The sequence below is a fragment of the Culex quinquefasciatus genome, chromosome 3 (assembly GCF_015732765.1).
Source record: "Culex quinquefasciatus strain JHB chromosome 3, VPISU_Cqui_1.0_pri_paternal, whole genome shotgun sequence".
Lineage (NCBI taxonomy): Eukaryota > Metazoa > Arthropoda > Insecta > Diptera > Culicidae > Culex > Culex quinquefasciatus.
This window is the reverse complement of record NC_051863.1, coordinates 63,790,787-63,850,107: the sequence shown is the minus strand read 5'-3', so window position 1 is coordinate 63,850,107 and position 59,321 is coordinate 63,790,787. Positions and strand designations below refer to the sequence as shown.

General features: G+C 39.5%; 1 protein-coding gene and 1 long non-coding RNA gene across 3 annotated transcripts; both read right to left on the bottom strand.

Moving 5' to 3' along the window:
• Nucleotides 1–20,769: 20,769 nt before the first annotated feature.
• LOC119770131 lies at nucleotides 20,770–21,377 on the bottom strand. Its single transcript, XR_005278669.1, has 2 exons — nucleotides 21,205–21,377; nucleotides 20,770–21,145 (listed from the first exon to the last, which is right to left on the bottom strand). It is a non-coding gene; the product is annotated as an uncharacterized LOC119770131 (long non-coding RNA).
• Nucleotides 21,378–28,754: 7,377 nt separating this feature from the next.
• LOC6047146 (centrosome-associated zinc finger protein CP190) lies at nucleotides 28,755–57,423 on the bottom strand. 2 transcript variants are annotated; one of them, XM_038260677.1, is made up of 4 exons: nucleotides 57,108–57,423; nucleotides 42,425–44,322; nucleotides 35,012–35,600; nucleotides 28,755–30,678 (listed from the first exon to the last, which is right to left on the bottom strand). In XM_038260677.1, the coding sequence occupies exons 2-4, from the start codon at nucleotides 44,207–44,209 to the stop codon at nucleotides 29,444–29,446; spliced, it is 3,609 nt and encodes a 1,202-aa protein (XP_038116605.1). In that variant the 5' UTR covers nucleotides 44,210–44,322; nucleotides 57,108–57,423; the 3' UTR covers nucleotides 28,755–29,443. The 2 variants fall into 2 exon arrangements, with proteins under 2 accessions (XP_038116605.1, XP_038116604.1); XM_038260676.1 differs by lacking the exon at nucleotides 57,108–57,423 and adding an exon at nucleotides 49,800–50,205.
• Nucleotides 57,424–59,321: the final 1,898 nt, after the last annotated feature.

Sequence of the window (59,321 nt, the reverse complement as noted above, 5' to 3'; positions counted from 1 at the left end):
ACGACATTCCGGACGCAGCACTATCGCTGCCGATCATTAACCTCCCAACCACCCACTGACCTCATGTCCTGTTCCGGATTCCACCAACCGGTTCCAGCACCAATTCAATCACTCTCACGCTTCCGCACCAAACGTTCACTCTGAACTGTCCACAGCGTAAACATAAACACACAAGCCTCTTTTCATTCGTTGTCAAATCCAAGTACACGCTTAAGTAAGGAATAGTCTGTTTCGGGTTATTATTACCCGGTCAATATATTTATTGCCTTTTGCAAACAGAACATAACCAAACTTCCAGCCTTTTAGCTTCTTTTTTAGGCTTTTTTAGGATGTCAAGCGAGATGTCAAGCCAATATATTTTGCAGGGCAACCAGCTCTTTGTTTCCATCAAGTAGCAGAAATCTGATGAGGGTTTATAATTTTTTGGGAAAAAATCATTAATTTTTGGGAAAGCTTTTTCTCATTCAAAATCAATCAAAGTTTGAGTTAAACGTTGTTAACTTTTGACTAAAATTTTAATAATTTTACAAATTTTTCAGTTAATTTTGAGTGAAATTCTCCAAAATCGGTCAATGGCTCAACTCACTCATTACTTAGAACAGAATCTGAGTGATTTGGTTCAGTTTTATATACATTTTTTTGGGATTTTGTATTCATTTTTTTTTTAACTTAATGTTGTTTCTAGTTTGGTAAAAATCCGATTGGTTTAGAAGCCTAATAAAACTCAGGAGTCAGTGAATCCTCCATCGATTCATTTCTAAGTGCATTTAAACACTAATTACATAAATTGTTTAAACTACTTCAAATCTAATTTGATATTAACTTTAACTTGAATCGTTTAGATTTGTACAGGTCCAAATCCATTGATAGCCATTTTGTAACCAAATTAGGAAAATTTATAAAAGTTTTGTTGTAAAAATGTACAAAATCTGACTCAAAATTAATTTCTGTTTTAAATGACATTCTAACAAAATTTTAGTTCAAGAAAATTGATAAACTTTCCAAAAGTAAAAAATCAATTTTATTTTTTCAGTGGTTTCCTTTCTCAAATATGCGAAATTATATCAAGCTTCGAATGTCTAACCCCTTGCTTCTGTCAAACTTCAGTGTTGCCAGCGTCTTCTTTATTCTGCCCCGTCTTTGTTGTAACCGAAACGTACTTCGAATCAAAAAATATGGATTGCAATATGTGGAAGGATAGCAAAACTTGAACACGTGAAATTGTACTGCTTTTAGTCGAATATATTTATTTATTTGAAAAATGTACAAAAATCAGTACCGGAATCTTCCTTCCCTCTCAATCTCTCTTTATCACTGTGGCCCTAACAGAAGGTGTTAGAAATATACTTAAACCAGTCACCGACAAAACAACAAGCGTTTCTTACTTTTGAATCTACTTTACAAATCACAAATAAAAATCAAACACAAAACATCATACAGAGCAGTGAAGGAAAAAAAACAATCGCAATCTCAATGGCCGTCCATAGACAACACTCGACTTGTGTAAATAAGAAAACGAAGAAAAAAAATCGCGAGATAACAGCAGCGCCTCTAGAGGACAGATTTGGAACCCCACACACAAACACATACTTCCTTTTTTTCTCTCAATCCAGTCCGCTTCCATCACTAGAAAAAGAAACCCGTGTAAATTCAAGTCATTTCGGACTTTCACATTAAAACAAACAAAAAAATAAACCAATAAAAAATGATAAGGATCATCATCACTCATCGTGTAAATTTAAAAACTAAATGTGACTGCGTTTGTTAAAATAAAGCAAAGAAAAAAATATCCTCTATCCTGGAAATAAATTTAAAAAACAAAACTGTGTAGCATGAAAAAGTGTAGTTAAAGCAAACAAAAAAACAAAACTTGTTTTACTCCGTGTAAATAGGTAGTGGACTTGCGCCATTTATGCAGAATCAAAATCTTCAAGAAGAATGTTATAACAAAACAAGTAAAAATTATTCGGTTCCTTAGTTTAGACGAAATTGTTTACATGCAATATTACGATTAATGAGACAAAAAAAAATCAATAAATTGTGCAAAACGTGGCCGTACTTTCTGTTTTTCCGTATTATTTTCTATGCTAGCTAATGAAAATTAAAGTTTCCAAAAAACGAATGTATTGCATATAAACTTTGGAAAAGTGAAACAAAACATATTACTGCTGAACAATGGTAATCTTTGATTGTGAAACAGAAGTAGTAGAAGAGGGCAAAAAAGTTAGAAATAAAAAAAACAACAAAAAAATATTTAATTGAACGTAGGCTAAGAGCATAAGCCAATAAGCAGTGTAATAATCTATGAGTATGATGCAAAACAGCAACAAAACATATTATGACATATAAAAATTGTGTATATAAAATAAATTATGAAAAAAGTGATTATTTCAAACATTTTGTGTGTCAGTTTTACGAGAGATTCAGACGATGACAATTTCCATAACAAAGTATCGTCAGTGGTGGTGACATTGGGTGTGCGGGGTGAAATTTGGTCAAAATCCAGAGTCTGTTGTCTTTTATATATTTATAGGACCTATTCAAAAAAACTACAAAAATATAAAAGACAACAGATTATAGGAACTTAAAAAAAACCCTACAAAAATTTTTTTTTCAATTCCGTCGTGAAACTACTCACTTTTCCTGTCATTCTTGAACGACGAAATAGCCTACTTTTCTGTACCAAAAATAACAGAATCGAATAGCAAAACATTTCAAAATAAATGCTGAAAAGTTCTACTTTTCAGCACTCAAATGGGTGCTGAAAAGTTGAACTTTTCAGCACTTGTTTCGAAAAGTAACACTTTTCAACATTTTTTTGATTTAAACGATTTATTGACAAAATACATGAAAATTTGACTTAAAATTTCACTCAGTGTGTGTTTTTTGGAATTGCAAAAAATGTTGTATGGAACTCGTTGCAAAACTTGATTTTTTCAACACTCTTCGTATTTATCCAACTCGGTGAACCTCGTTGGATAAATGTACGACTCGTGCTGAAAAAATCCTCTTTTTGCAACTTGTTGCATAAACTACTATTACGGATTTTGCAATTTTTCAGGTTCTTCTTATTGAAACTTAGGGTTGTGCAGGGGAAATCTTAAGAAAACTTTGCTGAAAATCACGTTTTTAGAACAAATCATGTATTTTTGGCCGCTGAGCAATTCTCTCGATCATTTTTTTTATGCCCTCGGTATGCCCAAAGAAGCCATTTTGTTTCATTAGTTTGTCCGTATAATTTTCCATACAAAATTGGCAGCTGTCCATACAAAAAATGATGTGTGAAAATTCAAAAATCTGTATCTTTTGAAGGAATGTTTTTGATCGATTTGGTGTCTTCGGCAAAGTTCTAGGTATTGATAAGGAGTACACTAGAAAAAAATATGAACGGTAAAAAAACTGGTGATTATAAATTTCACTTTTTGTCACTAAAACTTGATTTGCAAAAAAAACACTATTTTTTATTATTTTCTGATATGTTTTAGGGGACATCAAATGCCAACAAACGTGCAAAAAAATTTTAACCGAGTTATGGATGTTTTAATTAATATTGATTTGCTAAAAAAAATCGGAATGCTGGTCGAAAAAAAAAATTCAATCAAAAAGTACTTAAGTGAAATTTTGATAAAGAGCACCGTTTTCAAGTTATAGCCATTTTCAGGAAACTTTTTTGGAAATAGTCGCAGTTATTCATGTTTTTAAATTAGTGCCCATGTTTGCTCTTTCATGGAAAACAATATTTTTGAAAGGCTCAGAAAATTTTCTATATTTTGCTTTTTTGAACTTTGTTCCAGGGCTGCAAAGTCGGGTCATGTTTCAAACGACTCCGACTGCGACTCCGATTCCGGCTTTCTGAGATTAGCTGACTCCGACTCCGACTCCACCTTTCAACAAATGGTTAGCTCCGACTCCGACTCCACTTATTATGGAAACATTGATAAATAGAATTATTTAAATACTTTCTAAAGGTAATGTTTTTCTCAAAAAAATTAATTCGAATCACAAAACTGAAAAAAAAAGTTCCAGGTAACAAGTTTTAAACATTTTTGAAACAGAAATCAAAAAATATCTCTAATTTTGAAAGCATTTTCAGAAGAACAATTCAGAAGTAAGGACCAACATTTTACCGACGATTAATGATTTTTTGAAATAGTGATTTTTGTAATACAATTAAATCATGTTTGTAAAATAGAATTTGCAATCGAAAAGTACACATTTTTTTTATTAAGTGCATTGTTTTAAAAATATAGCCTTTTGAAGTAAAGTTTTTTCCGAAAAAATCCGGTTTTCGATTTTTTTTAATAGTGTCCTTGATTGACCATTCCTGAATTTTTTTTCGGTTCAGAAAATTTCCTACTATTTCGTCTAAGAAAATTGGACCACTGGTTGCTGCGATTCAGCGAATAAAAGAAATAGAAACAGGAAAATTGTTTTTTCTAAGTCTAACCCAAACAACTCTCCATTTTCTAATGTCGCTATATATCAGCAACTAATGGTCCGAATGGTCACTAATGGTCACTATTTTTAAAAATCTGCAAATATTTCTCTAAAATCAAACTTTCGGTGGCTATATCTTGAAAACGGAGCCCCTTACCAAAAAAATTGTAAAGTGGTTTTCGATTGCAAATTCAATTTTGCATAAAAAAAATAACGTCAAATTAGTTTTTGCATGAAATTTCGTTTTTTCCAAAAATCACTATTTTTAAAAAAAAATTATAAATTATAAAAATCATAATTATAAATTATGTTTCTCTATGGCTCAAAAGTTGCGGGTTTTTGTCCCCTTAAACATATCAATAAATCTCGAAAATCAAAAAAATACGTATTTTGGGAAATTGAGTTTTAGTGAAAAAAAGTTGATTAAGGGGTTACATACATGTAAATCGGCAAAAATGTCAGAGGTCGATTTGAGCACACAATTAAACTTTTTTAAAAATCTGTTTTCAGGGCATTAAAATATACAGTTTCATCTATAAACAAAACAAATTTGAAGACATTTGGTTGTATCATTGCCGAGATATAGCTATTTGAAGTTAGCAGTTTCAGAAAACGGGTGCCACGATATCTCAACATTGCTTCGACCAAATCGGCTCAAAATTTTGGTGAAGACTCGTTAAACCGGTCTCGTGTGCATGACGAAGGCCGATTTTCAAAAAGTTTATTTGAAAAAAAGATAAAAATATTTTTTTGTTTTTAATATAAAAAATCGCCAGTTTTTGATTTTTGTATTTTTTGAAAATTCGTGGCATCCGTAAATCAACTTGGTGTTCAGAGAAAAACGCTCAGAAAGTTAGACAGTTGGCTTTGCGCATGGCAAAATTCGGAGCTTAAATCGTCTCTAACTCAGTTAAATAATGAAATATCTTCATGAAACTTTCAGGAGTGATTGAAAATCATCTTTTAAGTGGATTTAATAAATTTTCTGTAATATGAAATTTAGTGATTTTCTACATGTATGTAACCCCTTAAAAAATCTACAATTTTTTTCCGTGTGCCTATTTTTTTCTCAATATACCTCAACAATACCTACAACTTTGCCGAAGACACCAAATTGATCAGAAAATTCATTCAAAAGTTACAACTGTTTGAATATTTACATACCATTTTTGTATGGACAGCAGCCAAAATTTTATGGAGACTTGTATGGGTGAACCAATGACACAATAGTCATAGGGAAGGCCCCCACACAGTTTGAGCCAAATAAAAAAATACAAATAAAATCCATTTCCGGTTTTGGTAGAAAATTGCTCTATTTTGTCCATCAATTGCATTGCGATTTGCAAATTTCTCATTATAATAAATCACAATATAAATAAGATGACTCCAATATTTTTTTCAAATAATTTTAAAAACATGTCCAGGGTTTCAAAATGTGTAGCTCCAAATTGCATCTAACTTCCGCCTTCCAACTGAACTTTCAACTTTCTCCTCCTCATCCCCCTTCCATCAAATGATAAATTACTGTCAATGTCGATCAAACAAACCATGTGCAGGGAAAAGGGCTAACACATTTTAGGGTGACAAATTGATCGTTTTGTATAGACACTGAAGAATTTGCAAATCTTGGCCAATTTAGCTAATGATGATGATGGTGGAAGGGAGTTGCTTCTGCGCTGCAGCGTCGTCAAATTTCCAACGTTTTGTTTGATTTTCCGAGCGAAATCGCAGACATCATTAATTAGCCCCCTTTTGACAGGGCCCTTTTTATCTGCCATGTTTGATCAGGCGCGCAGCAGTTTCTTATCCTGGATGGTGACGATGCCCTGCTGGTTTTGTGATGTCAATCTTTCCGATTGATTCTCGTGCGGGAAGAACAATTACTCCGTTTCAAACGTAAGGGGAGGGATCGATGTCAATTGATTTCGGAGATTCTTCGAGGTTTGCGAGCGTAGGAAAGTGATGGGAAAATCCTTTAGAAGAAAGAAGAGAAAGCCAGCATTGGTCAAAGATTTTTCACTTTAATGTATTGTTCATTCTTACCGTTTGTGTGGGCAGTTAACGGATATGCATCTCATGAGCCAAAAGGAGCTTTGAATTGTGGAACATGTATCTTATTTGTAGCATAGCAATGATTGATGATGTGTTAGACTTATAAACAGAAGAGAATCGGCTTTAATATATTTGCGTTCATGATATTGAGAACCCCCGGTTTTCGTTCAATTTTATGACACATTTATGGCACAAAATGATCAAAAGTGTATTGCCTAAGTTGTAAATATGTGACGCTAAAAAAATCGACTTCGTTTCTGAACTTTTTAATTCGTATGGTTCAATAAGCAAATGTGTCCCGCCTCATTATCGAGGCAAATGTGTCCCGGGTTCGATTCTAGTCTTTGATCTTAATTTTCCACGGTAAATGAACTTTGAATATGAACAAAAAATAATAATGGAATCAGGTGGGATGCGAATTTATCCATAGTGGTGAAATAATGTCTTTTTTTGTAATTTTTAATACGGCTATCAAAGGATTTGAAATATTTCATGCATTTTTACTGTTTTAGAGTATTATATATTTTTTTTCAAATATTGTGAGGCCGTTTCAAATGTTTATGTTTTAGCATTTCATTCATAAAACTCTAAAAAAGTGAAATGCAGGCAAAATTTCAAATCGTTTGTTAACCATATTGGAAGTTATGAAAATTTGCGTAACTTAAAAAAAATACGGTATGTTGTGAAAATTTTAGTATTAGACCAAATAAAACTCTAGTAATAGTGAAAAGCATATCAAATTTTTCTTCGTTTAATGTTGCAAATTATGAAAAGTTTAGCATATTCGAAAAAATACGTTATTTTATAAAAAAATGTTTCAGGAAAATACGGTATTTTGTTAAAACTAGAGCATTTAATTCAAAAAAAAATCTAGAACTGTGAAAAAGCATACCAATTTTCGCTTTGTTTGATATCCATATTGCTTTTTATGAAAATTTAAGTTTTTTCGAAAAAAAATACCATATTTTGTGATTTTTTAGTAATCATGCTTTGAAACTTACTACATTATCAAATAATATACACAGAAAAAAAAAATCGTGGTAATATTACATCTGGGAAGGGGTACATCTTTTATGTCAGAAAAAATGTTTAATTTTACATCTACAAATGTTTAAATTTACCTCATATATGTTGTAATTTTATGACATATATGACACAAATTTACCACTAAAAATGATAAAATTTTACTATAAATGGGTAATTCTACATCTAAAAACTAACTTAATCCACCTATGTGGTTGGAGCCTTCCTCACTTATTACCAACAATTGCTGATATGATGGAATTGTACAAAAAATTAATCTATTTTTAAGATCCAGAATAAAAAAGTACATAAATATCACTTAAGTGGCCATACCTCGAGACAGGGTTGCCAGATCTTCAATGTTTTGGACTCGTTGGAAAGGTCTTTTGATAACCTAACCAACAATGGGTCGGATGGTGGATCCGGACATGGTTTACATACATTTAAGTGAGATCCGGCTTCCAAAAAGTACATAAATATCACTTAAGCGGCCATACCTCGAGACAGGGTTGCCAGATCTTCAATGTTTTGGACTCGTTGGAAAGGTCTTTTGATAACCTAACCAACAATGGGTCGGATGGTGGATCCGGACATGGTTTACATACATTTAAGTGAGATCCGGCTTCCAAAAAGTACATAAATATCACTTAAGTGGCCATACCTCGAGACAGGGTTGCCAGATCTTCAATGTTTTGGACTCGTTGGAAAGGTCTTTTGATAACCTAACCAACGATGGGTTGAATGGTGGATCCGGACATAGTTTACATACATTTAAGTGAGATCCGGCTTCAAAAAAGTACATAAATGTCACTTAAGTGGCCATATCTCGAGACAGGGTTGCCAGATCTTTAATGTTTTGGACTCGTTGGAAAGGTCTTTTGATAACCTAACCAACGATAGGTCGGATGGTGGATCCGGACATAGTTTTCATACATTTAAGTGAGATCCGGCTTTCAAAAAGTACATAAATATCACTTAAGTGGCCATACCTCGAGACAGGGTTGCCAGATCTTTAATGTTTTGAACTCGTTGGAAAGGTCTTTTGATAACCTAACCAACGATGGGTTGAATGGTGGATCCGGACATAGTTTACATACATTTAAGTGAGATCCGGCTTCAAAAAAGTTCATAAATGTCACTTTAGTGGCCATATCTCGAGACAGGGTTGCCAGATCTTTAATGTTTCGGACTCGTTGGAAAGGTCTTTTGATAACCTAACCAACAATTGGTCGGATGGTGGATCCGGACATGTTCTACATACATTTAAGTGAGATCCGGCTTCCAAAAAGTACATAAATATCACTTAAGTGGCCATACCTCGAGACAGGGTTGCCAGATCTTCAATGTTTTGGACTCATTGGAAAGGTCTTTTGATAACCTAACCAACGATGGGTTGAATGGTGGATCCGGACATAGTTTACATTCATTTAAGTGAGATCCGGCTTCAAAAAAGTTCATAAATGTCACTTAAGTGGCCATATCTCGAGACAGGGTTGCCAGATCTTTAATGTTGTGGACTCGTTGGAAAGGTCTTTTGATAACCTAACCAACAATTGGTCGGATGGTGGATCCGGACATGTTCTACATACATTTAAGTGAGATCCGGCTTCCAAAAAGTACATAAATATCACTTAAGTGGCCATACCTCGAGACAGGGTTGCCAGATCTTCAATGTTTTGGACTCATTGGAAAGGTCTTTTGATAACCTAACCAACGATGGGTTGAATGGTGGATCCGGACATAGTTTACATACATTTATGTGAGATCCGGCTTCAAAAAAGTACATAAATGTCACTTAAGTGGCCATATCTCGAGACAGGGTTGCCAGATCTTCAATGTTTTGGACTCGTTGGAAAGGTCTTTTGATAACCTAACCAACGATAGGTCGGATGGTGGATCCGGACATAGTTTTCATACATTTAAGTGAGATCCGGCTTTCAAAAAGTACATAAATATCACTTAAGTGGCCATACCTCGAGACAGGGTTGCCAGATCTTTAATGTTTTGAACTCGTTGGAAAGGTCTTTTGATAACCTAACCAACGATGGGTCGGATGGTGGATCCGGACATAGTTTACATACATTTAAGTGAGATCCGGCTTCCAAAAAGTACATCAATATCACTTAAGTGGGCATATCTCGAGACAGGGTTGCCAGATCTTCAATGTTTTGGACTCGTTGGAAAGGTCATTTGATAACCTAACCAACGATGGGTCGGATGATGGACCCGGACTTGGTTTACATACATTTAAGTGAAATCCGGATATATGTGAAAACACATTTTTATACATAACTTTTGAACTACTTATCGAAACTTTAATCTGTATAAAACTCGATCTATGGGACCCTAAACCAAGTCGAATGCAACAGGTTCGGGTCAAATCGGTTCAGCCAGTGCCGAGAAACATGAGCTAGTTTGTTGGTCACATACATACATACACACACACATACACACACACATACACACACACATACACACAGACATTTGTTCAGTTTTCGATTCTGAGTCGATATGTATACATGAAGGTGGGTCTACGACGTTTTTATACAAAGTTCATTTTTAGAGCAGGATTATAGCCTTACCTCAGTGAGGAAGGCAAAATGTTTAATTTGAAGCAGAAGGAATGAGGGGATAGATATCGAGTTGTCATCAATTACAAAGAACATAAACAAAAGGAATTGTTGAACAAATCTTTTATTTTATGGGATTTTCGTGGTGTAAAATACAGATTTAACAATATAAGTGTAATTATACAATAATTCATTCAAATTAATCACTTACGGTGTTTTTGTGCGAAAGGTGAATAGCAGGTTTCCGGCGGTGCCCGACTCAGCGTAGCAGTGTGATCAATGAGACCGAGCCAGTGATGAGTCCGGAACTCGGTTGGTTGGCACTGTGATTCGTAGCGAAAACTTGACCGGGCGTCGAGTAGGTTGGTGGCGGTTCGTCCTGTAATAACTGCGGGGTTTACAATGCTCTGTTCGTTGGCGAGCCACTTTCATGGATCGGATTAACCGTCCGGGAACTTCGTTTACCACATTCTGTTTTGTTTTTGTCCATTGTCGTCACCTCCTCTTGCATTGATCGTGGGTCTGGTGACGGGTGACAGCTTTCGAGGGAATCTCGGCAATTTTCAGAGGAGGCGAAACGGCGGCCCAAAGCTGCAGGTCACTTCAGCCAGAAATCTCGAGGTAGTTCCACCGTAGGATGGAAGTCTGTTGAATGGTGAGCATTGATTAAAATTTACTTCAAGTAAATACAGTTCTAATGAAAACATACCTATTATGAGCGGATGATCAACCATCGCCCAGCTCCCAACCCTCGAATGCTGCAGGATATACGCTGCCGGGGTGCCAATGGTGGCCAATCTACTTTTCAGCAGGAAGACTCCGTCCTCCACGGCCGGAAGCCACTCGTCGAACATACTGCTACAAATGGCAGTGCCCGGTGCCAGATTCCGTAGTCTGTAAATGGTCGCCTCTTGGTGGATGCTGCAGAGCTGTGATCGATTCTCACTGGAACTTACGGGTTGGCACTAGTTGTGATGGTCCAATCCAAATCATTAAAAAAAATGTCCACGCAAAAAGCCCACCGTACCTTTTTCTTACCTACACGAAGTGCGGAATTAAGTCAATCCGGATTACCGTCACTGGTCCTCCTCCTTTCGAAAACGATTACCATCGTGGACAGGCTGCTCTTGTCGGAAGTCTTCATCTCCCAGACAAAATAACCACTTCTTCCGAAATCTGCTGATCCTTGAATCTTTGGAGGAACCTAATGGAGTAAATTTGATTTGAAAAAAGAAATTTTTGCCGGATAATCAAAACTGTCAATAAAAACTAATCACTTTTTCGGTACTACAAACGGATTCGAAAAGGGAGAAATTCGAGCCGGAGACAGGTGCGACTGAACATAGCACATAGAAGGAGGAATCGGGTTCGCCGAGGCAGATTCTTAGCGGGTGTAAGGGGAACCGGAACACAGCAGGCGGAACTGGCAGGAACGAGTATTTTGCCGATTCCGCTAGATAATTGAACCCTTCCTGTTTCACAAATAGTTCAACTTTACTTACCACAATCGCAAAAAGCACCACAAACGACTGAAAATTACTTAATTTATCTTAACTTGCACAAAAACACGGCGAATCGACTCGTTTTAGCAAATATCAGAACAAAAACTTTGACAGTTATCAAATTTGCAGTCGCCGTCTTTCAATGTTGTTGTTCGAAAACTGTTGTGTGCAATATTGCATCAAAGTCGTGGTAAAATTAAACCTTCCGTAGAAATATTAAACATTTTTAGAGAAAAATGTGTTTGGCAAAATTTTCGGCTGCATTTCGTCTAAAATAGATGTAATATTACACATTCCTTTTTTAAACATTCCATTTTACAGCTTCCATTTTTACACAATTTTTTGCTGTATTCTTAGTTAATGCATTGACAATTTAACATGATATTGATGGATTAAGTCAATTTAAGAATGATTCAAAAAAATTGCTGCCAATAAAATTATCGAAAGAACTATAACGTCCCGACGATAACGATAACCGCTATCGTATCATTAGGACGATAATATTATCGATTAATAATTTTGAAAAATACGTATTTTGGGAGTTTAACTTTTAGAGCAACCTTACCAGCGTGAGTATTAGGCAGGTTTTAAGGTTTTGTAACGCGTGATAGTAACTTTGCTCCCACACCGGTCGTTGCCAAATGCGTTGCTAAACTAAAACGTAACGCCTCGGTTGGGAGCGAGTTACCATATTTGGCAACACGCTAGCAACGCAACTAAAACTTTGAACTGTCAAAGTTCAAAACAAACTAGATAGAGTTTGGCTTGATTTTTCGGGTTTTGTCGGTGATTGCGGATTGAAGTGTTCCGGCGGAAAAATATTACTTGGTTCGACGGAATATGCAGTTTGAATTGTCCGTGCGTGACTTCGGTGGCCCCAGCTCCTGGAACCAACAGGATGAGGTGGAATAAGCAGCTATTTTGAACCGGCCGCAGCGGATTCAACTTCTCACCTGGCAGGGCACTTCCGTGTTTTCAAATCACGCAGCGAGTTGAACACAATAACGGCCACGCAGCGCAGAATGAAGGACCGCAGAGGTGGGGTACGTACGCCGACGAAAACATCTGGAGGTACGGCGGTCGGGACCGGTACTGGCCGCAACGTTAGAGTTTGCTCCGACCGGAGCAGATTTGTGACGAATGCCATCTTGGACGTGAAACGCGAGTTTGCTTCCAGATTCCAGATCGTTCCAGATTTCTATGACCCAGAAATGTTTTTGGCTGCCAAAATTCGGAATCTTGACCGATTTTGGATGTCTTGGCCGCAAATGAAAGGTAAGAACGTCTACTTTGCGATTCCGACTGGCAGAACCGTTTTTGGGCACTGTGGCCACCGGGAACCTGCTACAACCGAAAAAAGTCCTTTTTGTGGCCCCGACTTTGAGGACCTGTATCTCCGGAACGATAACACATAGCGGGTTGCTTCCAGTTGCATTTGACGGGTAATAACCTCAACTTTATGCTCCCGTAGAGATGATTTGTCAAAAGTGGACACCGGTTCCGTTAACCCGGAACATCCGAAAAACATGATTTTTACAGCTTTTGTTATAAAATCAACACATAAGTAATTTTTTTCAACCGGATTTTTTGTAAATTATTACATACGTACACAACAAACTACCCCTGACTGTTTGGGATCGTTCCGGCCAACTGTGGCCAATCCGGAACCGGTTCCAGGGTACCACCAAAACGGTTCCAATAATGGTATCGCTAGAAACCCGTCATGTTGCATATCAAACTTCATGAAATTGAAAATTATGACCATCTAAGGTCATGCCGATATCCTCTGACCCAACCTGGTTACACCGGAAGCGGTTACCAGTGGCCAGTGGGGGACACTTCCGGAGTATGCAAAGAACCCTACCATGCGACGTATCAAACTTCATGCAATTGAAAATTATGACCATCTAATGTCATGCCGCTATCCTCTGACCTAACCTGTTCACGCCGGAACCGGTTACCGGTGGCCACGGGGGGACACTTCCGGAGTATGCAGGGAAGCATATCATGCGACATATCAAACTTCATGAAATTAAAAATTACGACCATCTGAGGTCATGCCGATATCCTATGACTCAACCTGGTCACGCCGGAATCGGTTACCGGTGGCCACTGGGGGACACTTCCTGAGTATGCAGGGAAGCAAATCATGCGACATATCTGTTGTATCCGAGGGTGGCGGAGGCAAGGCGGGACGGATGGCAGCAAAGATTAACAAGCAACTAACTATTAATACATTTATTAAACTAGGTTTAAGTATAAAGAGTAAATTCCACGTTGTTGCTCTGCTTGTGGTTGTTGTGAGAATGACGTTTGACAGCGCGGCAACTCGGTCGCGGAGCGCACCGTCAAGGTGGTGTCAAACTGGTGGTGACACTCCCGGCGCACAGTGTTGCCAGAGTATGACAATATCAAACTTCATGAAATAGCAAATAATGACCATCTAAGGTCATGCCGCTATCCTGTGACCCAGCCTGGTTACGCTGGAACCAGTTGCCGCTGGCCACTGGGGGACAATTCCGGAGTATGCAAGGAAGCATATCATGTGACATATCAAACTTCATGAAATTGCAAATTATGACCACCAAAGGTCTTGCCCACGTCCAAGCTTCCTTGCACCGTGCGGTACACGCGGTTCACTTGTACCTCGGTTTTGCTTTGCGCCTGCTTTGTTCGGTTTACACCCGTACCCGACTCTCTCGAGCCGAGGGTATTTTGGTTCAACGTACCAGCGCACCACGACAATCTCGGCTCGTCGCCTCGGTTGTGTGTCTGGCACTCACCCGAGGCATGAACCCAACGTATGAACCAAGGTGCTTCACTCGGCACGAGCCGAGGTACGTGCCGTGGTACGCGCTGGCGGTACAAACCGGTTTCAATACCACGGCGCGTACCATGGCACGCTGGGTTCATGAGATTGTCGTGGTGCGCTGGTACGATGAATCGAAATACCAACACACAATGGGATCAGGCTCGTACCGAAGCTAGAAAACCAAACCCGCGGTGTGCGTTGGCACTGGCGCATGGGAAGATTGCCCACGTCTTTTAATCCAACCTGGCCGCTGGGAAACAATTGCTGATGGCGATGTCCTCCGTCCCATCCTGATTAATTTGGAACCGTAAATTGGTTGGGAATGGAGGAAATTTGTGGAATATGCAAAGAACCAAGTTTGAAGTTTCTTCTCGAACCTAAGATTTAAAAGGTTTCAATGGGAAGAGCTCAAAATCCTTCTTATTTTCCAAGGAACCTTCCATCCCAGGGTTCGGACTGACGACCTTTGGATTGGGAGTCCACCCGCCGCCAGGGACTCCACCGGAGGAGGCTTGGTTTGGAGTGTTGTTTGTACTTATAGCAGGGAGAAAACTCCTACATCTGGAATGATCAAATGACCGTACAACAACTGAGGCTGGAACCGACGTTCTACTTCCCCATCCGATAGAAGGTGTGATGACACATTACTCGTCTTAAGAAATGTGAACGGGGTCGGGGACTGGGATCGAACCCAGGCCGGCTGGGTGAGAGCAATCACACTAGCAGCTACACAACCGAGCCCGATTACCATTCCGGAACCATTTCATTGATGGCGGTTTGAATTTTCTGTAGTAGACAAATTTAGTTGAACCTTCCAAAATTACCTAACTTACAGACCCTCCGGAAGTGTCCCCCAGTGGAAACCCGCATCCGTTTCCGGAGTGACCAAGTTGGGTTATAGGATATCGGTATGACCTTAGATGCTGATAATTTTTAATTTCATGATGTTTGATACGTCGCGTGATATGTTTCCTTGAATTCTCCGGAAGTGTCCCCCCACTGGCCACCGGTAACCGGTTACGGAGTGACCAGGTTGAGTCAGAGTTGAGTTGAGTCATAATTTTCAATTTCATGAAGTTTGATATGCAACATGATGGGTTTCTAGCGATACCATTATTGGAACCGTTTTGGTGGTACCCTGGAACCGGTTCCGGATTGGCCACAGTTGGCCGGAACGATCCCAAACAGTCAGGGGTAGTATGTAGTGTACGTATGTAATAATTTACAAAAAATCCGGTTGAAAAAAAATGTACTAATGTGTTGATTTTATAACAAAATCTGTAAAAATCATGTTTTTCGGATGTTCCGGGTTAACGGAACCGGTGTCCACTTTTGACAAATCATCTCTACGGGAGCATAAAGTTGAGGTTATAACCCGTCAAATGCAACTGGAAGCAACCCGCTATGTGTTATCGTTCTGGAGATACAGGGCCTCAAAAAGGACTTTTTTTCGGTTGTAGCAGGTTCCCGGTGGCCACAGTGCCCAAAACCGGTTCTGCCAGTCGGAATCGCAAAGTAGACATTCTAACATTTTATTTTCGTGATATTTGATATGGGAAAACTTTTATTAAAATCACCAAACAAAATAATTCAGTAACCACCGGTAAGGTTGCCGGGTAGTAAATTGACAACCTAATTTGGCAACGACCGGTGTGCGAGTGGGTGACTAAACTAAAATAGAAGCGTTACGGGTTAATAAAATAGCAACAATTTCCGCAACGCACCGGTAATGATGCTCTAGTAATAAAAAGTTAAATAAAACATATCGAAGATCATGTTTTCCGTGTACCCCAATCATAATCTACAATTGTGGTTTGGTTGAGCGTTTTAGCAGAATGCATTACTGTGAATACAAAGAGACGAGTTGTTCCTTTTAATTCTGCTATATATTTTTAATAACTTGACAGATACGTATTTCGTCTACTACTTGCAGACTTCATCAGTGTTCTGTTCTCGACTGTCGAGAACAGAACACTGATGAAGTCTGCAAGTAGTAGGCGAAATACGTATCTGTCAAGATATTAAAAATATATAGCGGAATTAAAAGAAACAACTCGTCTCTTTGTATTCACAATAATCTACAACTTTGCCGAAGACACCAAATCGATCAAAAAATATCTTCTCAAGATACAGATTTTCATACGTTTAGGACATACCCATTTTGTATGACAACCCCAAAATTGTTTGGAGACTTCTATGGAAAAACTAATGATACACAATGAATGTTTTTTGACATAGGGACAAATTCATCGGAATAAAAAAAAACGAAAATTAAAGAGTTTCGAAATAATTGCGAATCAGAGTCTTTTACGTTATATACTCAAATTTCCACAAAACCCCGTACCCAACGTGGGCTCCCAACAACGTGAACTTCAGCATAAATATTCTTGTAGGTACTTGAATTGCGAGTGTGATTTTTTTTAAATTTCGTTGAAAATGGTTTGTCACTCATATTCAAGTTATGAAAACCTGAGCATTTTAAAAAGTACGGTATTTCATGGAAGTGGCTGTTTTTGGATCCTAAAAAAGTTTCAACCAAATTTATAAAAGATAATTAAACATTTAAATTGCATTAAATCTTTTTCGAAGAGAATTACTCAATACGTCAACGCATTTTCTAACTTTTTTAGAAAATATTGACAATTTCAAATATTCTGATAACTTGTTATATTATAAGTTTAGGTAAATGTTTTTCAATGTTTATTTAGATGGGTGATATAACCATCGGTATAGCTTAAGGTAGCTTCAGTGAACCACGATGGATACCCTTCGCCATGTCCTCCAGGAACTCCCGGGAGTTATGATTTGATGATCTACCTGATCAACGGGGTCTATATGGGTGTATTAATCATTGTAGCTATGATCTTTTTTAAGACTAGAAAAAGTTTTTAATTCAATCCTGGTCATAACTTAAAACTTTGCCAATGGTTGGTGATCAGAAAATCTTATCTCAAGATACAGATTTGCGAAAACATTCACAGCGCTTGTGTATAGAAAGACACCATTTTGTATGAAGAATATGAAGCAATAGTGCACAATAACTTTTTTGGTCAAAATAAATAAATCAATGGACAAGGTTTCATACAAATCAGAAAATGCAATCAAAAGTCAATTTGCAATAACGAAAGGAATTAAATACAAAATAGCGCCTCATTTTTCTGTTTGTTTGTTGTTGTGCAGGTTTGGTTTCAAATATTTCGTTTGATATGTTTCAATTGGGTCCTTAAGTGAAGCTTAAATTTGTGATATTATTGTTCACAACGATAAAGCTTATATTTCTAAGTACAATGACACTTTGTATGACCGAGAAAGATTTAAAATCGATTTTTAAATAAATAAATCTTGACAAAAAGGTCCTACTTCACAGCTCGTTCTACGCGGACCTTAGTTGATTCATCGAAAACATGTTGTCCTGTCCTATTTTTTGCATTTAAATGAAAAAAAGTGATCAGAGATGGTTTTTAATCTGTTTTTAACCATTGAACATAACTATTGACTTAGGGCTTTATGTTGAGATAACAACCACTGCCCCCCTCTTTTTGCTGCGCTACTGCGCCAGACCTGAGTGACGTGCTCCTCTAGCTGTCACTGTCTGTTTATAATAATAAAAGTCTTTTTCAACCGCTTTGACTGTACGCACGCGTTTTCGTCGTTCCTCCTGTAAGCCATCCGAAACCTCTTGAGGTTATGGGCCCAGGTCGTTTCAAGTCCGGGTAGTTTTTCGCAAGTTAAGTTTTCGCGATGTCGGAGGGAGCAGTTGTCCGTGAAGATCGGTACCATGTCGCATTGTTCGACGGTACAAATTACGCGTCCTGGAAGCTGAGAGTTCGGGTACTCCTGGAGGAGTATGAACTCTGGGACTGCGTGGAGCGTGACGTGGGCGAGATTCCGGAGATCGTCGTGAAGCCGGAAGATGCCCCGGCGGCCCAGACGGCGAAGCAGAATCGACGGGAGCTGGAGCTCAAGCGGCGGCGGAAGTGCAGGCGACTCCTGATCGAGCGGATCCACGACTCGCATCTGGAATATGTGCACGACAAGGTCTCGCCGAAGCAAATCTGGTGCACGCTGCAGGATGTGTTCCAGCGAAAGAGCATCGCCACTCGCATGCACCTGAAACGCCAAATTGTGGGCATGCGATTCGAAAGTGGACGGCTGGCGGATCATTTTCTGCGTTTCGACCGGCTGGTCCGGGAGTTCCGTGGAACCGGTGCTGTGATGGAGGAGTTGGATGCAGTTTGCCATCTGCTGCTGAGCTTGGGGTCGGCGTTTCCGGCGGTTGTGACCTCCATCGAAACCATGGCGGAGGATAACCTCACAATGGAGTTCGTGAAATGCCGGCTGCTGGACGAGGAAACAAAGCAGCAAGGCATGGGCGAACGAGAGAGCGAGATGGCTGCATTTTACGGCGCGAAACAGCAGAAGAAGTTGCGCTGTTTTTCGTGCAAGAAGGAAGGCCACAAAAGTGTCGACTGCCCAGCGAAGAAGAAACAACACAGTGAGAGCGCGAATGTTGCTGGCTCGAGCGAGCGCAACAGTGTTTGTTTTGTTGGTGTGCGCGGTGCTGAGCCGCAGAAAAAGCAGCGACAAGTGAAGTGGTTCCTGGACTCGGGAGCGTCCGATCACCTGGCGCGGGATAAACAGCTGTTTATGGACCTGCGCCGACTGTCGGAGCCGATCGAGATCGCCGTGGCCAAGAATGGCCAGTCTGTTGTTGCGGAGCACTGCGGTACTGTGAAGATGACGGCGTTTGTGAATGGTCGATCGATTGAGTGCACCGTGAAGAACGTTTTGTTTACGCCGCACTTGCGGCACAATCTGCTGTCTGTTGTGCGGATCGAGCAGGCCGGAATGCGTGTTGTTTTTGAGAACGGAAAAGCTCAGATTTACCGTGGAAACGAGCTGATCGTGTGTGGTGCTCGTCGGAACAGTCTGTACGAAATGGATTTTCGTACTGTCGATCGTGAAAAGTTGTTGTGTGATCGTGCACAAACAGAGCATAATTTGATTGCTCTCGCTGAATGTTACATGGTGTCAACCCCGAAGCAGATCGGTGGCAGAAAGTGCAAGAAAACGATCGTTTGCGACACGTGCAGTGCAGGTAAACAAACACCGTGTGGAGCTTGGGTTGTACCCAGTCGGAAAGATGTCGGGTACGAAGCCGGTGAACGGGTTGAAATCGGGCTGGAAAGAAAGCAGCAGAATTTGGTGCGTCCGATTGCTGCCGATGCTGATGAACCTGGTGGTGATCCCGCTGAAGAAGAATTTGGCCGTTGGGACGAAGAACCCGAAACTGAGCCGAATGATCGAGAAGAAGAAGAATCCGGAACAGCTGGTGCGGATGCAGAACCGGGCCGTGGACGCGGATTCGCCTTGTTTGCTACGAGTTACATCGACAACATCACGCAAACGATTGCTGAGAGGACGAAACCGGATGAGGTGATTGATTCGTTGGGGTGCAATAAAAATTGTTCTTTGACGATGCTCCCAATTGCTCGCACACCGGTCACCTGCAAGTGGAGTCGTTGGAAGCAAGGTGACAGAGTTGTGGCCGACAAGTACGAGGCGAACCAGAAAGTTCCGGCTGGTGTTTTCGTTGGATCATCAAGAAGAAGAAGAACGCGCAGCCAGATGGACTTCAGCAGGGGAACGCCCCGAGGTGTTGGCGGCGTCGATTGCCGTGTGAGAGTGTAGACGGGATGCTTCGGATTGTCCGGAGAGTTGGAGCTACTGTTTTTGTAGTTGAGATGGTGCTGTGGTTGAGCAGGGGTGTTGAGATAACAACCACTGCCCCCCTCTTTTTGCTGCGCTACTGCGCCAGACCTGAGTGACGTGCTCCTCTAGCTGTCACTGTCTGTTTATAATAATAAAAGTCTTTTTCAACCGCTTTGACTGTACGCACGCGTTTTCGTCGTTCCTCCTGTAAGCCATCCGAAACCTCTTGACTTTAGGACCCTATTGTCCGCCATTACGGGGTTTGTTTTCCGGTACCCCCTGAGATCATGCGTGATCAACGGAGGTCTATATGGGTGAATTAACCAATCGGTCCCACTCAGCACGTTCCGTTTGAATTCCGTTTAGAATTCCGCTTGAGCGAAAAAAGTTCGATTCGAATTCTAAACAGTGTTCGTTTTAGATTCGGAAACGAATTCCGCTTCAAACGCAACAACCGGTTCCGTTTGAGTTTTCGCCGCAAATCGGTTCAAGCGGAATTCAAACGGAATTGAAACGGAACAGACGGGTAAGCTTTTGCTCTTCTTTTTTTCTTTTTGATTTTCTTTTTAGTTTTGATTTAATTGGAATTCAAAACTGATTCAACTTTTGGCCTATTTTAGGCAGTTTTTATTTATATTCAAAATTAATTTAAAAAACACTCTCCCCACCATGAATCCCGTGTTTTAATTACTTAAAATTTGTAATTTTACAATATATTGTGGTCCGGCAGTACGGAACACTACTCCGGCGGGATGACAATGGTTGGTGGTGGTGGCGGCAACAGTCCAGCTGCCGGCTTGTGCATTTCCGCGCGTCTGTTTGGGCTACCTGTTTTCCAATAAAGAATCCGCTGGAAATGCAGAAGGACAAGTTCCGTTGATCTCTTTGTCCGACGGAGAAGTCCGTCCGCCACTCATGCCGGTACCAGCGATAACAATTGGCCAAGTTGAATGGGAGCAAATCAACGCATGTTCGCTGGACCGGGTTCGTCTGCTTGTTGAGTAACTCGCACTAGTAGGCCAGGTATGAACAAATTCCTAGAATCGTCGTCAAATCAGTTGGGGATAAAAAAAGTTCAAATTTTAACCAAACTCACCAGCAACGCACGCAGGACAGATCCGGCCCACGGTCCATATACAAACGGCAGCGTTCCCGGTCGTGGGGCACTTGGCAATAAACAAATCCGCCCATAAACTTTGATTTTTCTATCAGAATCCGGAAAATCCGATTGAAAATAATCGAGGCTCTTCCGATGACGCTCTTAGAAATTTCAAGTTAAAACGCGTTTGACATTTCTTTTGATGTCAACTCACTCACACACTGACGAAAAACCGCTTCGGCGAAACTCGGCGAAATGTCATCGAGGTTCCGCTGTACACCAGCAGGTGTCGCCCTTGTGCAAAAAATGCTCAAACGGAATCGAAACGGAACCCAATCAGACAATCTGTTTAGAAAATTTCGAAGCAATTTTCGAAGCGGAATTCGAAGCGGAATGAATCCGTCATGCGGAAAACGATTTGATTGGGGTGTAGCTTCAGGTAGCTTTAGTGAACCACGATAGATACTCTGGGGTACGTTGAATTGTTATTGATCATCCAAGAATTCCAGGAAGTGATGACCTGATGATCTACCTGATCAACGCCAAACTATATGGGTATATCAACCATCGGTATCGCTTCAAGAAGCTTCAGTGGACCGTGATGGACACTTTTGGTACGTTCGTTTGATGGCTAGTTCCACACTGAGTGCCGCACTCAGAGCTGTCAAAGTGTTTCTTTGAAGAAACTAGTGCTTGTTCCACACGAGTTTCGCCGCCATCTTGGAACTGAAACTCTAGGGCCGCACTCGATATTTTTTCAGTTTCATGCGAGTTCCACGCACACTGACAAATGACGTTCGATTGAACCAAAACTGACACCGTCGAGTGCGGCACTCGGTGCCGCACTGGCTGTTCAAACGAACGTACCATTTGCACCATGCTGGGTTTCACCTTAGAGCACAGACAAACAGACGGGACACTCCAGTGCCGATCCAGTAATGGTTATTTCAAATGCAATTTTGTTTCGTCATCCACTCACCCGGCGCTGATGGCGCTGCTGTCGTGACAGCTCACCCGTCTTTTTTCAGTGCGTGTGATTTGTGGGATTCAGGAATTCTACCAGTGAATCACAATCCAGGCTTTGCAGTACAAAATTGGGGCAGTCTCGGCCATGGCCTTTTGTCCCACTATTAATCTGGTAGGCCTGCTCAATTGCCTGCAGATGTCGAGGCTGTTGCTGAGGCGCCTGTACTGCGGAGGAAGCCGGATCCTGTGGTGGAGTCATCTTCTTCGGAGCAACCTGCTTATCCTTCGTAGACTTCTCCTCCGATTGCTGCTGCTGGTAGGCTCAAAAAGAGCGCACACTTGAAAGATTAGTCTAAGTTTGTTTTGACATAGGACTATGTCTTTACTTACTATACTGGGGGGCCAGTTCAAAATTTCGATCCCAAGCGTCACATTTGGCGAACGTTATTTCAAACGGTAATATCTTCATCCAGACACATTGAAATTACATAATTTTTGGACCATTCGATTCGGAAAACATTCAGCAATTTTCTATAAAATTCACAGTATTGGCAGAATAGTATAACTATTCAAAAAATTCAATGTTTTAAAATGCTTAGAAATAGCTAACAAAACGAACGCTTTTGAGGGGAAAACCGCCGCAGCAGAACTGGCCGTCGACGATCGTGAAAAGAGGGGAAGTAATAGCGAAGTAGAAGTATAAAAATGCGTTCTACCCTTTCCACTCCACTTAGTTGCCACCGAGATGCTGAACAAGTCGGGTTTGCTCATAATTTCTGAGCCGCGGAAGGGTGAAGCAGCAGCAGCAGGGAGAGAGAGAGCCCTAGCAACGCAAATTCTCTTCCGGAGAAGGATTTCTTCTGCAAAATCACCTTTATTTTCTAGAGAGAGAGAGAGAGAGAGAGAGAGAGAGAGAGAGAGAGAGAGAGAGAGAACCGGAGAGCAGCACCGAAGAGGGCAAATTGTGTGCGAATGCCGTGCCGTAGGATGGTAGATTTAAGAAAATTGCCAAATGCGCGTTCACACACACATACACACACACTCCCGTTTCATGGTACACGCTGATTGGGTTCGATGCGTCGAGTTTCCCTTCCACGGATGTTCGATTGATGTATCTAAATTCGTCACCTGAAAATGCCATCAGAGACTGCGACCAACTACAGATACACCCGGGGACAAGCAAAACCGCCAGCGGAGGCAACTTTTGGGCACTGGAGTAAAATCGCTTAACCTAGTAGACTGTGTGAAAATTGTTGTAGCCCTGTTGTATGGGTTAGTACAACGAATCTACTACGAGCTCGTGTAATTGGTCACGGCCCCGGGATGCACAGCCGAGTCAGTCAGCTTTCCCCAATTCGTTCGAAGATTTCGTTTACGCAGCCTTCGAGGAAATGCTCGTGTCCGGATGAACTTGTTTGGTTTTTTATACTGAACATGAAAATTGACATTTCGACAGTGATGGCCAAAACCTGGAGTGACCGTTGATCTCAAAGCAAGTTCCCCTGGGGCCCGGAGGGCCTTTTACAGAACCATAAGAGTTGTGGCAATATGGGTATCAAAATTTATGGTTTTTGATACTGAACATGAAAATTGATATTTCGACAGTACTGCCCACCATTGAAAAAACGGCTAATATCCACTTTTGGCAAAAATGAGATATTAGCACCAGGTGGTAAATGATGTTCCAACGCATCTTCTGAAATTTGAATTTCACTAAAATAGTGTTTAGATTTGGCTGCCGATGCGAAAAACCAAACGGCTAATATGCCATTCTTATGGGAAATTGCCTTGACGGAGATTTGGTGACAAACCCTAAAACGCGTTTGTCTCGGAATACTTGATTTGGCATAATAGCCGAATTTTCAAATATGGGCAGAGTAGTGGCCACAACCTGTACTGACTGGTGCCCTCGAAGCAGGTTCCCCGGGGGCCCGGAGGGACATTTACAGAACCATACGAGTTTTGGCAATATGGGTATCAAAATTCATGGTTTTTGATACTGAACATGATAATGGCCATTTCGACAGTAGTGGCCACAACCTGGAGTGGCCGGTGCCCTCAAAGCAGGTTCCCCTTGGGCCCGGGGTAACATACGAGTTGTGGCAATTTTGCCGATAAATCTATGACGGCAGTTTTCATTTGACGAGCTCTTTAGACCTGTTCTGGCTGGAATCGAAGATGAAAGAAGAGCAAAATTGCTCAAAGCATTCATTAACTACATCGTCTTTGTTGACAAATGCGCAACAACTGCTATTGATGTAGCTGTCTTTGAGTTTGAGCTGAGCCTGATCTGAAAGTGTAACCACTGTCGCGCCCGGAGGTCCCGGGGCCCCCCTGACCACAAGCTACAAGAAAAGTAGAACAGGGAACACCCTCCGGCTCCTCCGGGGTGCCTGGTACTGACACCCCAACGAAGGATCCACGGTTGCGCTCGGGAGACCCGGGGCCCCCCTAACCACAAGTCTTTGGAGGATTGGAATAGGGACAACCCCCCGGGCTCCTGAGACCCCTGGAAGAGGACGGGCAAACCCCATCCCCTCGGACGAACTCAGAATTGAACCCCGGACGATTCAGCAAGTGACCAGGATCGACCAGTACAACACCATCATCAACGGAAACAGCAACCTAGAAGAGAAAAGTGTTTATTTTTGATTTTTTAGGATATCCAAATTAGGATATCAAATTCTTTCTTATTTTTAAGTATACCAACAAATAAACTATATTTTATTGCAAAAAAAAAAAAAAAAAAATCTGTGGAACAAAATAATCTTATTCCAGATTTCACTAACAATCCAAAAACTCATTCAAATTGTTTGGTCCTATGTCTTTCGGTTATGTCTCTGACATACCATCTTGAACTTTTTCATGCTAAACACTGCAAATATTAAACTTACCAGAAGTTCCGGATTGCCAAAACTGTTGCCCCCGAATAAGCCCCTGGTGGATTGAAAAACCTTCTCCGCAAATCAAATGCAACCGGAAGCAACCCGCCGGTAAAATCGATTGCCGCAGTGCCCAGAACCCTCGCCAGAACTAGTTTTACAGATCGGAATCAAAAATTAGCCACACTTACCTTTCATTTGCGGCCAAAACATTTGGAATCGGTTAATTTTCATTTTTTGAGCGATTTCCTTCAACGTTCGACATTTCCAAATGTTGATCCAGCAAACAAAACAGCGCGCTGCTGACAGACCGCGGATGAACTTTTCTTTTGTTCTACAAGGGGAATTGGGGGTAAAACGGTCAAATTGGCAAACATTGTTGTTTTATAATTTGGCCATTCTAGTGCGTTTGTAAGGTCAAATTGATGTAACAATGCCTAATATAGTGTAAAAATCAATAACATCGCATCAAAGTAGCGATATTTACGAAAAAATAATGATTTTCTAATTAAACCGAATGACGAAATAACCCGGTCACGAAAATTTCTAGCAGAGCTGGTTCTGTAAGAATCCTGCTAGAATGATTCTAGCAGGCCTGCCCCCAGTCACGAAATATTCTAGCAGAGCTGGTTCTGCCAGAATCCTGCTAGAACGGTTGAACATTTTTGCTAGAATGCTGTAAGAATATCCAGCTCTGTGAGAACTCTGCTAGAATCCTGCTAGAACGTCGTGACTGGGCCAGAGCTCTGTTAGAATTTTGCTAGAAAATTCTGACAGCAAAATTTATCAAAAATGACGTAATTTTCGCCTAACCGTTTTGTGGCGAATGTGATTACCGCCATCTTGTCAATTTTCTCTTTTATTTCTGTTTGTTGGAGGAGGACGACGTATTTTTCTGCACCATCAATTTTGGTAAGTAAAAACAACCAGATCATGGAAAATCTATAATAAATAGCCTTCATCTTTCCATTACAGCAGGAACTAGATAGAAAAAAATGTGGACGGCAACCCCCATCGATCGTTTCCAGAGAAATGTGCCTATTAGTGATCATAAGTTTGTGTTTTTGTGTTTATAGTTGTTGCGAGTAACTTTTTTATTGAATAAATATATTGTTTATTTTGTTTCACTTTGCTAGAAAAAATCTAGCAAACCTTCTGACTAAACCCATAAAAAATTTCCTTCTTGAAAAACTGTATCCGTTCAATTCTAGCAAAATTCTAGCAGGATTCTTACAGAACCGATTGATTTCGCCGGCTCCTGCTAGAACCGCTTATTGCATTTGAGCTAGAATTCTTTGAGAATTCTTGCTAAGTTCAGGCAGGATGATGTTACAGTTCTAGTAAGAATATTTTCGCTCTGCTAGAATTCTGTAAGAATCCTGTGAGAACGCCGTGACTGGGAATCATTCAACCCAGAATCATTTTTCGCGGTGTTCATTCGCTCGCGCCAACTCGCGATCTCCGGGCGATGAACTTTTCGCCCAATTTTGTCGCTGGCGCTTTTCAATAAGAAGAGTAATATTTATTTTGGATTGATTCAAGCTACCCCAGTTCAAATTACTTACCTAAATTTAGCGGCGCAGGAAAGTAATGCATTTCCATCAACGGCAGAAAAAATGAACTTGTTTGAACAAATGCAATGATAAGATGGTAATGGCGGCAACCACATTCGCCACAAAGCGGTTTGGCGAAAATGACATCATTTTCGACAGATTTTGCTCTGTCAGAATTTTCTCACAAAATTCTAACCCAATTCTTACAGGTTTCGCTCTGTAAGAAATTCTAGCAAAATTCTAACAAAAATCTGGCAAGTTTGCTAGAATCATTCTAGCATAAGGCTACCAACTGTACGGATTTTTTCCTTACTATACGGATTTTCGAACCTCTTCGCGGATTTTTAACAGGCCGGAATTTGTGTAGGGAATTTTACGCATAATACGGATTTATACGGAATTTTAACAACTTTTAAAGCATTGAATTGCTTTTTTGATTTGGTCGAAGCTTTTGTTAACTAGAAATTTGTATTTTTCTGTGAGTTTGATTTAAAAAGTTGATAGGACCTTTAAAAATAACTCTAGAATTGTTCTTATAGAAATTCCTTACTAAATATATTTATCCATTTCCAAAGGCTTTCGAAAACTTGTGAAAACATTTCAAATAACAAATCTAGAGTTTTTTTTAAAGGTCCTATAAACTGTTGTGTATCACATGTTATAGGATTTTTTTCAATAAAAAAAACTCTGGAAAAGTGTTCGTGAAAACACTAAGAACGATATTATTCTTAAAAGCAAACTTGACATTTCGTAAACTTTTGAACGTTTAACAAAAAAAAAAATGAAGAACATAATGATTTGATTCAAATCACGGTTTATTTTATGAATACTTTTAAACGTGCAAGTCAAAATCACTTTGATCGCATTTTGTGAAATTTGTTAGCCGTAAGAACGACACAGTTTTATATTTTTTATTCTCAAATTTATTAAATTTAATTTATCTAAAAAATTCATTGACAGTTTTTGTTATACCATGGGGTCATTTCGGCAAAGTGTACGAACTTTTGTTCAGCAAGAGTTGGTAGCCTTATTCTAGCAGGATTCTAACAGAACAACTTCTGCTAGAAATTTCCGTGACCGGTTCACCCTTTCTACGCTTTGAAACAGTTACGCCTGCAGAGTATGCAAAAACCATGACTGGCAGTCGACCACAGCTTGCTAGCAAGGACTCCAATTAAAAAGCTTATTTCAATTCACATTAAAGCACAGCTTGCTCTGAAGCGCCTTTTGGTAGGCAACACGAAAGCGGTGCGCAAACAGATCAGCAGCTGGCTGGTGAAACGCCTGAAAGTAGACAACCGAGCAACGACTTTTGGCGTGGGTAAGTACTGCAGACCGGTAATTATGAGTCACTTGCAATTTCATGGAAAAAAACGTTGCTTAATCCACCTTTAGGTGGGTGGTGCCTTCCTTACATTCATAAAGTTATACAACAGAGCCTCAAAAAAGAGTATAAATAAGACTTATTTTTATCAAAATATCTGAGATCCGGCCTAAAAAAGTGTATAAATAACACTTAAGTGGTTATAACTTTTGATAGGGTTGTCGGATCTTCAACGTTTAAGGCTCATTGGAAAGGTCTTTTGATTACCTATACAAAGACAGGTCGCATGGTGGATCCGGACAACGTTTTCATCAAAATATTTGAGATCCGGCCTCCAAACAGTGCATAAATAACACTTAAGTGCTCATAACTTTTGATAGGATTGTCAGATCTTCAACGTTTTGGGCTCGTTGGAAAGGTCTTTCTAATACCTTTTAAAAAACGTATAGCATGACAAAAACCACCCTTTTTACAATCTTCCGGACTTTATTCGAAATCGTTTTTTAGCATAACTTTTGAAATACTTTACTAACCTTCATAATATTAACTAGGGTCTTGTGGGACCCCAAGACGGATCGAATAAGACCGAAACGGTCGAAATCGGTTCAGCCAATCCGGAGATAATCGTGTGCATATTTTTCGGTGCACGGACTCACATCCAGACACACGCACAGACATTTGTACAGAATTTGATTCTGAGTCGATATGTATACGTGAAGGTGGGTCTACGAGGTCTAATAAAGAATTTGAGGTGTGGAAGGCAAAAAGCCAGACAGATTTGATTTTTGAAATCTTTCGGAAGAAATAATAAACTCGACAAGATAAATTTATTCAATATAATCTGTTTCTATTTATTCCACTACACCGAACTAAACTCGATAGACATTATTTGTTTGGGGGCTCACGAAGAAGCTCTAAAACTGTTTTACTCTTATGAGCTAAAATAATTTCAAAAAATCATAATCAAGTCTATTTAGTACTTTTTTAGTTTGTAAGAAAATTAAACTTATTCGCTAGCTGATGTTTTGTAATGTATTCGTTTGTAACTGGTTCTTTTAGTATTTTTGAAAATAGGTAAAATAATGAGTGCGAAATTTTACCAACACCGAAATTGTTTGCGCATTTCAGTAAAGGTAAAATTTCTTATGTTTTTTAAAGGCGATATCTTCCACGCAATTAACGCGATGTTAATTTGCATGCAAAGCATCAAAGTTGATGGTTCTTTAAATAGCTTTTGTGTTTGCTATTTTAAGAAGCATCAAGAAAATTAAGCAACTAATCTACAACTGAAACTATATATATTATTTTTACGATTATCAATTCAAAATAAGCATTGAAACATATAGAACTGGCTCTATAAAATTAGTAACAGTGTAATGCTATTACGACTCCCTTTGTAAACTTTTCTGTGCCTGCGCTACCAATTAATATTAGCACATAAATTCTCTTTTCTAAAAAGTCACTTTGTCGCTTACAATTTCTAACTTATTTTCGATAAATCGTCAACTCTTTTACAGATCGTCATCCTCGTCCCAATCTCCGAGCAGCGAGTTGACCACCTCCTTCGACTTGGTCTTGTCCTCTTCGGGCTCTTTCGCTTCGTCGTCACCGTCCTCCTCTCCCTTCACCTCCTCCTTCGCCGCCTCTCCGTTGTCCTTCGCTTCCGGTTCGCCTTCCTTTGCCGCTTCCTCCTCCTCAACCTGCTTCTTCTCGTCAACGCTGGTCGCTTCCTCCTCCTGCTGACTCGTTTCGTCCTCGCGCATCGACGTGTCCGTTTCGCTCTCGGCGGCCACAATCACGACCTGCGTCGTCTCGCTGTCGTTCATGCTCGCCTCGTCCACGCTCACGTCCGGCGTTTGGTCGGACGTCGTGGCCGCAGACGGTTCCGCCTCTTCAGCGGGAGCGGCCGCGGGTTCTTCGTCCTCCTTCGCCGGCGGTTCTTCCTCAGTCTTTTCTTCCCCGACGACCTTTTCGAGCTTCTTCTCTAGGTCGGTGTCGGCGGTTTCCGCTTCCTCCGCTTCGTCGGCCTTAACCTCGCTGTGCCACTCGTCCAGCAGGCGATCGATCTCCTTCTCGTTTGCGGCCTCTTCCGTGGCGGCAGCAACGGCTTCTTGCTTCTTGGGATCTTCCTTCGACTTGCTTGGCGCAGGCTTTTCCTTTTCTGCCGTAACTTCGACCTTCTTCGCTTCCTCCTCCTGAACCGGATCCGGCTCCGCCGCCGCAGGCTGCTCCTCCGTATCTTCGCTCCAATCTCCCTCCAGTTCCGAAATCAACTTGAGCTTCTCCTTCTCCTTTGCGGCCTTTTCCTCTTCCTCTTTGGCCAACCGAGCCGCTTCCTCCTCCTCATCAACCTCCGAGTCGCGCGTATCGTCAGCGCCCTTGTCCTGGCTGCTCTCCGGATCAACGCTCATCTGACTGTCCTCTCCCTTCTCACTAGCAGCTTCCACCTCCTTCTCCGAGGGTTGCGTCGACGCCTGCGAAGTCTCCTCCTCCTCCACGACGGAAGCCACCTTCTGCGCCTCCTTGGACTTTCCACTCGATGCAGCCACCGTCGTCGTGGTGACCGTGCTCTGCGTTGCCTGGGACAGTTCGTCCCCAGCCTGGCTGTACATGACCATGATGTTGGAGTTTTGGCCGCCGTCGGCGGTGCTTCCGCCGGCGTTGATCAGCTCGGTTCCGTCCGCGAGCTGCAGGCCGGCCCCCGTGATGAACTGGTCGTCGTTGAGGACCATGACGACGTTACCGCCTGAAAGAAGTTGAAAGTGGTTGTTAATGTTGTGTTAGAGTGAGTTATCGAGTGCATTTCCCGAACACCGACATCAAATTTGCTAACCATAAGCAAAATTAAACAAAAACGTTTTTAAAACCAGTAAAGAATAATCAAATCTGGTCTAAAGACTTCTCTGTTAATATATAGGACGGAATGAAGAACTAAACACAGGACCACAGCCATTGTTTGAAATGTGCGTAAACACTTTTGTTCTCGATAATCGAATGCTTCCCAAAAAATCTCCAAAGCCACCGAACAACGAAGTCAACAAGAAATATTCTTCTAGAAAAATATTCAAATATTAAGAAACGATGCTAGTCGAACCTTTTTCGAGCGTGTTAAATTTGAAAGCAAACCATAAAGCAATTTTTCCAGATAACCATGTCGCGAGTGGGATAAAGCTTCTAGGAGACGAACGTTTTCGGAGATTTAACAATTTATATCAGTTCCAACGACAGAATTGAGCTCGCAGATTTTTTTTGCCGAGAATCGCTAAAATATGTCCGATGGATACGACGATTCTAAATTTATTTTTCATGAAGGAGTTGAGGTCGAACAAAGAAACTGTCTTCTACCATCGATGAAATAAGCGATAAACTTCAGCAACACTTGAAGGGATGCACAGTGGGCAAAAACGGGTGAAAAAACGGATCTTTTGATGCCGTCAGTTTCTGCCTGTCGAAAGTATCATTTTTAATGTAAAAAATTACGAGGAATCGATTGGTGGCACTTTCATTAGCGGCAAATGACAGAAAGTGGTCCATTTTACCCCACTTTGCCTTTTTTAGGGTGTTTTTCTCGAATATCTTCAACTGCCGTAGTTTGCCGCACTTCTAAAGTATCTTATTTTATGTAAAAAATCACGAGAAATCGATTGGTGACACTTTCAATAGCGGCAAATGACGGCAAGAGCCCATTTAGCCTTATTTACCCCTTATTGATGTGTTTTTCATTAATATCTTGAATTACTGTAGTTTCCTACAGTTTTAAAGCATGTTATTTTATGTAGAAAATCGTGAGGAATCGATTTGTGATATTTTTATTGGCGGAAAATGACAGCATGGGCCTATTTTACCCCAGTTACCCCATTTTATGTGTTTTTCGTCAATCTTTAATTGCCGTTGTTTTTACACTTTGAAAGTATACTATTTTATGTAAAAAATCACGAGAAATCGATTGGTGACACTCGCGTTGTTGGCAAATGACGACAAGGGCCCATTTTGCCCTATTTAACCCCTTTTAATGTGTTTTTCGTAAATATCTTGAAATTACATTATTTCTTACAGTTTCAATGTATATTATTTTATGTAGAAAATCACGAAGAATCGATTGGTGGTGTTCTCATAAACGGCAAACGACGGCAAAGGCTCGTTTTGCCCCATTTATCCCATTTTATGTATTTTCTTTAATAACTTGAATTGCCGTGGTTTTCCAAACTTTAAATAAATGTTATTTTATGCAGAAAATCACGAGGAATTGATTGAAAACCCCCTAATTAGCGGCAAATGGCGACAAGGGCCTATTTTGCCCATTTTATGTGTTTTTATTCAATGTATTAAACGTGTCGTAATTTCCAGTACAGTTTACAAGAATGTTACTGTAGAATGCACAGTACGTTCAAGATATTCACGAAAAACATCTCAAGAGGGAGTAAATGAGGTAAAATGGGCCCTTGTCGCCATTTGCCGCAATTAAGAGTGTTCTCGTGATTTTCTATATAAAAAAATATACATTGAAAATGTAAGAAATAATGTAATTTCAAGATATTTACGAAAAACACCGTTTAATGGGTCAAATGGGGCGAAATGGGCCCCTGCCGTCATTTGCCACCAACGCGAGTGTCACCAATCAATTTCTCGTGATTTTTTACATAAAATAGTATACTTTCAAAGTGTAAAAACAACGGCAATTATAGATATTGACGAAAAACACATAAAATGGGGCAACTGGGGCAAAATGGGCCCATGCTGTCATTTGCTGCCAATGAAAATGTCACAAATTGATTCCTCACGATTTTCTACATAAAATAACATACTTTAAAACTGTAGGAAACTACAGTAATTCAAGATATTTATGAAAAACACATCAATAAGGGGTAAATGAGGCAAACTGGCTCTTGCCGTCATTTGCCGCTATTGAGAGTGTCGCCAATCGATTTCTCGTGATTTTTTACATAAAATAAGATACTTTAGAAGTGCGGCAAACTACTGCAGTTGAAGATATTCGAGAAAAACACCCTAAAAAAGGCAAAATGGGGTAAAATGGACCACTTCCTGTCATTTGCCGCTAATGAGAGTACCACCAATCGATTCCTCGTAATTTTTTACATTAAATATGATACTTTTGACAGGCAGAAACTGACGGCATCAAAAGATCCGTTTTTTCACCCGTTTTTGACCACTGTGCAATGGTTAGGACCATTCAGAAAAAATAGCTAACAATCTAAAAAAAATCACCCACACACAAAGAAAATATTATCACTGTAATGACAAAAGTAACTTACTTTTGAATAAAAAAGTGGTTAAAATTCGCTATAATAAAAAATTATTGTTTTAAAAATGAAAACTTCTAAAGTTTTTTAAAATCTCACTACCACTCACAAGTGTAAATAAAGAGTCTATCCTGCTCACGTCAGTTGATGTTTACATTTTGAACGAGCAGGATAGACTCTTTGTTTACACTTCGGTTTCGGCCCTATTACAATGTTTAGCTAGAACTGATTAAAATGTTTTAACTTTTAATACGACCAGATATTTTTTTTAATTTGCCGTTCTCGTGTAACCGTGTACGCCTAAGTCCCAAACGTAAACAATCATTTTGGTAGTGCCGGTGGTGAGTTGACCACGACGTGACTCAAATCCGAACGCGGCCACTGCCAGAAGTCGGACGTGGACACCTTTGCCGGTGCGGAACGAGGTCGGGGCGTTAGGGGAATGTTTGTTTTCGAAAAGGACAAGGCCAGCTTCCTGCAGGACCTGCCATTGTTTCACGGCCGTAGTTGGTAAGAAGGAAGCATGGGTATTTTGTGGGATTGCGAAGAAGTCACAGGTTAAGAACGTGTTTAGTGTCTAGCCAACTTCAATGCTGTTAATCGTTGAAATCAACGGCGTTTATATCATCGATGTCGTTGATCGTTGATTTAAACTTAAAAACTTCATGACAGACCGGAGTAGCCTACAGTTGGTGATCAATGAGTAAACAAAATATTTATGACCAACTGCGATCGGTTTTCGGCACAACATGAAAGATTTATCTCTTGGGATTCGATCGAAACACATTGATCACCAACAATAGGATACTCCGGTCTGTCATGAAGTTTGACATCTAGGCCAATCTTAATCTGGGTTCTGGAACATGGGTCATGTGGTCAATTCAGTATTGTATCATAAAAAAGTGGTGGGTCTCGTGGCGCAGGGGTAGCGGCTTCGGCTGCCGATCCCGATGATGCTATGAGACGCGGGTTCGATTCCCGCCTTATCCACTGAGCTTCTATCGGATGGTGAAGTAAAACGTCGGTCCCGGTTTCTCCTGTCTCGTCAGAGGCGCTGGAGCAGAAATCCCACGTTAGAGGAAGGCCATGCCCCGGGGGGCGTAGTGCCAATAGTTTCGTTTTCAATATTGGAACGGATTTTTCAAAAGACTGGAGTTTCAATTAGGACCTCGGTGTTTTTTTTATTATGAGTCATGGTTCGTTCGCTCTTTTAAGTGAACCGGCTCTTTGAGCGGTTCGCTCTTTTTTTTGCCCACCTCTACTCCATATGCTGAAGACAGGTGTTTGATGAGAATAGGTATATATATAATATATTTCCCCTATACTTTAATATCTTTCTTTTGCAAACAATCAAACAATCCAGCCTTTTCTGTACCCTTCTAGTCTGCCATAAAAAAAACCCCTTCCACGTGTGCGCTTAAATTTCACCCCACTGAACTCTGGCGCGACACCCTCGTGCGCGCTGTAATTGAATTTCCTTTTGGCGATGTAGCCAATGCTGCGAAAACCACACTATCGTTGCCGCACAGCATAAAATTGCCTAACGACAGGCGATTATTTTGCGCTTCACTTGAAATTAACAAGAAAGGGGTAAGGTTTGCGCTGTAGGCTGGCTACCAATTTTGTTTTATGGCAAACTAAGTTCTCAATTCAAGTTCGAATTTGTGCCATTTTTGCAGGAATTTAACAAGGCAGTTATTTTAATCTGTTTGGTAAAATAAATAATTTTATTTTTGCGACGGGGGAAATGCACTCTAAATGCAACGAAATCAATTTGTCAAAATATAAATAAAGAAAAAGTGTATCAAAACAATTTACCGTTTCCGCTGTTCTGCAGCTGGGAGAAGATTTCCTCCTTCTGGCTCTGGGTCAGCTGCAACTCCGTCCCATCTTCGGTGATGAGTTTGGTCAGCTGGTCGGGCCCTCCGGCCGCACTGATCGTGGTGGTCGTGCCCGTTTCGCCGTGCACCGTCGCCATCTGGTGCTCAATGTACTGCTGCTGCTGCTGCTGATGGTTCTGGTGGTGGAACGTTCCGTCCTCGATGACGACCCCGCTGGCATCAACCAGTCCCAGACTGGTCGCGATTCCGGACGCCACGTTCGAGAGGGCTTCCGCCTCGGAGGACGGTTCCAGCGTGATTTGCTGAATCTGCAGCTGGGACTTGCCACCGATTTGCGACACGGTTTGGGCGCCGGTCGTGTCGATGACGAACGGAAGGGCCGCGTTGTTGGTGATGCTGATGTTGGAGAGGATTTTGATCTTGTTGGGTGAGGGCGTTGGGTCTTCTAAGCCCTCCTCTTCCATTTGGTACTCGTCGTCGGAAAAGTCGATCACGCCGTCCTCGCGGGCCTTCTCCTTGTGCAGGGCCTTCATGTGGTCGTACAGGTCCATCTCCTTGGCGAAGACCTTGGTGCGGGAAGAGAAAAAAATATTGTTTAGAGCATGAAGGCATCATCATGTAAAGAACTGTAAATGTTTTTGCCGTTCTACGCTTAATTGTTCCATGACATTTTTGAACGATTCTGACTTTTTATCATTTTTATGTTTGGTTTTACGTATACTTTCAGAAAAAAACACATAAAATCTAGTACTTTTTAAGAAAATCATTGAAAACAACACCAAGTCTGTTTGTCCCATCGTTGAACTTCTACGCATAATTGTCTCCCAAAGTAGTTTCTATCACGAGATCATGTGTTTTACGAAGAATTTTATCTTGTTTACTAGTTTACCTGCAAGAGGATTACAAGTAAGGGTGATAAAATGTTAACCGGGGTGATTTGGGACATATAGGGCGAATAGGGACCCGCGGGACAATTGGGTCCTAAAATTAAGCTTAATTTTTTGATATTACTGTTCACAACGATAAAGCTTATTTTTCTGAGTACAATGACCCTTTGAAGTTTGAACGACCGCAAAGGATTCAAAATGGATTTTTAATTCAATTTTTAAAAATTAACTTCACGGCCCTTCTTGACAGAAAAGGTCCTTCTTGACAGAAAAGGTCCTTCTTGACAGCTTGTTCCAAGGGGACCATAGTTGATCCATCAAAAAAATGTTGTCTTGTCAATATATTATTTTTTTTGCATCAAAATGAAAAAAAGGTGATCAGAAGTGGTTTAGAACGGCAGAGTATGTCTTAAAAATTGCTGTTGTTTCTGAAAAATCAAATTTTATGGCCACGTGGTTTATACACGATCCCAAAACATACATTAAAATAAAGTAGACAGTTACGGTCTGGGTGGTCTGGGTGATGAATAGAGAGAATGCGTATTCACATTTTAATAAAAAAAAGATTTTTAAATAGCATTTTACGCCTGCCCAGGTGTATTGCAATCATTTGTTTTCAAAATATCTAAGGCCGTTGGAAATATTTTTAAAAGTTTAAGCCATTTTAATTGCATTTTAATTGGTTTTAAGTTGATAAGATTTCTATTTATATTAAAATTTTAAAGCTTTTAAAAAAACATTTTTTTTTTTGCTTTCTCGATTTTTCAGACCGATTTTGAAGGGTTTCAACGGCCTTAAATCTATTTTTTTATCAAACTGCAAATTTTAACATATTTTTTTTATTTTAAATAATTCATTTTTATTTTTTTTTTCAATGCATTTTCTTTTTGCTTTAAAAAACAGTTTTTCAAAATTTTAAAATTTTTGCATTTGAGAATTTTTTAAATTTTATACTTTAATTTTTTTTTTTGGCTTTTAAAATTTTAGAATGTTAGCATTTCACAATTTAACAATTTTAGATTATTGAGATTATAGAATTTCAAAATTTTAGAATTTTCAAGTATGGAAATTTAAAAATTTAAGATTTTTTTTAATTCAGGAATTTAAGATTTTTTTGATTTTTTTAATTTTATGTTTTAGAATTATAAAATTTAAGAAACATACAATTTTAGAAATTTAAAGTTTTAGAATTTAAGAGCTTAAGAGATCGAAAATTTAAGAGTCTCTGATTCTTAGTATTTTAAAATTTTAGAGTATGCCAATCTCAGTGTTTAAGAATTTAAAAATTCAAACATTTTAGAATTTTAAATACTTTAGAATGTTTTTTTTTTATATTTTGGTTTTTTTTACATAAGAACTATAGAATGTCAGAATTTTAGAATTCTAGTACAGTCCAGACTCGATTATCAGAACAGAAGATTTGTTTGCGACTTCGGATAATGAAATCACGAAAAAAATCGTTTTTTTTTTTCATTTTCTTTATTTTAAGACCAAATTTGAGTTTTGCAAACTTATTTTAAAATTTGGATTTAAAAATTCTAAATCATGTTAGAGTAATTTAAGGGTCATACTTAAGCTCAAAAATCAAAAATAAAACAACAACAAAATATTTCTTTTGTGATTCGATTATCCGAAGTGTAATTTTGTTAAGGCCTTCGGAAAATCGAGTTTGGAGTGTATTATAGAATTTAAAATTTCTGTTTTTTGTTTTTTGAATTAATTATTCTTTGTATTTATTTTTGCTTTGTTAAAAACTCAAATGATAATCCCTTAATTCAGAGCAAAAAACGAATTCCGATCTTTCTACTTTGGGAGCGTTCTTTTATTACGTAACGCAGTTGGGGGACCGGACCCCCGGACAGGGTCGGAGGCCGTGTTACGCTCCATACAAAATTTTCGAAATTTGTTTGGAAATTGTTACGAGCTGGGTGCAGAATAGTTGTCCGCAAAGCGGCCTCAATTTAAAACTGTCAAAGCGGAACCAATTTACTGTTTGGAAAATGATGCCATGAATTGGCAAGTATTGTAATCGATCTATAATTTATTTTATCAGGAATAAAAAAGTCGAGGGCGTCGAGCTTTTGAGCAGACTTAAGAAAAGGGATGAAATCGAGATTGTCTTAATTCGTTGCTAACATTTCCATAAGCGCTATGTCTCACCCAAAACCTATGTTTACAAATTGTTTAAGACGAATTATCAGTAACTGTGAATGGCACCTGCCAAATAACATTGAATAATCTTACTCCTGTATTATCACTGCGCTTCAAAGATACATAATCACATAACTTCCATCCGGTTGCTCTTCTGATTCACGAAATTCCCTTACTTCTGACGCAATATTCCATCACGTTAAAAACAAAGAAGAACTCTTTTTACCACCCATCGTTTAGTCTACAAAAAAACCACGAAGAACTTAATTTTTCAGCGAAAACTTTAAAATGTATCATCAGATCCAAAATGTTTCAAAACGAGTCACTTCAACAGCAAAAAATAAGTCACGCTTGAGCTTGAACAAAGCCTTCTACTTTGTTTATGTTTACAGCTGTAGTTCAGTTGTATTAGTGAGGAGCAGTGGGTATCATTCGGAAATCACGTTACGCATTCTGTCTTTTCAGCACCAGGTTACGCGGTGGGGGGAGCGAGGGGGTCTATAAATCCGATTTTTTGCGTTATGTAATAAAATAACACTCCCTTTCTGCTTTATCAGATTTTTCTTACGAGGCAACGCTGGATTTTAAATACTATAGTAAAGTATTTTGGATTTGAATATAAAATTATTTGAACTCTGTAATTTTTATGCGCATTCAAATGATCAAAACCAAACTAATCGATTTATTTATCAATACATACTCAAACACTTTCCATTTCTGTGCATTATTTATTTTTTCCTGAATAAAAAAGTATTTTCACATTTAAAACTATGGCGTCCAAACCGGTGAAACGCATTGAAACTCGTCAAGGCATCCTGACAACTGGACGAAGAATGAGACATCATTTAAGAATACTGAAGAGGAGCAGTTCTCTACGAAATCGGTCTTTTTTCTTTAATTTTAATTTTTGTATTTTTTAATCCGGCTGAAACTTTTTTGGTGCCTTCGGTATGCCCAAAGAAGCCATTTTGCATCATTAGTTTGTCCATATAATTTTCCATACAAATTTGGCAGCTGTCCATACAAAAATGATATGTGAAAATTCAAAAATCTGTATCTTTTGAAGAATTTTTGATCGATTTGGTGTCTTCGGCAAAGTTGTAGGTATGGATATGGACTACACTGAAAAAAATGATACACGGTAAAAAAATTTGGTGATTTTTATTTAACTTTTGTCACTAAAACTTGATTTGCAAAAAACACTATTTTTAATTTTTTATTTTTGATATGTTTTAGAGGACATAAAATGCCAACTTTTCAGAAATTTCCAGAGTGGGCAAAAAATCTTTGACCGAGTTATGAATTTTTAAATCAATACAGATTTTTTCAAAAAATCGAATTATGGGTCGCAAAAATTTTTCAACTTCATTTTTCGATGTAAACTCGAATTTGCAATCAAAAAGTACTTTAGTGATTTTTTGATAAAGTGCACCGTTTTCAAGTTATAACCATTTTTAGGTAACTTTTTTGAAAATAGTCGAAGTTTTTCATTTTTTTAAAATAGTGCCCATGTTTGCCCACCTTTGAAAAAAATATTTTTGAAAAGCTGAGAAAATTCTCTATATTTTGCTCTATTGAACTTTGTTGATACGACCCATAGTTGCTGAGATATTGCCATGCAAAGGTTAAAAAACAGGAAAATTGATGTTTTCTAAGTCTCACCCAAACAACCCACCATTTTCTAATGTCGATATCTCAGCAACTATAGGTCCGATTTACAATGTTAAAACATGAAACATTCGTGAAATTTTCCGATATTTTCGAAAAAAATATTTTCAAAAATTTAAAATCAAGACTAACATATCAAACGGGCCAAACATTCAATATTACGCCCATTTAAATTGTTAGTCTTGATTTTAAATTTTTGAAAATATTTTTTTCGAAAAGATCGGAAAATTTCACGAATGTTTCATGTTTTAACATTGTAGATCGGACCTATAGTTGCTGAGATATCGACATTAGAAAATGGTGGGTTGTTTGGGTGAGACTTAAAAAACATCAATTTTCCTGTTTTTTAACCTTTGCATAGCAATATCTCAGCAACTATGGGTCGTATCAACAAAGTTCAATAGAGCAAAATATAGAAAATTTTCTCAGCTTTTCAAAAATATTTTTTTCAAAGGTGAGCAAACATGGGCACTATTTTAAAAAAATGAAAAACTGCGACTATTTTCAAAAAAGTTACCTAAAAATGGTTATAACTTGAAAACGGTGCACTTTATCAAAAAATCACTTAAGTACTTTTTGATTGCAAATTCGATTTTACATCGAAAAATGAAGTTGAAAAATTTTTGCGGCCAATATTTCGATTTTTTGAAAAAATCTGTATTGATTTAAAAATTCATAACTCGGCCAAAGATTTTTTGCCCATTCTGGAAATTTCTGAAAAGTTGGCATTTTATGTCCTCTAAAACATATCAAAAAATAAAAAAAATTAAATATAGTGTTTTTTTGCAAATCAAGTTTTAGTGACAAAAAGTTAAATAAAAAATCACAAAATTTTTTTTTACCTTGTATCATTTTTTTTCAGTGTAGTCCAAATCCATACCTACAACTTTGCCGAAGACACCAAATCGATCAAAAAATTTCTTCAAAAGATACAGATTTTTGAATTTTCACATATCATTTTTGTATGGACAGCTACCAAATTTGTATGGAAAATTATATGGACAAACTAATGATGCAAAATGGCTTCTTTGGGCATACCGAAGGCACCAAAAAAGTTTCAGCCGGATTAAAAAATACAAAAAAAATCGAATGACCGAAATCTCAGAGAATTGCTCAGAGATTTCAAGCTCCGAATGAAAAACATGAAGCAAGTAGGACTGGAATACAGAACGGCCTTCAGAAAGGAAATTCTTCAGTACAAGCACATGGTAAAGGAAAGTGCGACGCTATTGATGGAAAAGCGAAAAATAACGAAGGATGAAAACTGATACACGAATTGCTGCTAGGAAGAGCTAGCGGAGACTGACAGTAGGTTAATCTAACAGTAAAATGTCGTTTACTCCTTCAACAAGAATCAATTCGGAACTCAGAATCCGAACTGTTTATTTGTAATAGGTAAGTGTTCTAAAGTTAACAAAACTAACTAAAGATTTTGTGAAAAGGTACACTCAGAATGGAACTAGAGGCGACCACGAACGCAAAGTTCGCAACAGCCATTTGTTAATTATTGATGTTATATTAAATTGAACTATAAAAACTAAAATAAATCTTATTTATTAGTTAATTTTGAGTACTTGCTAGAAGGAACGACCAAAGAGCGCAATTCAAACATATTCATGGCCTATTAAGACATCACGTTTCCGCTGTTCATGTTTTTGTTTAGGCAAAGTGTGTTGTTATCGTCAACTAAAATGAACGGTTCAATTGGTGTTTGCTTGAAATTAAAGTGTTACACTTTACTACCAATGGGAGCTAAAACCAAGGCGTCCAAAATGGAGAAACGCATCAAGGCTCGTCAAGTTGAATTCCTTGCTGCTAATGATTTGACAAACTGGACGAAGAATGAAGAAGATTACATTTACGCTCGAGGCCTGATCCAAAAGCTTTGAGTAGATGATGAGTTACCAGGAAAGGAACAAAAGATCCTGGATTTTAATGTTAGGGAAGTAACCCTTATAATGGATATCGAACCGACGGCATCGTATCCAAGTTATGAAAAGAATTGATGCACCGAACAATGAACATGATCTATGTAACTAGTAACAAGAAGAAAAAACGTTTTTACTAGGATTTTTTTCATCGCTGCTCACGGCAAAGGCAAATGTGATGCAATAAGTTTTGACTGGTTGTGAATGCAAATGCTTCGATAGTCATTGACATTCCACAAAAAGATTCATTAGAGCTTTCTTTCGGAAGTAAATTGGTAGCATAGGACCAAATTTAGAGAAAACTGTTAGTTATGCAGAAGTTTTGCCTTTTCTTTTGTACTGCACATGGAAAGGTAAGTTCGACACTATTGGTGGAAAAGGCGGAAAAAAGTGGTAACCTAGGACGAGTATTGATCATCACCAAAGGTACTATACACGAGGTGCTTCTAGAAAAAGCTTGCAGAGAACGTAACTTTTTAAACAGTTAGGAGCGCGTTCTTGATAAATCAACCTCGTATTAAGAAATAACAAACTTTTCATCTTGTTTCTGTGTTTACTAATTGAACAAAAATTCTTTGTTTGCGAAACAAAATTATGACGAAGATGACATTCGCCGTAGCGAGATATGAGAGAAGCTGCAGAAGATAGCTTGTTTTAGTTCCAGCTACTTGAAACCCACGTCTGTGCTGGGGAAACCCTTGTTCGCTTGAAAAGTATTTTGGAAAACATTTTGAAAAATAAACTTCGAAAACTCACCTTATTGCAGTAAATGCACTGCTGCAGATCGCCCCGCTGGTGGTTCTCCTCCTCGTGCTTGGCCAGCAGCGTCGCGTTCATCGCCACGTGCCCACACTCGGCGCACGTCGGGAACTTGATCGTCGACTTGATGTTGTGCTCGGTCAGCCAGTGGTAGAACAGGTTCGGATTGCGCTGCTCGGCGCGCCACCCGCAGTGCTCGCAAATCCGCGCGTCGATCTTCTCCTTGTGCTTCACGATCAGGTGATTGCGGAACGCCTTGTAGCTGGGGATGCTGATGGGGCGGCCGTCGATGCCGCAGCGCAGACACAGCCACGGGCCGGTCATATTTTCCGCGCCCTTCGCAATCAACGCGTGCATCGTCTTGGAGTCGATCTTTTTCGGGCCCGACGAGGGCGTGGATGGGGTTGAAGCTGGAGCGGGTTGTCGGATCGCTTCCGTCGCTCGGCGGACCATCGAAATGTCCGCCTTGAGGGGGGTTGCCGTGCGGACCTCCATCTTGACGGGGGCGGAAGGGGTGGCGGATGCGGACGCTGATTGCGCCTGCGGCGACGTTTTCTGCATGATCTTCAACTTGATGTTTTTGTTCTTCTTGACCAAGTGCGGGTACTTTTTCAGCACTTCGCTGATGATTTTGGCGTGATCAACGCTGCCGGACTCGTCCTTGACGGTGATCTGCTTGACGCCACCGCCACCCGGCGAAGTCTTCGGTTCTTGCTTGATCACGATCTGCTTCAGGTTCGGACTCGGTTTCGTCGGCAGCTGCTTCGACTGCTGACCTTCCTCCTCTTCATCGTCGTCAAACTGTGTGTCGTCCGCAATTCCAGGCGAATCATCGTCGTCCGCGGCCAACTGACTGCGCAACCTTGCCGCCTCCGTAAACTCCTTCACTTCCTGCAGGTTCGGCTTCTTCGCGGCCGGCGTCGAGAAGCTGACCGGCGCGGGACGCTTCGCCACGTTCGTGTAGCCCTTCCTCAGCTTCTCGAACGGCGACGTCTCCTCCTCCTTCTTGATCTGATCGGCCGTCACCAGCGGCGTACTCTCGTACGAAATGTCGTCAAAGTTGCCCTCCAACGTTTCCGGCACGCCCGACTCGTCGAACCGCGTTGGCCCCGCACCCTGCTTCCCCTTGGCCGCGCCGTACTTTGAAACGAGCGCGTGCGGATCCGGAGCCTGCCCTTTGTGCGACGGCGTCAACGCCGCGATCGTCGTCTGGTGCTTCACCATCGTAACCGCTGGCCTTTGCGGCAACCCCGTCTTCACCGGAGCCGGCTGCCTGATCGCGCCGTAACTTCTCGACGGCGCCGAATGGAACGAACTCTGCGGATTCCGGCCACGAGCCGAAGGAGCCTGCTTGTTCAGCAACACCGGCTGCCTCCCCACGTTCTGGTTGATCCGCGTCGTCTGCTTGTGCGCCTCCAGCAGCTTCAACAGCACCGTCATGCTCATGTCCTTGGCCGTCTTCAGCAGCTTCTCGTAGATCCCGTACTGAAACTCCAACGTCCCCGTGTACATGAAATTAACAATCGGAACAATAACATCCGCTTGCAGGTCGAGCGGCATGATCAGCACGTCGTCGTACATCTCGCACGTACTCTCCAGCATGTTGAAGTAATCCGTACAGGCGCTCAGCACCAACCGGTGCACCTTAAGCTGGCTGTTGTCGTTAAACTGCAGCGTCAGGTCGCAATGGTCCGTTTTGTTGAAGAAATTTTGCAACTTCTGCAGGAAGAACACGCCCCAGTTGTCCACCTTGACCGATTTGGTTTCGGTTAGGCGCGTCATTTTGAATGATTTTTTTTTTGTGTTTTCAAACTAAACTTCAATAAGAAACACTTTTTTCGCACTTTATACTGTTGATTTTTCCGCGGATTTTATGAACTTTCACATGAATAAACCTGCAAATAGGAAGAAAAAGAGTAAAATTAGTGCATTTTGATTTAATTATAATCATGAAATTTGCAAGAGAAGAAAAAACTACAAAATTTGCTAAAAAAAAGCGATAGAAATAGGAAAGCTTTTGTTGTCTTTTGTTAAAAAAAAACTATGCTGCACAAGGCAGCTTGTCCGTTGTAGATGTACTTTATCATCAGCTCACTGAGAGCTTGGAATTGTTTCTGTTGAAATTCCAATTTCGACAAGTTCTTGTCAACGTGTAAACCATATCGACTAACTGGGACGAATGGAATTTGGATTGTGCCAACTGTGCATTCGCCGCTGAACTCGAACTCGGCCCCCAATGCCGAGCCTCGACTGTTGTTGGCAGCGCAACCTTGTTGACGTCGAGTTGTTTCTGATCATGATGACCACTGACAACGACGCAATGGGTCACATTTTAACGTCCCTTGCGCCAAACTGGCGCTGGACAAGTTTGACAACGTTTACAACCGGCAAGGGCAAATGATTCTGTTTGCCGCGCGTAAAAAGTTGTCTGCCAAGCCACCTGGCGAGCCTTGAACCAATAATATGGTTGTGGATTCCGCAGGCACGAAAACGCGTTTAGCATCTCTCCATTAAAAGCGGTAGACATGTCATCACCAGAATCTTCAGCTCGTCCCGGTGGAGTAACGCTTCCAGAAGCGGCCACCCTAGCGTACCAACCTGCCCAGCCGGAGAATGTATTGGCTGTTCGATCGAGCTCGCGATACGTTTTCCACGCGACAAAGCCACGGAAGTTCGCCGTGTGGTTTACACCACAGTTCGCGCACTTGACGCGCGGCTTTGTGCTGTTGGGCGTTTTCGCCCAGCTGGGCTTTCCGCGGAAGACTGCATCTTTTGGTATAAGCACCGGGAAGGAGATTGCAGTTTTGGGAGCCGTAATTCTAGAATTTTCGACAGCGGTGGCATTGGGCTTGGATTTTTTCGTGTAGAACCGCCAAGTTACAAAGCTTTTGTCCGCCATAGGTCCTGGATTTTGACTGACCCACGATCAAAGTACAGGAGATGTGTCTTCAGATGATCGCGTCGCTAGCAGTGACGTTATGCTTTTCCTTGATGATGTGTTCAGTTACTGCAGATCTGAAATGGGGATCAAGGCCATACTGGTTTTCCTCCTTTAGCCTTTTCCAATTCCTTGATTAGATGCTCCTCCAATCTGGATTGCAGTAATCGCTTAGATTGTCCGATGTAGCTCGTATCGCAGTGGCTGTAGGATACCTTGTAATTGTCAGATTGCCCTAAAGTTGATATGGGGTCCTTCGTCGAGCCTAAGATAGATTCCAACTGGTTGTTTCTACTACAATTTTTAGTCGAGTTCTACCGCGGCTCTTCGTAGTGGTTTTGCTGGTTGTGTAAGGGTCGTAAGTGATGTTCTATGTAGTTTTCTTTGTTTCTTTTCGATGATTGCTTGGATAGTTGTTTTGCTGTAACCGTTGATTCTCGCTGTTTCAAATATGTACTCCAAATACTTGAGTTTACCTGATTGCGGAGAGGTAAAGTAGTCATCCTGTGTCGAAAGTTGTTCTTGTTCTCTTAGGGTGGATTTTCATGGATTTTTCGATGACCGACATCGAAAGCGGCTTTCGATGCTCGTGGCCAAATTTGGTCAAAAACTCATATTTTTCGACCAAGTTAGGTGGTAAAGTAGTTGAGATTGATTGTTCATGGAAGTACGAACAATAAAAACAAATACTAGGGGAACAGCATCTAATTCCAGCGTGCCTCTAATGTTGGCAGGTCAGAACTTTGACAGTCAATTAACGCTAATTAAAAGCGTTTTAAACTGAAGTCGAGTGATAAATAGCTCAATAAGAAGTGAGCAAGCAAGTTTCTATCAAAAGTTTTGCAAAATCAGTTGTTTAAATAGTGAAAACCAGCAAATTGGACGGAATTAGGAGCGAGTGCTTAACCTGCCAAACATACGAGAATTTCCCCTAATTGCCGAAAAGCCCCGAAAATGTGATTTTACGACTTTTGATTTTCGATGCACGAGCATCGTAAGATGACCGCAGGGGGTAGCGAAGAAGCCGCCATCTTGGAAGTTCAGATAACAAACACTCAGAATCAGTATTATTAATATTACTTTGGTAACACGAAGTGTGTTATCCTGGTTAAACTCAAAAGTCCCATGCAAATGTGTAAAACCAAACTGAAAAATGTGTAATGCCGATTCACAGTGTACGGGCGCACTGTTTGATCGACCAAAAGAAAAAAGCAAAAAAAAGGTAAACAGAAAAATCACTTTTTTCGATATGAATTTTCAGCCAATATTGGGATGGAATCTCCAAGGACATGATAGAATTTGCCATCAGCAACACAATTCACGTGTTTTTTCGGGTATTTATCGTTTGAATTGCGGGAAATTTGAAAATCAAAAACCCAAACAATGATTTGTTATGGGCTACCATTTGACAGCTAGTGCTTTTGTTGTGGGCTCTCATTTGACAACCGTGCTAATGTCGACTGTTGTCAGTTTGCTTTGGTCGGAATAGGGTTGCCATCCCCCCGGATGACCGACATCGAAAGCATAGTCACTACCATGCTTTGCTAAAATGTCAGTGCATTGTAGTTCGATGCCTGTCCTGTCAGCCATATTGCTGCCGCGACACCATGGACACAAACCAAATAACGCTGTGAAATATTTCCGTGAATATTTCAAGCAGGCAAGCGTTTCAAGCGTTTTGTGGCAAACACATGAGATTTTTCCGATGCCAAAATGGCAACAATGGAATCGGCTGATGTTGATGTCGACAAAGTTTTGAAAAGAGGCGATAGGCTACCTCAAAATATTTTAAATTGGGGTTTTGCGTTTTCAAATAACAAGAAAGAATTTTGATTTTATTTCACAGCATGAAATGTATGTAATTCAAGGAAAATGTTGATTGTCACCTATGATACGAGTGTTTCCTATAAACATAGAACATTTTAAAACAGTACGCTAGATCAAAGTGTGTACGGTTTACCATGCACGGAAAGTTGAAAACATGGATAAAATTTAAAAAAACCCATATTTATTTTTATGGAATAAATATTTAATAATTTCATCATAGTTCTGGCTGAAGGTTAGAAGGGTGGGAGAAATTAAGAAGAAAAGCAAGTAATGAAATGGTATTGATGTTATTTATGAAAGCAGGAAAGTGTAGTCGTGATTGGAGTTATTGGAGTAGGGTTTTTTTTCGTAGACACGGAGTTGTAGCTAAAACCGTCAAATTCTTAAAAACCGAAGTGGTAGCTGACATATTTTGGACAGGCCCGAAGCCAGGGCAGGCACATTCGGGTGGAAGCCCCCCCCATTTTTGGAAGACATATGAGAGAGAGAGAGAGAAGAAGAAAACAAATTCTCTAATTTAAATTAAATTAAGAAACTACGAAAATAATAAATTAGGAAAAATACGAATAAAGAAATAAAGAAATAAAGAAATGAAAAAATAAAGAAATAAAGAAATAAAGAAACAAAGAAATAAAGAAATAAAGAAATAAAGAAATAAAGAAATAAAGAAATAAATAAATAAAGAAATAAAGAAATAAAGAAATTAAGAAATTAGGAATTAAGAAATTAAGAAATTAAGAAATTAAGAAATTAAGAAATTAAGAAATTAAGAAATTAAGAAATTAAGAAATTAAGAAATTAAGAAATTAAGAAATTAAGAAATTAAGAAATTAAGAAATTAAGAAATTAAGAAATTAAGAAATTAAGAAATTAAGAAATTAAGAAATTAAGAAATTTAGAAATTTAGAAATTTAGAAATTAAGAATTTTAGAAATTTAGAAATTTAGAAATTTAGAAATTAAGAAATTAAGAAATTAAGAAATTAAGAAATTAAGAAATTAAGAAATTAAGAAATTAAGAAATTAAGAAATTAGGAAATAAGGAAATTGAAAAATTAAGAAATTAAGAAATTAAGAAATTAAGAAATTGAGAAATTAAGAAATTGAGAATTTCTTAATTTCTGAATTTCTGAATTTCTGATTTTCTGAATTTCTGAATTTCTGAATTTCTGAATTTCTAAATTTCTAAATTTCTGAGTTTCTGAAATTCTGAATTTCTGAATTTCTGAATTTCTGAATTTCAATTCACCCCATGTTTTTACAGTTGACTCTCTGGCTGTCAATTTTCTCAATATCAATATGGCTCCATCTATCAATTATGTTTCAGTCCCTTCAAATAGCATACTTTGATTTTTCGTTCTATAATTAGATACTTCCCGTTCTCGCCGGTCTTATTTTGGTCTATTTTGTCGTGCTCTACAAAATGCTGCCAAACATTATTAATATTAATATTATTTTGTTCTATCCGGAAATAAATTTTGCATGGTTCTAAATTAAAAGTTCCCCTGCATTTGTCTAAAATTTTTATCTTTGGTTTTTCCGTGCACGTGTTGCTTTGTGTTGACGTTTCCCCAAGCGTTTCTCTCCCATTTTCTACCGTTCCTTCTTGAAAACGCTTGCGTGAAAATTGGCGGTCTGCCCGTTATTTAGGTTTGTGTCATAGCTAAGTCATAACGCCATCCAAGAGCATCGTAAAAATTTCGATGCTCGTGCTTATAATGTCGTTGCATGATCCATGAAAATCCAGCCTTAGGATCAGGATGTCTAAGAAAGGTAACTTTCATTTCGTAAGTGAACTTGATGGCATGTTATAGAAGCTTTAGCTCGTTTTTTTGTGTGAAATGGCTATAACGCGACATTTGTTTCATTCTTTGAATTTTAATAAACGCAAATATAGGACACTTCTGCTATCAATAGAAACATTATCCGCAATAAACACTCAGGTCGATTTATATCAGTGAACTGATGAAAGTGCTGTTACACTGTACACATACAGCTCAACGGATAATCCAAGCTTATTTTGACATTTACGCTGTGCAGTTACTTGCTTGTTGTTGATTGTTTATCATAGAATAGTTCTCATTCGTTAGACAGGTTAACGATTTGATCCTATTTCCATCCAATACACCGATTTCCACTATTATTTGGCAATTTATTTGAGAGAAACCATCTAGGTTACTTCTCTTTTACTTGTTTATAACATGATGAAAGCATTTTGAGAAGCTGTAATTGAACGTCAAAGTGCTGATATGTCAACATTGTATGTCTGATGGAATTACGTGCGGTTTTCCTATATTTTAACCATCGTAACAGCGCGGATTGTGGATATTTTAGCATACTCCCAAATATTATAAATGATTTTCTGGAACAAACATGTCACTGTTATTTTGGATGCTTCTCTTTCACTTTTCCCTTACGACGGTCGGTGGGGGAGCAAAAATCAGCGCTCCAACACAAACAAACGCCGCAACACGAAATACACACTACCAAAGGCAAAGGCACTCTGGGGCTGCTACCATTAATGAGATGAAATATTATTTATGTTCCGGAGTCGTAGTGTTTTGGGCACTTAAATTCCACTTCTTCCAGCAGTTGATCCCTCCATTACCTAGCTTATCCCTGCTGATTCCAACAAGATTATCTCTAGGAACCAGCTCGCCGTCACATATGCATTCTCCGGACACTTTTTCTTCGTCTAATTTTCCCGAAAGCAACACTACACCGCGTACACCACTCGCATCCACTATCCCATCAATTTCACTTCTTCCCTCCGTCAAAAAACACTGAATTTCACTATTCCCAGTTTCAAAATCTACTCCTACGACCGTTACTGCACAAAATTAAAAGGACCCGTCGCCGTGAGGAGCCCTTCGCGTCATCCGTGGGTCGAATTCGAACTACCGCACCACACAATATATCCAGTTCAACTTTTTTGGGCTACACCGCAATGACTCTCGACTTGGCTAAACTTTCTGTCCCGCTAGAACTAAGATGGCGGCCGGTCACCGTCAGACGACGTGTTTCATCGCGTGTCTCTTCGGAGGATTTCAACTTTCGGCGGAGCGTTTGTCGCGTGAGGAAAGCTCCGGCTCGAACAAGTTTTGTCTGCAAGTTTGCGCTCTCTCTCTCTCTTCTAGGAGGTTAACGCTAGGGCATCGTTTGGTGAGAGGGAGAGCAAGTCACAGGCGAGAGCGATGCAACCATCGCGGCGATGATGTCGGTCAATGCATTATCTGCTTGATTTCGGTGTAAAAGAATCCTCTGTACGGTGTGGAGCAATGTTGCAGACCAATACAACTGAGAATTGGAACCGCTCTGGATACGAACGATGTGAAAGGGAAGCTTTCTATTTGCTTGTACCGTAATGAGCTGGTTAGAGTTACCTAAAGTGGTGTTGACTGAGGAACTCCTGTATTGCGTCTCTCTATTACCGATGTCAGCTTTCAGAGATAAGACATATTAGACTTATCACTTTTATGAATCCAATGCCGTTCTGATGATAGTTGTAAGAGAATGTTCCTTCATTTTATGTCATAGCATAGAATAGAAGTCCAACTGTCAAAAACAAGTTGTATCACTTTTTTCTCAAGAACAAGTAGCGCCGCGTATCGGCGATGGTATACTTTATTATACCACTACTCTGGCATAATTTCAAGAAAGTGTTGCTAAAGGTGGCAACAACACCATTATTGATTTTTATTCGGAAGAATTTAATTAAAATTTGTTTTATTCTTAGCATCAACAAACCGGGAGTGAAACACGCAGACAAAGGGGCAGTATGGAAAGTCTGCTGCTATATTTTTCTATGGTTCTAAACATTCACAGCGCTTTTAAACTTCGTTTTGAAAATTATTTTTAATCAACATATATGTTGATTTGTTATATGATTTGTTTTACCACCAATTTTGCATCGCATTGCCAAAGAACTGACATCATTGCAATTGAAAATCAAATTTTATTCTTAAAAAAACGAATCTCTTCATTTCTATTGAGGAGAAAATCGTGACGTCAGAAATGAACTCAAATCACTCAAAGTTCATTTTGTGAGTGACTTTAACAGCTTGGCCTAGTTTGACAGCTACATTGTCCCCAGTTTTCTGTGCGAGAGAAAAGGAGGCGAATACTTTATGAAAATCATACCTGTCAAAATTCCTAGCCTCAAAATTTTGTCGCGAGTTGCTTTTCTCCTCTATTGTTCGATAATTTTCGAGCACGTGGTTTTAAGCTTTTGACAGAATCGGCTCCGTGGCTTAATGGTTACGGCTTCTGCCTCAGGGATCAAATCCCGGTCGGTACCTTTGAAATTTGGAATCAGGAATTGAACAAAAACGAAACTGAATCAGGTGGGATTCGAACTCACACCTCTGGATTGATGGTCTGGGACTCTAACCAGTCGGCCATCTGAAGGTTATAAAACATGTTGTATTCTTCTCATATTAAATACGCTCTGATCCCTGATTTGCCAGAAGGGATTGGGAGTCTTAAGATAGATCAAGGATCCGTCTGGTGCTTGCTTCTATCATAGAATAGAAGTGTAACTTGGAGAGAAAACAAGATGGCGACGTGTTTCAAAAGGCCTCCACGATTTTTTTCACTTCTCACTGTTCTGACTTCACAGTGTACCTTGAAGTGGTATAACTGGTGGTATAATTCACTGTAAACAAACGATTACAGTAGAGCTCCGCTAATTCGGCAATTTCGAAAAAAAACTAAATTTTATAATCATATTTTCCAGTTTAAAACTATAAGTACCGCCAACTGTGGTGAATTGGGACTACGGTCTGAATAGGGACAGCAACTTTAAAAACAGTTTAAGAACGAAACACGGATTTCAAAGATTAGTAATAAATTGGCAATATTGTGTTATAGTGTTACTTTTCGAAACAAGTGCTGAAAAGTTAAACTTTTCAGCACCCATTTCAGTGCTGAAAAGTAGATCTTTTCAGCATTTATTTTGAAAATTGTTGCTATTCGATTCTGTTATTTTTGTACAGAAAAGTAGGCTATTTCGTCGTTCAAAAATGACAGGAAAAGTAAGTTGTTTCGCGACGGAATTGCAAAAAAAAAACTTTTTGCAATAATAAATATCGAAAATTCCAAAGATCTTTAAATCTTTAACCAGGTACCAGTACCGAAAAGAACAGAACAAAAATAATTTTAAGAAAAAATGCAGATTCGCCAATATAAATAGAACTGTTATTGAATTAGCAAATCTGAATTCGCGAATTGGAACAACTGACAGCTGTCAAAAGCTTAAAACCACGCGTGTGTGTGTGTGTGTGTGTGTGTGTGTGTGTGGTCCAATCCAATATCCGCTAACCGGTAGCGAAATTATGGGAAAGTATAATGTGTATCAGACTTTGTATATGCCGAATGCTGATACAACTTATCTCAGTCCTGGGTATTAGGTGGTGATAGCCCTCGCGCTGCTTCCAACGATCCATTTCAGAATGGCAGAGATCCTAGCGGCCCAATTCCGAGGTCGTTGGGCATTGTCCGGCCCCGCCTTTACATAGAAGCATAGAATAGAAGTCCAACTGTCAAAAACAAGTTGTATCACTTTTTTCTCAAGAACAAGTAGCGCCGCGTATCGGCGATGGTATACTTTATTATACCACTACTCTGGCATAATTTCAAGAAAGTGTTGCTAAAGGTGGCAACAACACCATTATTGATTTTTATTCGGAAGAATTTAATTAAAATTTGTTTTATTCTTAGCATCAACAAACCGGGAGTGAAACACGCAGACAAAGGGGCAGTATGGAAAGTCTGCTGCTATATTTTTCTATGGTTCTAAACATTCACAGCGCTTTTAAACTTCGTTTTGAAAATTATTTTTAATCAACATATATGTTGATTTGTTATATGATTTGTTTTACCACCAATTTTGCATCGCATTGCCAAAGAACTGACATCATTGCAATTGAAAATCAAATTTTATTCTTAAAAAAACGAATCTCTTCATTTCTATTGAGGAGAAAATCGTGACGTCAGAAATGAACTCAAATCACTCAAAGTTCATTTTGTGAGTGACTTTAACAGCTTGGCCTAGTTTGACAGCTACATTGTCCCCAGTTTTCTGTGCGAGAGAAAAGGAGGCGAATACTTTATGAAAATCATACCTGTCAAAATTCCTAGCCTCAAAATTTTGTCGCGAGTTGCTTTTCTCCTCTATTGTTCGATAATTTTCGAGCACGTGGTTTTAAGCTTTTGACAGAATCGGCTCCGTGGCTTAATGGTTACGGCTTCTGCCTCAGGGATCAAATCCCGGTCGGTACCTTTGAAATTTGGAATCAGGAATTGAACAAAAACGAAACTGAATCAGGTGGGATTCGAACTCACACCTCTGGATTGATGGTCTGGGACTCTAACCAGTCGGCCATCTGAAGGTTATAAAACATGTTGTATTCTTCTCATATTAAATACGCTCTGATCCCTGATTTGCCAGAAGGGATTGGGAGTCTTAAGATAGATCAAGGATCCGTCTGGTGCTTGCTTCTATCATAGAATAGAAGTGTAACTTGGAGAGAAAACAAGATGGCGACGTGTTTCAAAAGGCCTCCACGATTTTTTCACTTCTCACTGTTCTGACTTCACAGTGTACCTTGAAGTGGTATAACTGGTGGTATAATTCACTGTAAACAAACGATTACAGTAGAGCTCCGCTAATTCGGCAATTTCGAAAAAAAACTAAATTTTATAATCATATTTTCCAGTTTAAAACTATAAGTACCGCCAACTGTGGTGAATTGGGACTACGGTCTGAATAGGGACAGCAACTTTAAAAACAGTTTAAGAACGAAACACGGATTTCAAAGATTAGTAATAAATTGGCAATATTGTGTTATAGTGTTACTTTTCGAAACAAGTGCTGAAAAGTTAAACTTTTCAGCACCCATTTCAGTGCTGAAAAGTAGATCTTTTCAGCATTTATTTTGAAAATTGTTGCTATTCGATTCTGTTATTTTTGTACAGAAAAGTAGGCTATTTCGTCGTTCAAAATGACAGGAAAAGTAAGTTGTTTCGACGGAATTGCAAAAAAACTTTTTGCAATAATAAATATCGAAAATTCCAAAGATCTTTAAATCTTTAACCAGGTACCAGTACCGAAAAGAACAGAACAAAAATAATTTTAAGAAAAAATGCAGATTCGCCAATATAAATAGAACTGTTATTGAATTAGCAAATCTGAATTCGCGAATTGGAACAACTGACAGCTGTCAAAAGCTTAAAACCACGCGTGTGTGTGTGTGTGTGTGTGTGTGTGTGTGTGGTCCAATCCAATATCCGCTAACCGGTAGCGAAATTATGGGAAAGTATAATGTGTATCAGACTTTGTATATGCCGAATGCTGATACAACTTATCTCAGTCCTGGGTATTAGGTGGTGATAGCCCTCGCGCTGCTTCCAACGATCCATTTCAGAATGGCAGAGATCCTAGCGGCCCAATTCCGAGGTCGTTGGGCATTGTCCGGCCCCGCCTTTACATAGAAGCATAGAATAGAAGTCCAACTGTCAAAAACAAGTTGTATCACTTTTTTCTCAAGAACAAGTAGCGCCGCGTATCGGCGATGGTATACTTTATTATACCACTACTCTGGCATAATTTCAAGAAAGTGTTGCTAAAGGTGGCAACAACACCATTATTGATTTTTATTCGAAGAATTTAATTAAAATTTGTTTTATTCTTAGCATCAACAAACCGGGAGTGAAACACGCAGACAAAGGGGCAGTATGGAAAGTCTGCTGCTATATTTTTCTATGGTTCTAAACATTCACAGCGCTTTTAAACTTCGTTTTGAAAATTATTTTTAATCAACATATATGTTGATTTGTTATATGATTTGTTTTACCACCAATTTTGCATCGCATTGCCAAAGAACTGACATCATTGCAATTGAAAATCAAATTTTATTCTTAAAAAAACGAATCTCTTCATTTCTATTGAGGAGAAAATCGTGACGTCAGAAATGAACTCAAATCACTCAAAGTTCATTTTGTGAGTGACTTTAACAGCTTGGCCTAGTTTGACAGCTACATTGTCCCCAGTTTTCTGTGCGAGAGAAAAGGAGGCGAATACTTTATGAAAATCATACCTGTCAAAATTCCTAGCCTCAAAATTTTGTCGCGAGTTGCTTTTCTCCTCTATTGTTCGATAATTTTCGAGCACGTGGTTTTAAGCTTTTGACAGAATCGGCTCCGTGGCTTAATGGTTACGGCTTCTGCCTCAGGGATCAAATCCCGGTCGGTACCTTTGAAATTTGGAATCAGGAATTGAACAAAACGAAACTGAATCAGGTGGGATTCGAACTCACACCTCTGGATTGATGGTCTGGGACTCTAACCAGTCGGCCATCTGAAGGTTATAAAACATGTTGTATTCTTCTCATATTAAATACGCTCTGATCCCTGATTTGCCAGAAGGGATTGGGAGTCTTAAGATAGATCAAGGATCCGTCTGGTGCTTGCTTCTATGTAAAGGCGGGGCCGGACAATGCCCAACGACCTCGGAATTGGGCCGCTAGGATCTCTGCCATTCTGAAATGGATCGTTGGAAGCAGCGCGAGGGCTATCACCACCTAATACCCAGGACTGAGATAAGTTGTATCAGCATTCGGCATATACAAAGTCTGATACACATTATACTTTCCCATAATTTCGCTACCGGTTAGCGGATATTGGATTGGACCACACACACACACACACACACACACACACACACACGCGTGGTTTTAAGCTTTTGACAGCTGTCAGTTGTTCCAATTCGCGAATTCAGATTTGCTAATTCAATAACAGTTCTATTTATATTGGCGAATCTGCATTTTTTCTTAAAATTATTTTTGTTCTGTTCTTTTCGGTACTGGTACCTGGTTAAAGATTTAAAGATCTTTGGAATTTTCGATATTTATTATTGCAAAAAGTTTTTTTTTTGCAATTCCGTCGCGAAACAACTTACTTTTCCTGTCATTTTTGAACGACGAAATAGCCTACTTTTCTGTACAAAAATAACAGAATCGAATAGCAACAATTTTCAAAATAAATGCTGAAAAGATCTACTTTTCAGCACTGAAATGGGTGCTGAAAAGTTTAACTTTTCAGCACTTGTTTCGAAAAGTAACACTATAACACAATATTGCCAATTTATTACTAATCTTTGAAATCCGTGTTTCGTTCTTAAACTGTTTTTAAAGTTGCTGTCCCTATTCAGACCGTAGTCCCAATTCACCACAGTTGGCGGTACTTATAGTTTTAAACTGGAAAATATGATTATAAAATTTAGTTTTTTTTTCGAAATTGCCGAATTAGCGGAGCTCTACTGTAATCGTTTGTTTACAGTGAATTATACCACCAGTTATACCACTTCAAGGTACACTGTGAAGTCAGAACAGTGAGAAGTGAAAAAAATCGTGGAGGCCTTTTGAAACACGTCGCCATCTTGTTTTCTCTCCAAGTTACACTTCTATTCTATGGTCATAGTTAAGAAGGTTTCGACAGACACCAACCATTTCTTGAGGTCTGTTAGTCCAATATCGCTTGATGATTTTTGTAAGCGAAAGTTTTTTCACTTTTTGTCATAGTTTTGTTAAATGCCCAATTTCTGGTTAAGACTGGAACCATCCTCTTCCTGTTGTGTGTAAATCATGCGAAAACAATGTAATTAAGCCAATGTGGGTTTGTAAACAAACAGTTTATCCTGCTCATGCCAAATGTAAACAATCACTGACTTGAGCAGGATGGACTGCTTCTTTACAAAAAAAAAATAAAAATTTAAATTGGGCTTTTAAAACAAAAACTTAAATAATCCACAATGTCTCACTTATATTGTTTTGCTTGAAATTATTTTCAAAACAAAAATTCAACCCATCACCTTTACCAAACTTTTCCTCCCCGTGTCAATAACAACAAACAAACTCACACTCGCTAACTGTCATTCTTGCTCGGTGTTGATTGTGATGACGTCACTTTTCCCGTCCCTTGCCTCCTCTTCTGAACCGACCCGACGCCGTCAATCTGCCAAAAATTTTGGCCACTTCAAGCGCCAAAAAAAGTCCCTTTTCGCCACTTATTCGCACTCGCGCAATCACAACTCCTTAATCCTCGCACGCGCACTCGGTTGGTTTACGTCCTGGCGAATCACTTTAGCCCGTTTCAGCACCAAATCGTGAAAAATTTCTCGATTAAGGTCAGCTCCATCTTGTTGTGTGCCACAGTTTTACACTCAAAGTGAGACCGCTGGCTGCACTTTTGGGTGAAAAAGCTCTCGCGTCGTTGGTCGGAAAGCTCGGCCAGTCGATGAAGTTGGCAAGTTTGCAGAGGTTTTTTGTTTGTTTTTGTGCGTAGGGCTGTGCCGCGTCCACCGCGATTGAAGCTCGGGGAGCGTTCTGTTATTACGTGACGCGATTGGGGGAGACGAACGTTTCTTCGCGCAATATTGTGGGTACTAAAGCCAATTTTTATGTACAACGGTAAAAAACACGATTAAAAACTTGATTAAAAACCACTTCTGATCACCTTTTTTCATTTTAATGCAAATTTTTCTTTTGACAAGACAACATTTTTTCGATGGATCAACTGTGGTCCCCTTGGAACGAGCTGTCAAGTAGGAGCTTTTCTGTCAAAAAGAACCGCAAGGTTAATTTTTCAAAATTGATTTAAAATCCATTTTAAACTCTTTGCGGTCGGACAAAGGGTCAATGTACTGAGAAAAATAAGCTTTATCGCTGTTAACAATAATATCAGCAATCTAAGCTTCGTTTTAGGACCCAATTCAAATATTTTGGATTTGCTTAATTGAATGAGACTGAAAATTACAAACGTATCAATAATGTTGTGTTCGATATAATAATCCTGAAAATTATATATTGCCTTATACATTCCAGACTCGATAACCGAAGCTTCGTTTCTCCGAACAAAAATAGTCCGTTTTTTTCTTTTTATTGTTTTTTTTTACATTAATTTCGTTTTCAGCGAACCCATTGAGACAAATTTAAATAGTTGATTGCCTATTAAATAATAAAATGTTTTTTTTTTTGCAATTCCGTCGTGACTTTTCCTGTCATTCTTGCTTTGCTACTTACTTTTTCTGTCATTCTTGAAGGACGAAATAGCCTACACTGAAAACCCAACCATGATAGTTGCTACCATATTGTAGGGTTAAATTGAGAACACGCACCGACGTATTTTTGCTAAAAACATTCCGTGCTTGGATTGACTGATTAACGCAGTCAGTTTTACTATGTCGAGAGCGGTATGGTAATTTTAACCCTCGATTATGGAGAGAATGATAATGATTTCGTATTAGCTACCATGCAATTTTGTGGAAGCATGGTACATTTTACCATATTTGCGTTTACTTTCACCAAAAAGCCACAGTTAATTTAATAAGCAGCATTTTTAGCAAATTTTCTTAAAACTACCATGGTCGGGCTTTCAGTGTACTTTTCTGTAGGGACCATCCATAAACCACGTGGACACTTTTTTGGTAATCTCGAACCCCTCCCCCTCGTGGACAATTGTCCATACAAAAAAATCTTTTGTATGGAGCGTGGACAATCGCCATCCCCTCCCCTTCCCCCTTAGGTGTCCACGTGGTTTATGGATGGTTCCGTACCAAAAATAACAGAATCGAATAGCAACACCTTTTAAAATAAATGCTGAAAAGTTTTACTTTTCAGCACTGAATTGGGTGCTGAAAAGTTGAACTTTTCAGCACTTGTTTCGAAAAGTAACACTTTTCAACATTTTTTTGATTTTAAACGATTTATTGACAAAATACATGAAAATTTGACTTAAAATTTAACTCGATGGGTGTTTTTCGGAATTGCAAAAAAAATGTTGTATGGAACTCATTGCAAAACTAAAAATTTTCAGCACTCTTCGTATTTATCCAACTCGGTGAACCTCGTTGGATAAATGTACGACACGTGCTGAAAAACCTTTTTTTGCAACTGGTTGCATAAACTACCTACTATTTCAATGTTTCGTCACCACCATTTTGGCTGCAATCTTGGATTTAAAAATTCTAAATCATTTTAGCTTAGTTCAGGGGTCATACATAAGCTGAACAATCAAAAATAAGACAACAAAGAATTTTTATTTCGTGATTCCATTAGTGATGTGAAATTTTTCC

What these genes read in the sequence shown, in the direction of transcription:
- LOC6047146 (XM_038260677.1), bottom strand. Translation starts at nt 44,209, where the DNA reads ATGACGCGCCTAACCGAAACCAAATCGGTCAAGGTGGACAACTGGGGC. An exon ending in AGTGCATTTACTGCAATAAG is followed by an intron (nt 35,601 to 42,424) that starts GTGAGTTTTCGA and finishes TCCCGCACCAAG; the next exon opens with GTCTTCGCCAAGGAGATGGA. An exon ending in GCTGCAGAACAGCGGAAACG is followed by an intron (nt 30,679 to 35,011) that starts GTAAATTGTTTT and finishes AACTTCTTTCAG; the next exon opens with GCGGTAACGTCGTCATGGTC.